Source organism: Parus major, chromosome 3, assembly GCF_001522545.3.
Source record: "Parus major isolate Abel chromosome 3, Parus_major1.1, whole genome shotgun sequence".
NCBI classification, from domain to species: Eukaryota; Metazoa; Chordata; class Aves; order Passeriformes; family Paridae; genus Parus; species Parus major.
The window spans coordinates 42,097,098-42,167,600 of NC_031770.1; the positions used below are offsets into that span (position 1 = coordinate 42,097,098).

At 44.2% G+C, this 70,503-nt stretch overlaps 3 protein-coding genes and 1 long non-coding RNA gene across 6 annotated transcripts in view; 3 read left to right on the forward strand and 1 right to left on the reverse strand.

Moving 5' to 3' along the window:
• The window catches only part of ACTA1 (actin alpha 1, skeletal muscle), a 2,344-nt gene extending 23 nt beyond the window's left edge, over window positions 1–2,321 (forward strand). Inside the window, exons 1-7 of the mRNA XM_015623359.2 lie at window positions 1–60; window positions 141–283; window positions 445–769; window positions 912–1,073; window positions 1,290–1,481; window positions 1,601–1,782; window positions 1,905–2,321. The exon at window positions 1–60 is cut by the window's left edge and continues 23 nt beyond it. Coding sequence (XP_015478845.1) covers window positions 155–283; window positions 445–769; window positions 912–1,073; window positions 1,290–1,481; window positions 1,601–1,782; window positions 1,905–2,048 — 1,134 coding nt within the window. The 5' untranslated portion in view covers window positions 1–60; window positions 141–154 and the 3' untranslated portion in view covers window positions 2,049–2,321. The remainder of the gene's footprint in view (window positions 61–140; window positions 284–444; window positions 770–911; window positions 1,074–1,289; window positions 1,482–1,600; window positions 1,783–1,904) is intronic.
• A 21,130-nt stretch (window positions 2,322–23,451) lies between these two features.
• On the forward strand, window positions 23,452–35,965 carry CCSAP (centriole, cilia and spindle associated protein). The gene is made up of 3 exons (XM_015622582.2): window positions 23,452–23,826; window positions 32,050–32,333; window positions 34,176–35,965. Exons 1-3 carry the CDS (start codon window positions 23,523–23,525, stop codon window positions 34,347–34,349), a joined length of 762 nt encoding a protein of 253 aa, XP_015478068.1. The 5' UTR covers window positions 23,452–23,522; the 3' UTR covers window positions 34,350–35,965.
• A 2,919-nt stretch (window positions 35,966–38,884) lies between these two features.
• On the reverse strand, window positions 38,885–57,073 carry RAB4A (RAB4A, member RAS oncogene family). Of its 3 annotated transcripts, none has more exons than XM_015622583.2 (8): window positions 56,928–57,073; window positions 48,963–49,043; window positions 47,680–47,794; window positions 46,462–46,524; window positions 45,179–45,333; window positions 44,201–44,296; window positions 42,470–42,630; window positions 38,885–41,140 (listed from the first exon to the last, which is right to left on the reverse strand). In XM_015622583.2, the coding sequence occupies exons 1-7, from the start codon at window positions 56,956–56,958 to the stop codon at window positions 42,515–42,517; spliced, it is 657 nt and encodes a 218-aa protein (XP_015478069.1). In that variant the 5' UTR covers window positions 56,959–57,073; the 3' UTR covers window positions 38,885–41,140; window positions 42,470–42,514. The 3 variants fall into 3 exon arrangements, with proteins under 3 accessions (XP_015478069.1, XP_033368550.1, XP_033368551.1); XM_033512659.1 differs by lacking the exon at window positions 56,928–57,073 and adding an exon at window positions 56,502–56,556; XM_033512660.1 differs by lacking the exons at window positions 44,201–44,296; window positions 56,928–57,073 and adding an exon at window positions 56,502–56,581.
• Window positions 57,074–57,170: 97 nt separating this feature from the next.
• Window positions 57,171–58,827, forward strand: LOC117244109. Its single transcript, XR_004496570.1, has 2 exons — window positions 57,171–57,487; window positions 57,620–58,827. It is a non-coding gene; the product is annotated as an uncharacterized LOC117244109 (long non-coding RNA).
• The last annotated feature ends 11,676 nt before the right edge of the window (window positions 58,828–70,503 follow it).

Below are 70,503 nucleotides of genomic sequence, written 5' to 3' on the forward strand. Positions count from 1 at the left end.
CCCGGCGAGGAGCGGGAGCCTCTCTCTCTGCCCGACGCGCGGAGCCCGCAGCCAGCCCAGGTAAGCCCCGGCCCCGCCGCCAGCACCCGCGGCTGCCGGCCGGCCGTGAGGCTCAGCCCCGGCGCCCTGTGTCCCCGCAGACACAGCCGAGACCATGTGTGACGAGGACGAGACCACCGCGCTCGTGTGCGACAACGGCTCCGGCCTGGTGAAGGCTGGCTTCGCCGGCGACGATGCCCCCAGGGCCGTGTTCCCCTCCATCGTTGGCCGCCCCCGCCATCAGGTACGGCGCGCTCCCCCTCCGAGCCTCCCCGCACGCCCTGCCGCAGCCGTGGCTGCGGATCCCTGCTGCCTTCCAGCCCGCCGCATCCTCCCGTCCTGCTGGGGAGCCCCGTGGTGCTGCCCGTGGAGAGGTTGCTGAGCCCCCGCTCTCCCCCCCTGCAGGGCGTCATGGTGGGTATGGGTCAGAAGGACTCCTACGTAGGGGATGAAGCCCAGAGCAAGAGAGGTATCCTGACCCTGAAGTACCCCATTGAACATGGCATCATCACAAACTGGGACGACATGGAAAAGATCTGGCACCACACCTTCTACAACGAGCTGCGCGTCGCCCCAGAGGAGCACCCCACTCTGCTCACTGAGGCCCCCCTTAACCCCAAAGCCAACCGTGAAAAGATGACCCAAATCATGTTTGAGACCTTCAACGTCCCTGCCATGTACGTGGCCATCCAGGCTGTGCTGTCCCTGTATGCCTCTGGCCGTACCACTGGTGAGTGCTAACTACTGCTGGCCCCTCTTCCCCAAGCAAGGACGCCCAGGACTGGTCCCCCACATCTGACGAGCGCTCTGCCCCCCAGGGCAGGACCCTCTGTGGGCCACATCTCTCAGATGGCTGCTTCTTGTCTCCCCAGGTATCGTGCTGGACTCTGGTGACGGTGTGACACACAACGTCCCCATCTATGAAGGGTATGCCCTGCCCCATGCCATCATGCGCTTGGATCTGGCCGGCCGGGACCTCACGGACTACCTGATGAAGATCCTGACTGAGCGTGGCTATTCCTTCGTCACCACAGGTAAGCACCATTCCCTCCTCCAAAAAGTTCCCTCTCGCTTCCATCCCTTACGCTCCTAGAGATGCTCTTACCCCGCTGCAAGTCCCAGAAATGGTCTCTGGTGGGAGCTGATGTGTGGCTGGTGGTCTGGAGTCCCAGCAGACCTATGGAGGCAGTGCAAGTGCTCCCTGCTCCTCCTCCTCTGCAAACACTGACGCCTTTGCTTCCCCCTGACAGCTGAACGTGAGATTGTCCGTGACATCAAGGAGAAGCTGTGCTATGTGGCGCTGGACTTTGAGAACGAGATGGCCACCGCTGCCTCTTCCTCCTCCCTTGAAAAGAGCTATGAGCTGCCTGATGGGCAGGTCATCACCATCGGCAATGAGCGTTTCCGCTGCCCAGAAACCCTCTTCCAGCCTTCCTTCATTGGTGCGTGACCCCCTCCCTCTCCCTTCCCTCGGCGGCTCTCCCCTCTCCCCAGAGTCACCACGTGGAGCTCTCGCTTTGCCCTTAACTTGTGCCTGCCTGTTTCCCCCTGCTGCCCCCAGGTATGGAATCCGCAGGTATCCATGAGACCACCTACAACAGCATCATGAAGTGCGACATTGACATCAGGAAGGACCTGTACGCCAACAACGTCATGTCCGGGGGTACCACCATGTACCCAGGTATTGCTGACCGCATGCAAAAGGAGATCACAGCCCTGGCCCCCAGCACGATGAAGATCAAGGTAAGGCTGGAGCACGAAGGTGCTGGGAGCAGCCTTCTCCTGCCGCCCTTCCTGCGGCTGTGCCGGGGCTGCCGCCCGCAGCAGTCGTGTTTGCTCACTTCAGCTCTCTTGGTGTTTTCCAGATCATTGCCCCACCTGAGCGTAAGTACTCCGTCTGGATCGGCGGCTCCATCCTGGCCTCCCTGTCCACCTTCCAGCAGATGTGGATCACAAAGCAGGAATACGATGAAGCTGGCCCATCCATTGTCCACCGTAAATGCTTCTAAACATGTTTACATGATCACTTTGCCAACCACGCTCAGGATGACAACCTTGAAGGTTGCAGGCGGCCGAGGGCCTGCAACAGCCATGTAACTTTCTATTTTGTAAGGATTTCTGGTTACTGTTGCTGCAAAGCTCCACGTGACACAGTGTATGTAAAGTGTACATAAATTAATTTATTTTATCTCGTTTTGTTTGTTTTTAAAACCAATGCCCTGTGGAAGGAAACAAAAAACTTCAAGAAGCATTAAATCATCAGTCATTCTGTCACTCCCTGATGCCGTTGTCTGTCGTCATTTGCTCGGGCTCTTCCGTCGCTTGTGGACGCAGCGTGAGGGTGGTGGGCGGTGGGGCTGGGCTCCCCAGACAGGAGCAGGACTGGGAGGGGACAGGACCCCAGCCAGCTCTGTGACCCCCTCGGGGTGCAGGCTGCTGGGTGGCACTGAGGGCAGTGCGGGGTGGCTGCATCAAGCTGCTGCAAGGGGGGTGCCCTGACACTCTGCAGAGTGCCAGTTCCGGCCGGGAAAGGGTTACCTGGAGCCTTTGCTTGCAAAATAATTCTTTTGGCTCAGCCTGCCAAAAAAGTAGCCCTGGCATGCTCCCGAGGAAGGCAAGGCTGGGGCTGAGGGCAGGTGGCGGGTGCAGGTTAAATAAAGAGCTTTCCACTCCACTTATGGGTAACCCACCTGCCATCGTGCTGTCCCTGGGGGCCTGAGGGCAGCCAGGGCCACTTCCTCACCCTGCCTGACACGCTTGCCCTTGCCAGTGGTCACGCACGAGGAGCTGCTTGAGAAGGGACCCCCCCCTCCTCGGCCCCTTGAACCAGCCCTTCCCGGGATCACATCCCGTACTCAGGAACTCCCTAGGAGCAAAGGAAAATCCCAGGGGCTTCCCCTTGCTGAGAGTGTTTGCTCACCCTGGCTGCCAATGAGGAGGCAGAGCAGAACGGGAGGAGGGAAAGATGCTCCTGGCCTGTCTCATTTCTCTCTTACTGGGGTGAGGGGGATCCAGGACCCCCCTCTATTTCCAGCATTCATAGACACACACACACTCTCCAGGTGTTCTCTCTGGGAGCTTCACTCCCTCTGGGAGCCATCCTAAAGCCCCACCAGGCTTGGCACATCTTCCAGGCTCAGGGCATATGTGCAAGAGCCACCAGCCTTTGAAGGAGGAGGACTTCTGGAGCACAGGACCCTGCAGGAATTTTTATTTGCTCACAATTGTGATTTTCCGGGAAGAGATTGGATGGCTAAATTGGGAATGTAAATTAATATTGCAAAAGGTGATACAAAGGCAAGTTCTGTTGTACCTTTGTATCAAATGTCTGGCAAGGCCTATGCTAAAGTGAACCCAGAAGTGTGGGCAGCCCCAGGGAAATAGGGAAAATTAGATATGGAGCCTCTCCAAATTACCCTGAAGCAACCAGGACAAGACGTGTCTAAAAGCAATACCCTGTTCCAAGAGAGGGAAGGAAAGGCTTACAGCCTGTTAGTGAGTCCTGCTAAAGGCAGGGCTTTTGGAGCCAGGGATGTCTCCCTATAATGCTCCTATCCTGCCAAACAAGAAATCAGATGGAATCCATAAAATGCTGCAGGACCTACGAATAATAAATGAGATGATTATAATGTGCCACTCCACTCAGTGCCTGAGTTTTGGGGTGTTCTTTTGCTGCAGGAGACAGCAGTACCAGGGGGAAAAAAGATGATTTACAGATAAACTTCTAGCCCAGGAAGGTTTTTTGCTCTGCTGTGACTATGCTAAGGGTGCATTTGTTTTGCATTTTGGCTGGTTTTATTTGCATCAAAGTGAGAGCCACACACGAGTTCACTTTCTTGTTTAGCACCATCCCAAAGCAAAAGCCTGTGGGAGGAGCTGCCCTGGTCCTTCCCTGGTATCTGAGGACAGAGAGGGCCACGGGGCAGCCCTAAGGGCTCTCAGGGACTGGGGATGGACTGGAAGCCAGTTGTTTCCCAAAAAACAGCTGCTTCTCAAAAAGCAAACACAAACTTTCATTGCCATTTGTGTAGTGGCACGTACTCTACCAGTCAACTCCCTGTTGGGATTTTGGGAGGTGCCTAACATTAAGTCCTCAGTACTTGACCCCTGATCTCAGGCTCAGCTGTGGCTTGGGTGGTGCTATGAAATAGATTTTAAGACCTGCTTCTGTTATTTAATTAAAAGACTGTTTTAGAGACACAGATAAAAGTTAGCTTAGAATAGTAGCCTCATGAGTTAGACAGCATTCACAGACTCCACTTTTTCACCTATAATTTTAATTTATGGCCCTAAACCCACAGTGGAATAGGCTGATTTTTGAAAGGGGGAGTGATGCTGAGCCAGCCACTCATCTCTAGCCTGATAAAAATCAAAGGGATCAGGAGATGCTTACTCCTTCTGAATAAAGACCTATATTTTGCAGTGCCAAACTTGGGTTTAGGACCCCTGATGAACACAGCTGTGGGCAGAGGTGAGTCCTTCAGCAGTCAGGGTGTGACACAGGCACTACCTTGCACCGAGAGGCTGATGCTGCCACTGTCACATCATTGTCTGCTGCCTCTAACAGCAGCATTTGTTCTCACTCTCACCCCCAGCATCAGGTATTCCCAGCAGCCCCAGTGCCAATTTCATCCAGTTGAAGCTAAGTCCCCTAAAGTACATTCTTACAAATGACTAGTTTGTTGTTTTTGTTGCTTAATCAGTGAGCAGGGATGTCATGAGTCTTAAGCCTATGAAACCACCCTGTTCAGGTTTTAATTTCAAACTTAGACACTCTCTTTTATTCTGAAACCAGCCTTTTATTTGGGCTTGGGGTTTTCCTTAATATTTGTAGCAATTGAAGACATGATTATTTGGAAACAGGTGAGTTGGACTTTCATATGGCTCACAAGCCCCATTATTGGGAAGGTGTTTTGGAAAATTTTGCTTGTGCACAGTGGTCTGGGTTGTTGCGCAGTTCTCAATAATTTCATTACCCTCCCTGCACCTCTAACAGTGCTGTTGGCAGCAGGCAAAGGATCCCCAGGACCCAAAAGATCCCCAAGACCATCATCCTCTGTTTTGAGAAAGGTAAAGGGACAAATGGGACATCAGAGGAGTAAAAGGGGAGAGAAGGAAGGATGCAGGACACTCAGGTACTGTGGGAGGGAGGCTTATGAAGGGGATTGGCTTTTGCCTGCACCAAAATCATCATCTGGGGCTGCAGCTCACTACAGACATATGGACCAGGGCTGGACAACCCTCCATAACTTAAGTCTAAATCCAGCAGGCAACCCAAGAAGCTGCCCTTGGTCCAAATATCACCAAGGGATGGAAAATCTCGAGAGAGGAGGAGTCCTTGTAAGGACAAAAATTATGTGGGGCTGTTTAGACCAGCTTGGGAGGAACAGTCATGACTGGGTTTTGGTGTAAGCTTCCCCCAGATCTGCAGATGCCTGGGCCATTACCTCAGTTATATAAGGAGCTAAGGGAAAACCTGGGCTCTGAGGGAAAGTCTTGAGGGAACGTGGGAATGAAAGAGAAAATGAAATCCTGGAGAAGATGAGCACACTGGATTTTTATTCCTAATTTTATTTTGGTACAGATTTTGCTGAAGTGGAAACCTGCATTTGCACAGAGACCAGAATGGGGTACCCTCCCACAAAGGTGATGGCTTTGTGCAAAGGGAACTGGCACCCCAGCATGCTTCTCCCCTTGGGTTCCAAAACTGCAGAAACAAAAAGCGCTTTGACCCACAGTACTTACTGGGCTTGGATTTGCTGAGGGAATCAGACCTGACATCAGTGCAGCCCCACTGTTCACTCCTTTGACTGTGTGTCTCCCATGTAATATTTATTTAATGAGTTTTACTAAAGGGACAAAATAAAGGCCACCTGAAAATTATCACCACTTCTCACAGGGAATTCCTAAGCAAAAAATTCTGTTGCAATCCTTATTTCTGAAATGGAGGCATTAAAATGAAGGTCTTCAAAGAGTCAGATGATTTTATTTTCTAGGAGAATTTTGTGATTTTTCTATTTTGTTAATCCACAGGGAAAAATAATTGAACAGAATATTTCTTGTTAGGGTTTATTTGCTTATTTATTTATTTTTGAATCAAACAGGCATTTTTCTTAAAAAAAAATAATCGAAGAGCTATACAATTGCATAGATTTTCATGGCTCATTTCCTGGGGCTGGAAAGTGGAGTACACAAGGGTGACTGTAACCTATTGATCAGCCAGTGGGTAACTGCAGGCAGTGCTGGTGTGCAGGGCAGATGCCAGTCAACATGGGCTGCTTTAGCAACAGGACCATTCCAAATGTCCCCCAGCCTTGCACACTTCCCTGGGAACTGCTGGCAACTTTGGGGATCCTCTTCAGACCCTCATGGCCAGAACATATTTTGGAGGGACCAACAGGTTCTGGCTGCAGGCTTTAGGAAGTAGTTGTATTTGCAGCTTGCAGACACTCTGTTTTTCATTTGTCCAGGTTCTGAAAAATAAAGCAGCTGCTGATTGCAGTGCAGCAGGGAAAGCCAAAGCATTGCTGGCTCCCACTAGGGCTGTGTGCTGTGTGTGTTGGGAATGAGCAGATGTTGGAGAAATTCTTAATTTCCCCACTTGTCTCCTTCTTCCCCCACTCCAGGGCACCCTGTCAGCCTTGAAACTCCCCTGCCTGTGGTGACTGGGCAGCTCAGTCTCTGTGCCTGCAGGGACCACAGCCAAACCCCGTCTTGTCTCGGCTGCTCAAGGCCACGCTCTGAAAATAAAGCTGCAGCTTGGAGGCAGTTCTGGCTGTTGATGTTCAGGGAGTGCCACAGGCAGCTCGGGAATGAGCCTCTATGTAACCCCACCTCAGGGAGCTGCATATATATAGCTCCCTGGAAGCAGTTTTCTTCCTTGGCACATCACTCCCACCCATAACTCACTCCAAACAAACACTCCCTGCTCCCCTGTGCCCTCACTGCTTGGCTTCCAGCAGCTTCTCTCTCTTCCAGGGTAAACAAGGCTTTAAAGTTGAGAAATCTGCTGCTGGAGGGAGGAGGGAAAAGGGGGAAGATCGCCTTGAAAGAAGACTCTCACACATGCTCAGCGATGAGCAGCCCAAAGTCAGCATCAGCAGGCATCACCCTTGAGCCTGGCTCACAAAGGCAGGAGAACCGGGGATGCATTTGCAGTGGAGGTCACACCTTGTCACACTTCTGCTGGGCTGTCCTCTGTCCAAAGCAGAAGTGCTGTAAGGCCTCAGGTACAGGTGTGTGAGGAGATCCCTGCACGGACGTAACTCTGCTCTTTTCCCCAGGGAAGAGCTGTCCTGGTGCCTGCAGGCAGGGACAAGGGTGCTCCCACGGGCAGACTGATCACGGTGGTGTCACCGCTCATCCCACACCACTGCTTCCTCAAACCCCCTGGACACAGACACCAGCTCATCGATTCGAGTGCAAAATAAAGAGAGCTGACACTGCCAGTTGTGGTGTCTGAGCTGCTGGTGCTGCCTTGGGTAGGTCAGAGCTGGGAAGGGGACAGCCAGAGAGCAGGGAAAGCGCCGGAGGCTGGAGCAGTGCAAGAACCACAGCACTGCCAGCCGTGCTGGGGGAGCAGACAGCGACAGAACAGCCCTGCCCTTCCCAAACCTCCCTGTGGCTGCCTGCAGAGGGAAGGACGGGACCACACAACTGGGAGGAGATCTGTGGCAGATCAACACAAAAGAAGGCCACAAGGTTTCGAAGGGCAACTGTATCTGATCTGTAAGGCTTTTAAATTCCCTCCAGCAACAATAACCATGAGAATTAGTTACGATAACAGCGGCATAAGAGTCTAAACCAGATCCGGGTTGCTAGCACTGAGCAATGCTGTCACTGGGCTACCTGCAGAACACAACCAAAGGGCACTGTGGGGAGCTCAGCCTGTCCTGCACTACATTCCATTCAGAAAATTAGGAGGTTCAGGTGCTAAAGCTGCCCATTTTCTTGCCACAAGTTTTTCAGAGTGTTATGGGGAGCCCGAAGTACTTTTCCAAAGGCTGAGTATTTTTTCTATAAGAGTTTCTTGTCCTGGAACCCCTTATTCTCAACACTAGGAAAAAAAAAATCAACTAAGAGCTACCAGAAATTCCTTATCGAAATCATTTGGAAGTAGTGATGGTGTTAATCCTACTTGATCCCAGCAGCACTGCAGAAGGTGACAGTCCCTGTTTCTGTGGCTGCAGGAACCAAGCAGTTCAGTATGGAAAGCTGGTTTTCTTCCTCCTTTCTCTTTTCCCATACCAAGCCTCCATCACAGTTTTCCTCTGTGACCATGAGCAAGTCAACAGTCATAGCTCTGTTTGTTCCCAGCAAAGTGGCTTTTCTATTTTCCATCTCCAAGGAAGATAATGAGGAATAGCAAATGCTCATGAAGGGTTTTGAGATGTTGTCATAGAAGGTGTTTGGGGAATGTGAAATACTTGTGATCCTAAATTTAGCTCTGAAAGTCATGCAGCCCTGTTTCCTGGCACAAATACCAGAGAAAGTCTTGAAATCTGAGCATTTTCCAATTGCAGCCACAAGCTGGAGGCTGCAGTAGCCACAGGTGGTTCTGGGAATCTCTGGCTGTGCCCCCCTGCAAGTCCTTTGTCTTGCTGAGAGCCCAGACCTGCCACTTCCTCCCAAGCTGTTCCCACCAGCAACCCAAAACACCAGCAGTTTCTGTCCTTGTTCTGGGTGTGACTCCTTGATATTGAGCCTCCAAGAGCCCTTTGTGATAAGATTATTCTTCAAACCTAATAGAGGTGGCAAACTGAGGAGGATTACAGAGTTCAAACCAGTACACTCAGTGAGAATATGCAAAATCTTTCTTGGAATAAATTTTTTAGGAGAAACGTGGTGAATAATTTAGACCCTTCTACTCTGAGATTTATTCTCTCTTTCTTTAATTTTTGTTAGACCACTGAAGACAGCCCATCCTGGCCAAGACTGCGTGGTCAAGGTGTTATGATTCCTCTATTCACATTAGATGGTTTAAATGCCAGACAGGTTAATAAAGAAGATTGGTTCTGCTTAGACAGCAAAATACGGTATTAAGTGGAACTCAGAGCTAAATCCCAAAGTCAGCTTAAAAAGGGTGTAATTCAATCCCTGAGGTACTTAGCTTCTGCTGACACCTTGCTTTATTTTCTTTTAGTGCCTGCTGCACAAGTTCCAGAGTGGAGAAGCAATTGTTCAACAGAAAGTTGATGTAACTCCTGTCAAAAAATCTTGATCAGAATCCAGAAACCAGGTGTAGCTCTGCCCAAACTGGAGGTGCTTGGTTTCCTCCCCAGTTGCATCTTCCCGTGGCAAAGGCTGGGGCAGGACTGCGGGCAGCCCAGGGAGTGCACCTGCTGAATGTGCATCACCGTTTAAAAATAAAAAGGGGAGAGAAAAGAACAGCACGGAAAATATTGCAAGGTCAGCAGATGGCAGGGGGGGTTTGGGCAAGGACAGGACAAACACTGGGATGGAGGCATAGCCACGGAAAGAGGAGGAGTCTGGGATGTTCAACAACACAGAAGTAATGGAGAAGGCTCTGGGGTGCTGTAGTGACATCACACTCAGTATTCATTTCTACTCTTTGTGCATGTTGGATTTGCTCTAGTTCAGCATTGCAGCAAAGTTCCAGCCCATGTACCCAGTCTCAGATCCCCTCTGCTGCCATGCGAGAATGCTGGAGTTGATTCAGCCCCACTGAAGCTGTGTGGGGACTATCAGATTTGGTTAATTTTTAAGTTCTTGGTTGATCAGGTCTCAGATTAAGTAAAAAAGCCATAGCAATAAAAGCAATCACAAGAGGAAGCAGAAAGGAGAAAGAGTGAATAGTTACTTCTGATGCTGTGGGTCCAGAACCTGGCACAGCTTGAGGCCACGGAATGTATAGGATGCATGTATAGGATTGTTCTGTAGAGATTTTTTTTCTCATTTAATAATTCACATCTGTTTTTTCTCCATTTCCTGTGGAAGAATCTGTCTGAATTAAGTATCAGTTGAGAAAATGAGGGTATAGAAGAAAACTGAAGAGCAGTAAGACCCAAGTCTGGGCCACAGGTGTTCTGTAGGAGTTGTAGTTTTGATGAATAACATACATGGGTGGAAAAAAACCAAAACAAACCATTAAAAGAGAAAATGTTTTATGGCATAATCGTTATGCCATTGACTTTGTGTTGGGAAAGATTGCTGAGTTGCAGTGCTGGAAACAATGGCAGGCTCAAGCTCCAAGGAGGTATTTTCCTTTCTGACTCTGGCTTATCTCTGACCAGCACAAGGGTAAGTGGCTTTGGAATAGCTTTGGAGAAAGTAACATAAATACACTGGCTGCATATGGGAAGGGTGTTTTTATATGGGAGGTGTAACTGTAAGGAGGGTTTGGTACTGCTAAATGAATATTTAAAGCAAATGTCTGATAAGTTCTTCGCTGGCAGTTTCACTTGTGAGTCATGTTGCACAGTCCCCAACCATGCCCCTCTCTATTTATAAAGTCATGCCTTGCTAAATCTGACTCGCTAAACAAGCCCTCCAAGATGTGGAGAGGATTCTAGGGGCATGGTGTGGGAACAAGGGAATAATTTGGAGGAGTGAGGGAACTTGGAAAGGACACAACAAACCACTGCATGCTGACTGCCCTCTGAAGAGCAGACCAAATGTGCTGCTAGGCTTTTTCCCCATGAACTAGCCCAGGAGGCAGAGGTGGATGGCTGCAGTCTGCTGGGCACAAGGTGGAGAAAGAAGAGTGGAGTGAAGATTTGTCTGAGCCAAGCCCCTGCAGGTGTCCCAGGATGTGAGGAGGAGCAGGGGGAGGTTACTCTAGGGAAGCATGCCAGCAAACCCAGCAGCCAGTGGTTTTCTCCCTGTGCCCAATGCCTGGAGGGAGGCTGGGGAGCTGGAGCTGCTCCCTGCCACAGCTATGGAGTGGAAAGGAGACTCAGTGGGGGTCCCTGCCGGCATCTGCCCTGGTCCCTGCCACACACGGGAGCCCTTTCCGGGTCACTGCTCCCCGGCTGGCTGCAGCTGTGGGGTGCCTCAGTGCTGACAGGGCTTGGATGTGCAGGTCAGCAGGGACACATCTCCAGAGCTGCATCCTCCTCCCTGGGGTTCTGGCTGGAGCTGCAATAAAACGCGTTTCCAAATGCTGATAACATAGTGGTTATCAAGTAGGTCCAGCACGAGAGAGATGAGGCAAAAGGATGTGAGGAATGCTGTGGAAATTGTACTGGGAAGCACAGCAGGGTGCCACTAAGGGCAGAAGGAAGAGTACTGACCTGTTTTGTCCATATCCTCTTCACAGACAACAGGCAAGGAGGGACAAACACATGCAAATTGCTTTTAAAGAGTGGTTTGGATGAATGCATGATCTTATTCTTTCCCTGTCAGTCATTTTTCCATGGTGGTCATCTGCAAATGACTGGGAAAATGAGAGATGAGGGCTGAATGTGGGACACACGTACATCCTGAGTCTGCCTTTGCAGAAGCAGGGCCCCATCACACGTAATGGTTACCTGGAGAGACAAATGCCATCATCCCAAATGTCCTTCCTCCTTCTTCCTCCTACTTTATATACTGACATGTTATGATGTGGTCTGGACCATCCCTTTGCTCAGTTTGTCTGTCCTGGCTGAGTCTGCTCAGATTCCCATTCTCCCCCACCTCCTCTCCAGTGTGGCAGAACCAAAAGCAAAAAAGGCCTTGGCTCTGTGTAAGCCCTGCTCAGCAATAACAAAAGCATCTTAATATTATCAATACTGTGCCCAGCACAAATCCAAAACACAGCCCCATAGCAGCCACTGTGAAGAAAATTAACTCTACCTCAGCCAAAACCAGCACCTTGGAAAGCAGGTCAGTGGGGTTACAGCATCCCCTGGTTCTGAGACTTCAGTGACTGAAGGAATTGGTTTTATTTCTGCTCACCTCCTTCTGTGTGCAGGAGACAGCTGCTTTCTGCTGGACATTCAGTTTGGCTCTGAAGGACTTCACAGAAAGACAGTTTCTTTCATGTCCAGCTCAGCAAGGCAGTGCTGCCACAGTGTTCATTCACCTATCCTGAGTGCCTTCCTCCAAAGGGGCTTTGGAGCAGACAATGGGTCTCAGCACCACGGGGACAGCATTTGGAAGCAGTCACATAGGGCTGTACAACTACCAATGAATGAATGTTTCATTAGTTTGACCCAGAGGAATATGTTTCTCTGGTCTTGCAGGGCATGGGGAGCAGGACTGTGGGGTTGACAAGGATGCCCCCAAAGCTGTGGGAGTGCCAGGAGCACAGGCCAGAGTCCCAAACTCCCAATCTCCTCTCTCAGGAATAAAGCCAGCCACCTTATCAGCCACTGCTAGCAAAATGCCCTGCTCAGTAAGCTTCTCCTGGAAGCTTGGCTCAGCAAAGTTTTTTATTTCTGTATCCCCCCAGTTTCCTCACAGTGCCCATCATCTCTGACCCACGGCAAGTGGGGCAGCAGGTGAGTGTCAGTGCTGGGGCAAGATCTGACAAGCTCCACAACCAGCTCCTTTTCTGCTCCAGAAACAGCTCCCTGCACCACCCTTGGCCCTCTTCAGTGGCAAAATCAGCACATAATTTTCCAGAAGCAGCCTGGATGATGTGGTGTTCTGGACACGGATGGCCACTTTGTGTGGGGTGGCAGGGACAAAGGGGTCAGGGCACCATGGTGGATTTTTGCAGGGAGAAGTCTGGTTCATAGGAGGCTCAGCAGGCTGGGGAGAAAGTCAGCCTAACACCACTCTCCAGAGCCAACGGGTTCCCCGTGCTGAGTGGATAATTCATTATAAACCATATATGCAGATGTCAGCTCTCTGCAGGGGAGCAGCTCGCAAGTGGTGCACAGGTTCTTTTCAAGAGCATCCATTTGTCAAAACCATTCTCAAAACAAATTCTCAAGACAGCATGGGAGGGATGCTGTGTCTCAAGCTGGGGTTTTTCCCACGGAGCACAGGTTTCATTTGCTCCCCATCCTCTCACAACCAAAATCTGGGTGCCAAGCCATGTGAAAGCAGAACTGAAGTACCCTTCTTGCAGGGATGCTGCAGGATCCATAGCTGCTTTTTGGCTGCAGCTGGCCTTTTTGGTGCCTGTCCTTGTGAAGAAGCTGCTTTGCTGGAGTGGGTTAGGATGGAGAGCACTAGAGGGGACAAACAGGTGCCTGGAGACAAATGTATTAAAATTGTAATCTGGAGAGACCTGGAGAAATGGCTGTAGTGTTTGTTCTTCTGTATTTCAAATCAGCACCGGCTTTGCTGAACAGCTGGGTTTCCTGCCAGAAAGTGATGAGGAAACCCTTAAGACACGATGGGCGATATTACAAAATGCAGTGTATATTTTGTAATACACACTGAAGGGCCGCAGACACATACCCTGCTCCCTGCCGAGGTCGGCTGCTGCTTTAACTACACAGCTGGAGGAGGCTTGGGCTGGCGGCTGCGTGTCGCCTGCTGGCCATGAGGCAGGGGCAGGGGGTGCAGGACAATGCCAGACCGCAGGCCAGGGTGGCTGACATGCAGCTCCCATGGCTTCACAGCGGTGCTGACACAAGAGCTGAGCCCCTGCCGCAGGCTGTCCTGCCCCCGGCAGCCACCAGCGGGTCGCCGGCATGCTCCTCGCCCTCCCCCGGGCGGCTCGATTCTTTTCCTTGCCTTGCAGCAGCTTTTCTTCCAGCTGCCTCCCGCAGGCAGAGCCGGGGGGAGGGAAGCCGAGGTTATTTACCCAGACCCAGAAAGTCCTTTTCCAAAAAGAAAACTGCAAAGCTGGCGAGCGGTCGGCAGTGCTTAACACGTATGTGTGTGCCCAGGCTGCCGGCCGGGGCTGCTACCAAGGCAAAGGAAGGGGCACGATAAGACTTTAATCTCCCTCCTCACTGGGGGATAAACGAGCCCTGAGTGCCGTGGCATTTCCCAGCCCGGTAGCCAAAAGGCTGGTCACACGCCTCTCTCTCTCTCTAGCTGCCGAGAGCTGCTTTCAGGGGGTTTGCACATCTGCAGACTCCAAGGGGTTAAAAATAGATCCCACCCCACCGATGGCACATTTTATGTCCATTTAAAGGTGTGCCATGCATTTCCATCCCAACAGTCCTCCGGGAGACCTGAGCAAATGCCTTCGTGGTGCTGACATTTTGTTCAAGGCTCTTTCTCTTCCCTTTCCGGCGGCTGCCCGGGCTGGCTCCCCACTCTGAGCGCTATTTGGGGGGCTGCGTTTGCCCCCCCTGCCCTGTTCCGGACGAGCAACTGCAGCGTGATTGCTGGCATGGCTGTGGTGCTCCCGCCGCAGCCCTGCCCCGACACACAGCCACCAGACAATGCCCTTTGTATTTCTGAGCAAGTCAGGGAGCTGCTCTCTAAACGACTCAAATGCTTTTCATTTTTCTTTTTTTTTGATAAACCAGAGAATTACCTGTTCGAAAAGCTCCATCCTTTCTGCTACGTGTTCGCGTTGGCCCTGAGGGATGGCTGTGCTGCCTTTTGGGCTGGACATGCCAGCAGTGAGCCATCCCTGGCACACACCGTTCTCCAGAAGTCCTCTGCGTGTGCTACGGGAAACATCTGGGGCTGGATCTCTGTGCTCCAGCGGCCCCAGCTCTTGTGAGCCCCAGCCCTGGCCCGGCCCGGCCCCGAGGGCTCGGCTCCCACCTCGGTGGGGCTCTGGCCCCGGCACTGGGCATTGCGGCCCTGCTGCAGGTAGGGTGCAGCCCTGGTCAGCACTGCAGCTCAGGGAATCTCCCACACACGGCTCCTGGGGCCAAGGAGGCTGCCTGGGGTGTGGATGGGGTGATTACAGCACATAAACGGGCACCTGAGCACGTTTGGAAGAGGCAAAAGCAAAGAGGAGCTGCTGCGGGTTCTGCCGTGGGGAAGAGCAGTGAGCAGGGCTGGCGTGGTGGCACTGCTGTGCACCCTTTGGGGCATGGGCTGCTGCTGGCAGGGAGAGGGGGGCAGGGAGCAGGGAGCAAGGCAGGAGCCCATGGCAGGGGGATACCAGCAGGTTTCCTTCCAGAGAGATGCTGGCAGGAGCCGTGTGCTGCTTGGAAAGGGGCTTTCTTTGCTGGCATCCGCCAGGTCACGCACAGACAGACCAGGCCACCACCTCATGCCATATGAAACCCAAGAAAGCTTGGATAATCTCCAGAGGGTGGATGAAATTCCCATATCGAGCAAGGTTCACTGAAGCTCTGCTGAAGCCCAGGGACGTTTGCCTTTGTGGGAGGACCTGGGTACTTTTATAAGGGGCTCCATTCCTCCCCCAGGAGCCCCCAGCCAGTCAGCGAGGCTGAGACCATATTAGGGACGCCTCTCTCTGAGTCTGAGCTGCGTGTTTCCACCAGGTTCCCCATGGGAAGGCTCCCTGCAAGGTTCCCCCCTGCACAGTCTAAAAGAGGCAGCGAAGGCAGCATCTTTGGGGTGGGAGGCAGGGACAATGGGATCTCATTGATCATCCTCTGAGCCAGCACTTATCCCAAATGGGCATAAGTGAGGACAAGCCAAGGTGCCAGCAGGGAGAGAAGGGGGAGCTGCCAGCCTGTGCCCAGCCTACTGCATGTGATTTTCCAGCTCGCCTTTGCCTAATTTACCGCCATTCCCTGTTTTTTCTTCTGCCTCTGTGCAATTTTGAAAGCAGTTTAGAAACTCAGCTCAGCAGCTGAGCCTTACCCCTGCTCAGAGCTGAACTCTTGATGTGACTGGCTTTATTTGGGATGAAATTTTGCAGGCCCCCACCAAGAGGCTGGAGCTCCTGCTCACTTGCAGGGTACTGCTGAGGGCAGGTAAACCCCTCTCAGGAGCTCCCTGCACAGTTTTCCTCTTGTCCCCATTGTGGCATCCTCCTCCACCCTGTGTGCTCATCAGGAGCTGCAGGGTTTTTTGGGACTGCTTCTCAAGGTGGCCGGGGGAAGAACTTCAAAACATTAGATTTCCTGAACTGGTGCTGGAGGTGCTTCAGAAAAAATGGAGATAGCTGTGGCAACCTTCAGTGAACAATCTCAAGGCACATGGTCATGGCACCGGGATCCCTAAAATGAGTTTATGTTCAGAGGAGAGAACATTATTTTGTGTTGAAGACCCACTTGTTTCCTGGGGGAAGAATAATGAGATTGGGTTACAAAGGTTTCACAAACTGACAGTGAAATCAGTCCAGAGTCAGCACTGAGCTGCCAATAATTTCTGATATTTAAAACCAGATTCGGTATTATGAACTTGAGCCAGCCTTGTTCCCAAGCCTTCTCATTGCAAATTCTGTGAAGTTTTTTCAAGCATTAAATTGTTTTCTACAGATCATTTGTTATCACCCATCAATTTGCTGCTGGGGAAAGAGATCCATCACAGTGCAGGCTGCTGTTAGATGCAGGACTGGCACCAGGCACCATATGAGGAATTGTGAGGCATGCAGGTTCCAAGAAACATCCCAAAGCCATAGAAACAGCCTCTGTCCCCATCACCCAGAGGCTGACTCTAGCCCAGCAGTGGTGGTCTGAAGGACTGACCTTTCAGAACTCATCATTTCAGCAGCACTCTTACTGCACAGGTTTTGCCCCCAAAATTTATATTCTCTCAGTGACAGATGTAGCCTTTAAATGGTGGAGATTATGAATCCCTTGCTTGTGTCAAATGCTGTACCAGCCTCTTGGGTGTCATCCAGGGCCAAAAGAAGGAGAGGAAGATGTGCCTGGGATTGAAAAAGGAATATGAGCATAAACAGGAGCAAAAGTAATCCTGACCAGTGGCCAGAAGGCTGCCCCAGAGCTCCAGAGGGAAGGGAGTACGAGCCAAGAGCAGCTTTGGGCAGCCTTATGAGCTTGAGATAAGGCTGAAGGAAAATGTGTGGGCTCAGATACATCTCCATCCCCTATGTCTCCCTGAATGGGTGCACTTGGGCTGCCCTCTGCCTTGACTTGCGGAGGTGGCATCCTGCATGTGTTACTGAGGCCATGAATTCCACAATATCCTGCACATTGCAAGTGACTGTGTTGGACTCTGCCACTTGGAGCATGATGCAGGTTTGCCTTGGTGACTTTTTTTGGGAGCAAGATCCCACCACAGGGTGAACTGCCTCAATCCCTGTTAGTCCTTTCTTTCAGGGGAATTTCATAAATGACACAAGTTATTCCTGACAGACATTCAAAACCCAGGTATTTTCAGACTGGGTTTCTTTGTTTTCAACCACCCCCTTTAAGTATGACGAAGGAGGGGTGGATGCAGATGCCCACAGTGGCCCTAAGCCTTTAGCAGAGGCTTTAGGTTGGAGGGAATGCATGTGGAGTTTTAGAGAGCAGCCAGCTCTGGACTTACTCCCTGTTCACCTATCCTCTTGGGAAAAAGAGATGTGGTGAGCAGTCACCCCCACATGCCCACACCCCACTTCTTGCAAGGAGCTGTGGGAAACCCACATCCATCATAAGAAACACTCAGGCTGCAGCTGGGAGTGTCCTGCACTGCCCGTGGAGCTGCACATCTGGAAGCCAGCTCCTTGCCTTGGCCATGGGACACACAGAGGTCACCAGTGAGCCTGCCAGTCCCTGGGGCTGCTCAAGCAGGAGACAAAAAGGGACAGGTGGGAAATGTCTCCCAATTCTCCTGCCTCTTACTCAGCTGGCATGTAAACTTGGGTTTTTCTCAGTCTGAGTGGGCAGCCTGCAAATGTGTTGCTGGGGTCAGTGCCTTGACAAGCACCTGGTTACTGCAGGCTCTGAGTTCTGCTCCCTTGCCAGGACCCACTTGATCAGTCAACAGCGGTGGGCAACCTTGCAACCTTAGGGGGCCAGGAAAAAAAAAGGGGGCCAGGAAAAAAAACCAAAAACTGATGCCAGTATGGGCTTTATTCTTTGCCACTGCAACAATTTAAAACTGGGAGCTGAGCTGTGTTCACTCCATGTGGCGTGAACAGCCATCCTCACCAGGTGCCCAGTCCAAGACTCGGGTGTGCAGAAGCCAGAAGACACTCAGGGGTGGGAAATGCCTCTCCCTGCTCCTGGCCACATTCCTAGCACACAATCCAAGGAGCTACATCTCTCTTTTCATCTTTCAGTGAGGTGGATGGAAGGCGTGGACCTTCGACAAGACTCGGAGGAGCTGCTAAGGTTGCAGGGAATTCTGCTGCTGTGTGTGCTTGGAGGCACAGCCACTCAGGAGTAACAGCAAAAAGCTTCAAGCTGCTCCAAGAAAAATGTGAGATTTGCACAAATAATGGGATTTGTGATCAGAGCTGCCAGAGAGGGGTTGCAGAGCTTCCCCAGCAGGTTGCAACTCACAGCAGCTGTGGCCAAATTTCCCAGAATGCTGGATACCAGGATCAGGCAGTTCTGGGAGACTTCTGCAGCCATGTGCACTTCTGCTGACTAACCTGCCCATAGGAGCATTTGAACCAGTGCTACTGACTCTTCTCCCATGACAGCATTACCCTGTGGGCAGCTGGTGTAGACCTAAAAAGGATAATATCCCATGAAACCAATTCTGCATCTGCAGAATTAACCAGGCTGCTATTAACAGCGTGATGGCTTTTTTTGTGAAGTGACTGGGACAACTACTCCCAGTATTTGGCAAAGATTCACTGATCTAGGTGAAAGCAGAGTTTACAGCTCTAGAAAAATTGTGTTTTTCCCTATCTGTAAAAATTTTCTTGCTGATTTGGGGTTTATGCTGTTAAATACTTTAAAAATTCATTTCTCTTTAAGAAGAAATTAATTTCTCTTATTTCCTTTCCCTGGTTTCCTTCTACTCCAGACTTTACCCAAGCAAACTCTGCAGCCCAGTTTCAGACTCTGACAGCTCCTGATCTGGCTGGAAGCCAGTCTGTGGATCTGAAAGATGTGTTGACATGTAATTTTTCCATTCCTATTGCATATAAACTGTCCATTATTCCCCTTATTGCCCGGAGCTAGGGAGAGATGCAGCAGCAGAAGACTGCAAGTCAAAACCAAACTACCCATGTGATTCCCAGTGTTTTTCTGGACCATACTCTGCAAAATAACACTCATGCTTGTTTTTCATTACCTGCTACTTTTTGCATAAAACTCAGGCTATCTCTCTGCTCTTGACTTTGCTGTGGTTATTTCAGACAGAAATAAGGCTGATTCCAGCCCAGGCTGCTGTCCTCCCTGGTGGGAATGGTGCTCACATTCAAATGGGGGTAGTGGAAGAAACTGGCTGGGGTTTGGCATCAATCCCTCATCCGTCATGGATCTGGTCAGAAACTCTTGACCTACCTGGCCACCTGTTTTGCTACGTGTAGAAGAGCAATAATAGGGATTAAGAGGTATAAATAAGATCCTCAGGGGGAAAGTGCTTAGAATGTCAGTGTTATGATTCAAATGGTGTCTTTATTTCATTTTTTAATGAAGGCAAAAATGTAGCAAAGTATGCAAGGGAGGAAATTCTAATGTTAGTATCAGCCTCATAAATGTTGTACTTCCTCCTTTAGGAATCATTTAATAACTGGCTATTCTCAGTACATGGAAGTCTCTGCCATGAGGCATTGAAGCCAAAACTCATTAGGATTAAATTAATAATAATGTTTATACAGCTACACTGAGGCTATCCAGAGCTGCTGTGTCGAGGACAGGGAATGATTCTCATCTGGCACATACAGAGCTGCTTGGCTGTAGCTGGAGGGGTGAGGGAGGAGTTGCTCTTCACCCTGACAGTCTCAGCATCCTGCCCTGGAGCTGCCTATGGTCTCTGGAGCTGGTTTGGGATGCTGGGCCCCATTGCCTGGTGACTGCTGCACTGTTTGTGTCCAGATTAGATTGTGGAGGGGCATGGGGGGAGGTGCCTGGCAGCCACATCCAGACTTTTGCTTGCATCAGCCTCAGGTAACGTGTGAAGTGCAGTATCAGCTCTGCTGGGTGTCTCTGCACACTTCTGTCACAAGTCTTTTCACACAAGTCGGTTTCCAAGCCTTGCAGCTGCCCCTTCCCCAGGCACTGGGGCATGTACCTCCAAACTGTTGGATTGGGAGGGTTGCACTGTGAAGAAGAAACTCGAGCAGGAGTGTGAAGGTGCAGTTTACTGCACACCACTCGGGCAGCTGGGTCCTCACTGTCGTGTCAGCAAGAGCCTGTGCGGCACAGTGGAGAGGATGGGTGCAGGCAGCTGCTAACAACACTCTGCTCATCGTGAAACCCTGACACCCTGCAGGCTGCTGTGAAGATTAGGTGCCTCCTCTGAAGAGTGCAGGGTTCAGGGAAAAAAAATTGCAGAAAATGGGAACGTCACAGACTGCGTGCCAGGATCTGGAGCCTGCCATAGTGGCATTTCCTGTCTGATGGATGGAGCATGGATTAATGACTGAGCAGTAGATTTATGAGCACCCCAGGAGAAGTTTGGTTCTGATATCAGAATCCCTTCCTGATAGAGAGGCCATCAGAGAGCATCCAGCTGTGTCTTTTTAAACTGGTGTCATGGCTCAACCCCAGCTGGCAACTCAGTACCGTGCAGTCTTTACTCAATCCTCTCACTCCTTGGTAGGATGAGGAAGAGATACAGGAGAAAAGAATCGGTAAAACTTGCGAGTTGCGATAGGAACAGCTCTATAATTGAAATGAAGTAAAATATAGTAATATTAATTAGAATAATAACAGTAATAACATATAATGATAGCAAAAAAATGAGAGGAAGAGAGAGCTAAAACCCAAGAGAAAGCAGTGCTGCACAGTACAATTGCTCACCATCCACTGACTGATGCTCAGCCTACCTGTGAGCAGTGATCAGTGCTCCTGGGAAGCTCCCCCCAGTTTATTTACTGGGCATGATGTTCTGTGGTGTGGAATATCCCTTTGGCCAGTTTGGGTCAGCTGTCCTGGCCGTGCTGCCTCCCTCTGGTGCACCTGTTCCCTAGCAGAGCATGGGAAACCGGAAAGTCCTTGATTTAGAGTAATTAGTCTAATTAGTGTATTACCAACATTACTGTCATACTGGATCCAACACACAGCACACAGTTACTAAGAAGAAAGTTACCTCAGCTGAAGCCAGGACAGCAGGGAACAGAAGTCCTTTGGGAAAGGAAAGATTGATACTATAAATTATGTGGAAAGAGCAGCAGCATTTTCATAACCACTAAAACTGTGCAGGTCGGTTCAGAATAACATTTTGTACAAAATAACATTTTATAAAAGGAAAGGAAATTCTGCAACTCCCAGACCTTGCCTGTTTATGTGAAATCCACTTACATCATCTGCTCGTGTAGATTGAGCACAGTATCAGAGTAAGAAACCAGAGTCCAGGTTAATTGGGGAGCAAGCTGCTCCCCTCTTGAGACAGCACTTCTACAGCTGCTTTATTTAGTGCAGTCTTCAGTTACAGGTGTTTTTAAACCTATTGTTCCCTGTTATTTTCCAAAGCCTACCCTCTGTTACAGCAGGTGTTGCTGAGAACATGGCTGGACCCCAGTGGGACCACTAAAGGCAAAAGGAGAAGGTGACAGGGACAACCCATACGCCACTGGAGCCCTCAGTGGGGAAAATAAATGAGCGAGGCAGCTCCCAAATATAATCCTCAGGACAGCACTGGGTGGGGGGAGAAAACTGCTTCATCTGACTGGTTTTATTCCAGTGAATAATGCAGGCAAGGCTACTGCATATCAGCTTCGGGCAGGGCGCCGTGAGTGTCACGGCATGGAGAGAAGGAGCTCTCATAAGGAGCTCCTCTGTCGTTTTTGAGGCTGTTGAGTGGGGGTAGGTGTCCTGCTATTTCTATGCCTCTCTTCCCAGTAAATACACTGCCCACAGTCTGCTCCCTCGTCACCACCCACCCCTGAGAGCAGCAGGCAGAGGTGGAGGGAGCTGGGGAAGTTAGGACGGGTTTTAAAATGGAACTTAAGAGGTTTGCGGATGCAGATCTGCAGGCTGCGCCTGCCTGCAGCCCCAGGCACTGGGTGTCACTGCAATTGACCTCTCCTGACTGCATCTTCCTGAATCGCTGAGGGACACACTGGATTTCTTCAATATCCTGCTGTCACGGGACTGGTGACATAACTGCAAGGGCTGGGGGGGCTGTGCGGGCTGGAGGGAGATATCCAGGTGCTTCTGCAAAGGTCAGGCAACTTTTCTGTCCCCCTCACTCATGCCTGGGCACCGCAGGGTTGGAAAGCCTGAGCCAGCACACGCAAACCAGGGCTAAATACTGCTCGATCGGAGCATCGATTAAACGAAGTCGATTTGCTTATGTTAGCTGTATCGAGGATTGCATCACTGAGCGCAGGCAGAGGTGCTGTGTGTAACACCCGCCCCCTCACCTTAAAGCCACCAGCACTCTTGTTTCACTGGAAGAACCTGGGCCAGCGTTCATCATCCCGGGAATCCTCGCCAGCTTATGGGTTTTTTTCATTTGTGTCAGTCAGGGGACGCACAGGGCAAGGAAAAAAGGCTGTTTCCTTCCTTATTAGTTTAAAAATTAAAAAAAAAAAAAAAATTAAAAAAAAAGGAAGCGTTTCCTAGAACTGTTTCTGAAAATCCGTCAGTGCCCCCGTGTGTCGGAGCAGGGGCTGGCGGGGCGGCCGCAGAGCCTCTGGGCAGAGCCTGAGCATGGCAAGGGCAGGCGGGTTTGCAGGTGTCCAAAGGCGGGCACCCGTGGGGCAGCGGTGGGGGCTGCGCGGGGGGATCACGCTGTCCCCTCCAGACGGGGGGGCTGTGAAGTGACAGCGACGCTGTGAAGTGGCAAAGGCTCTGCAGCAAACCATTTTCAAGGGCAATCGTGTCCCAAAGGGGCACGATTCTCCGCAATGCCCTAAATACGGTGTGTGCGAGAAGGAAATATCCAGAAATCGCTGAAGAGCCGAGAGTGCGTGTCCGTGTGCGGGCAGGCAGGAGGGCGGAGGGCGGCTGCAGAGACCGCCCCGGTTCCTGCCTTCGTCTCTAAAGTGTTTCGTATCCCCAGAGACGGCGGCCGCCCAGCGCAGTGCTGGATTAGGCGAATCCTGTTCTGGCGACGGGTTTTTAAAGCAGATTAGTGCAAGATGGAGAGAGAGCTCCCTGTTTTTGCGGAGGCGCTCGCCTCCCTCCGGCCGTGCCCGGCTGCTGCCCATCCTTTGCTGTCGCAGGAGCAGATCGGGAGGCAGCAGCTCCCGGCGGCTGCCGCACACAGAAGGCGCTGCTGCTGCTGCTGCTGCTGCATCAATCCTGACGCACCGCACGGGCTCGCTGCGTTTCATTGCGCCCCGACAGGCGCGGAGCAGCGCTAGGCTGCCCCCAGCCGGGCAGGAGGAGGCTTTCCCGGAGCCCCACTTGGTGCAGGGATCACCCGGGCCCCAGCACCCCTACTGCTGGGCCCAGAGCTGCGGTGCCTTGGTGTATTTATGATTTATTTAATGGTTGGTTTAATTTTCATTCTATCTCGTCCCGTTCGCTGTGCCTCACGCTCCCGTCTCCCCCCCCGGCATCCCGCCCCCCTCGGGGCGGGGCCGGACGCCGCTGTTTGGATTTAAACGTAGCAGCGGGAGGGGGCGGGCTCGGCCGGCGGATCCCGGCTCCCGGCTGCGGCTCCCGGCTGCGGCTCCCGGCTCCGCCATGGTGGTGCCGGCGCGGCGAGTGAAGACGGAGTACATGAAGCGCTTCAAGGAGCCCAAGTGGGAGTCGTGCGGCGCCTGCTACCTGGAGCTGCTGCACTACCGCCTCAGCCGCCGGCTGCTGGAGCAGGCACACCGGCCCTGGCTCTGGGACGGCTGGGAGCAGGACAGCGGCAGCGGCGGCGGCAGCACCGCCGGCTCCCCCTCGCCGCCGGGCGCCGGCAGCCCCGCGGCCCCGCGGGAGGAAGAGGAGGCGGCGGCGGCGGGAGCGGCAGTACCGAGCGAGGCGGGACGGGCGAGCCCCGGTAAGGAGCTCGGGGGGGACACGAGTGCCCGGTGGGGCCCGGGGCCCCTCCCCGCTGCGGGGCCGTGCTGCCCTGCCCTTCCCCGCCGGGCTCGGCACAGATGGCTCTGCCCGGGCCGCCCCGCCGCGGTTTGGGGGCCGATCCCCGATCCCGGGGATGACCGTGCGGGGGCAGCTGGCCGCCGCCTGGCCCGTCCTGCCATCCCCCAGGACACGGCCCGGGGCTGGAAGGGCCCATCAGCCGGGCCCGCTGCCTCCAGCCGGATGGATCCTGGCTAGGCCTGCGGAGAAGCCATGGCTGCGGCATCGGAGGTGTCTCTGTAAAGAGCCAAGTGCTGGTAACTCTCATCCTGAGTCACAGCCACTTATGTAAACTGTTGCCATGGGAGCCGAGCATCTCTGCAATTATATAAGCAGGTTCTCCGGCAAAAGCAGCGGCAAGTTGGACCGTATGCCAGTGGCTGGCTCTTAACGCAATTGCTTTCCTGGATGTGCGCGTGTGATCTGTCTCGGCTGAGCACTTGGTTCTTCACAAAACCACCTGAGGTTTGATCTTGGGTGCGCAGCTGAGTGCGTCCAACTTCATAGTCTGAGCAGGTGCTAAGCTGGTAACATTTTGTTCTCTTCCAGCACGGAGAATTCTCTTTTGATGTTTCACGATCTGAGAGAACGGTTAGGCAGATTAAAAACATGGCCAAGCTTCCCAAAATTTTCTTTTTTTATCCCATAAGATTTATTTTCTTACCTGTAGTGGAAGAATACTGTATCTGGCAGCCATCAATTAGTGTTTTGAAATGCCTTTTGAATCAGCTGTGTCTCTGTTGTACAGTAGCAGGGAAAATCCTTGAGAACTGTTCAGTCAAGCCTCATGCTGCCTGGTTTTGGTTGTTTTTTTTTGGGGGGGGGAGCTGGTTGGTTTGTTTGGGATCTTTTTTTGTTGTATTTTTTGTTGTTGTTGTTTTTGGTTTTTTCGTATCCCCTCCCCAGTGTTAGATGTGCTTCTTTGGAGTGGGGAAACTAATCTGATCCAATGTCCTTTGGGGCCTAAGTTTTCCAGAATGATCTGTATTCTGATATTCAAGACTAAATTGCATTTGTTGACCTTAAGAATACCACATTACACAAAATCTTTAGCTGTGCTGTCATCTGTTTCAGAGCACATTAGTGATGATGTGGGGTTCTGCAGTCAGCTGGGTGGGCCTGTGGTACCCGGGTCTCACATGGGGTGCACATAGCTGCTGTGGTAATACACCCCGCCTCCCCTAAGCTGTTCTGATTTCAGCTGGGATAATTTTATGCCTGGTAGCTGGTACAGTGCTATATGTTGGATTCAGTATGAGAATAATGTTAATAACACACTCATGTTTTCAGTAGTTGCTCAGCAGTACTTAGCCTAAATCAAGGAGTTTTCAGTTTCCCGTGCTCTGCCAGCCAGCAGGTGCACCATAAGCTGTGAGGAAGCACAGCCAGGACAGCTGACCCAAACTGGCCAAAGGGATATCCCATAGCCAGAAGGTCATCCCAGTCACCCAGAGTATAAACTGGGTAGAGTTGCCCAGGAGCCACCAACTATGCATCACTATTTTTTTCTTGGGTTTTAGTCTTCTGTTTTCATTCCTACTATTATGTTTTACCTAATTTCAATTACTGAGCTGTTCTTATCTTAACCCATGAGTTTTTCTATTTGTGGTTCCCATCCCACCACAGAGGGGAGGGAGGGTGTTCCTCTGTGATACTTCGTTGCTGGCTGAGATTAAACCACAACAGCTGTGCAGTGATGGAAGCAACATCACCAGTGTGTAACAGAGTATTAGTGGGCCTAGCTTTTGCTTTCCTCAGTCAGGTCTTGAGGAAGTTAGACTGGGAACATGTATGGAAGAACTACATAGTATCTTAGTGAGAAGAGCCAAGGAACTGCAAAAGATCCAAAGGAGTGGTTGTATGGGAAAAAGTGATGTTCTCTAAAGGTTTGGTTTTTAGTGAGAGGAGGTTGAAGCTGCTCTCAGAACCTGGCATTCCCAACTTTTCTAATGCACTTTGAATATGTACAAGCCTGGGGCAGTTAAGGTAGGGACCTGAATTTCTTTTCATGCTTCTTATTGAGCCTGAGGATAGAGCATGCAAACCTGCTACAATCCAATGACACTGGCAGCTGCCAAGGTTGGAGACTGCTGGCCAGGCTGCTCTGCTCTCTGATTCCTCCCCTGACTCCTCTCTAGGGAAAGATCCAGCTGGAGTCACTTGGTAGTCTGATTCTGGTTGGGATTTGGCAGGGAATAACAGCTTGCTAGCTGTGCAGGCACTGTCTGCAGTCAGTGATGGTGTGTGTGACTATCCAGTGCATCCAGCTGTGTCCTCAGTCCTGCAGCAGTGGCAAAGGGCCTGTGGAGCACCAGTGGCCTGCCACGCTGCAGGGTTTGGGGCAACTGTGCTTCTGCAACTGATACACCTTTGCCATGGATGCTGTAAGAGGAGATTGCCTGAAGTTCTGCTAGGTCCTTTCTTTTTTATGCTTAGGGTGGGAGACAACTTCACGTTCACATCTTTGCCAAATGGCATAGGATAAACACTTTTAACTTCTGCAAGTATTTAAGAGCTTTACCTTTAGCAAAAGGACTGAAAACAACTCTGCTTAGGCAGCTGGATTTAGTGGATATTTATTGTATCTTAGTGCACATATAATACATAAGGAGGTGACTCATTTAGTATTGGACAATCATAAGGATGCATTTTTCTTCGCTTGGTGGCTGGCTAATTAAGGCATGTGCATGTGGAGGAGATAACACAGAAACTACCACTCTGAAGCTTCTACTATTAAACTGCCTTTTTTTTTTTTTTTTCTTTACTCTGAAAGAACTTAATTATGCTGAAGTGCTGTGGGGGTAGCTGAGTGTGCTCATGTTGATGACATCTTTTGTCTTCTGAATTTGACATCCACCCACATGCTGGAACATCCTAGCTGTTACCTGGCTACTGCTGCTTCCTGCTGTTTTGAGTGGAGTCTGTTTTCTGCCTGAGTGGTATTGGCAGTGCTGGCTGGTCAGCACTAATGTTGTTTAATATCTGAGGTAAACACAATTCATAATGGCATGTGGGCATGTGCTGCCCTGGTTTCCTCTTTCTCTCGCTGAAATGAGCCCATGTGTGTTTGTAACTGCTGTGAGTGTTTCTGGTGTGTGAAGAGAAAGTGGATGTAGGCAGCTTGGCTTTAGTGTTCAGTGGTGTTGGTCTGGAGCACTACCAGTGTGAACCCCTTGGGCAGCAGGTGGGACAAGGTGCTTTGTCACTGTGTCTTGCACTGAAGCCATGGCTGAGCGATACCAAGGTGTGCTTGGAGGCACCTTTGGGTTAATTCCTTCTGACCCTCCACTTGTGGCAGCTGTTTGTGGGATTGTTCTGTGGAACATGCCCGGGCACAGATGTGCTTTAAACATAATCCCACAATATCTTGACCTAAATCAGCTGGTGTAGCTGTGGTGTAGACACATCCTCAAAGCTGTCAACAGAACCCAGTGGGCTGGTAAGAGGAAGACAAGCTCTTGGCAGCAGTGCTGCTGTCAGACTTGTTGCTTGTGAAATGACGCTGCTGCACACACATGCAGGATGAAGCATTTTTCAATCCTTATTGCCGTTTTGTCTCCTGCATTTTTGTGCAGGGCTCTTAAGTGACAGCAATGATGAGCTGTCATCAAAGCAGTTGCCTCAACAGTATTTGGAAAGTGACTGATCTGGATTAGAGGAACTAAATAGAAGATCCAATTTCAAACTTGTTCCCCGATCTTGTCTGTCATCGTGTTGCAGGTGCATTTGCTGGCCCATGTATGTGGGAAGGAGCAGCTTGTGGTGGGGGAAGAAGGCAAGGGTGTCAAATTCAGGGGTTTATAGTACTGTTATTTCAAGTTGTTCCCATTTTTATTTGTTTTTCCCTTTTGGAAACAAGCTTTGCTATCAAGCCAATCCAGTAATTACTTTCCAAACTCTGCTGCAGATGAAGATTGTGTGAATCTAATCAGCTCTGAGTTGCTGTGTGGCTGCTAGCTCCAGTGTTGCCTCACGCAAGATTTGTCTTGAAGAAATGATGTTGCAATGTGTTTCATCTGTGGTAACTAACTTTCTACCCAGCTGTAGTTTCCTGATACCCGCAACTGGTTGTGGCCCCTTCAGGAGGTGTAGGAGACCTGCCTCATTTGGGCAGGCATCGGTGCAAATTGCAGTTCTGCCTGCAGCAATGCAAGAACGAAGCGCTTCTCCTGATGCCGAGGAAGTGCTGTAAGGAGCCAGCATCTCTATAAAGAGATAATACAGCTGAGCCTGTGACCTGGACCGCGGCTCTGATCAGAAGGCTGTTGATATCTGTAGCAAGTCAGCAGGGCCTTTGAAATGGGGGTCCTGTCTGCCCCCAGGTGCAGTGTTGTGGGAGAGAGCAGCTCCCCCGGAGCCCTTCCCAGCCGAGCCAGGAGCGGAGCTGTTATGCAAGCGGGGCCGTGCAGCAGGGTTTAAGTGACCTCTTCTGGGCAGGAGCTTTCAGCAGCCCTGTTGGGTGGGCCTGACGGACTCGTTCTGCCTGTTAAGCACTTAATCCCCTCCTGTCCATCCAGTGTGCTCTGCTTAGCATCCGTGATGCAGTTTTAAATGTTTCTAGCTTTTCCCTTCTCCTGTCTAATCCCTGTAATGCTGCAAGCCGGTCAGTCCCGAGTTTCCTGTGCCTGCTGGAGCTGGTGCTCTGCAGGGGAAGGAGAAGATGGGTGGGAGTTGCTGGTGCCTGGACTTCCCCCAGAGCAGCTGGGTCTAAGTCCTGCTGTCACCTGCTGCTCTTCTGACTTCGTGTGAAAAACGTTGCCTAAGAAAAAACGGCTTGGATATAAATTGTAGTTTTAAATAAAATGCTTAAATAACTGTTAGCGGTCTTGTGCCTTCACCAGCTGAGTTCTGTGTAAATGCACTGTAGCAGTGGGTTCATGGAAATACCTGCTCTAATAGCAGGTGCTCTGGGTGCTACAGCACACTGGCATACAGAATTTACTGTAAGGCTGTGCACAGGACTCTGTGTGCCATTTACCCATATGCTTTTATTGCTATTTTGGGACAAGCTGGCTCAATCATTTCTGGACCAGCTGGAGCTATATCCTGGTGAGCAGCATAGCCAGGCATGGCTGCTGACTTGTTTTTTAAAGCTGAACTATCCATGTAATTGCAGAGCCCCCACTTTCCTGTATTTTTAAGTTTCTAAATGCCACTTCTGCTGTTTATGAAGTCAGTGTTGCTCCATCCCCCTTTGCAGAGAAGGAAGATGCCATTTTCCTTTGAATGGAGGATGGAACAGCTTTTCAAAATGAAAGCACTCTTGCTGCAGAATTGACAGCAATATGTTCCCTTTCAGAGTTTAATTTTCCCAAAACAGTGCTTCCTTCTGTTAATGGACCTAGGCAGTCCCTCCTGTGGAGTGGCTGAGTAGGGAGATGCTCAGATAATATTTTGTAGGGGGATAATTCTGTGCTGCCTGTTTGCAGCCGTAATGAATGAGCTTCCTTGTTTCAGAGGTGAAGCTGTGTGTCCCAGAGCCCAGGGAAAACAAGTCTAATGCCACACTGAGCTCAGTGCTGTCTTTTACCTCCCTTGTCTATAATAACTGAAACTGCATCCAGCCAATATTTAGGTATCTAAAATTCATCTATCCATTTTTACTTTCAAAATGCCACTACTTTGGCTTTGACAATTTTTCTTTTGTTATTTTGTGGTGTCATTCAACTGAATTCTTAACAAATATGGCTCTAAATATTTTAACATAGCTGGCCACTCTTTACCAAATACTCAGCTGTACTGCAGCATCCCTGTAGATGAATGCTACACCTGCACATTTTGGAAGATGAGTATAGGCAAGCCTGCACAGGGCCCAGCACCATAGCTTCTGTGCTGGTTGGCAGCACCTAGAAACCGTGCTGGCCAGGCTAACAGCTAGCAAGAGAGCATAAGGCTTGCCTTAGGGGATTTCTGGGGCATGGAACAAGCCTTGATATCTTTACCCTGCAAACATGGAGTGAGTGCTAGAGTAAATGGATGCTTAAGCAGTATGCCAGCCAGGTAACTTCTATTTCATCAGAACTGGATGGATGCAGAATTGAGATTAAAGCAGTGTCAGATTGGGCATGTACATGCTTGAAATCACAGCAATTAGCAGGAATGGTTGCTATCTTGTCACAGAACTGGCAAGCCCTTCTGCTTTTAATGATGAAGACACCTGGTTAAAAACTGCACTACTTGTCCATGGTCAACCTGTCAACATGTAAGCAAGCCCTAAACCAGAAGACCTCCCTATGACAGAAGGAATTCTTCCTGTGCCTACCAGTGTACACTGGTAGTGGCTGAATGTGCTGAGACTTAGAACAGAGGTGGCTTTGAGCTGGTCCCCACCAGAAGCAGAAAGAGATGGTGTGGTAGGCTTGCAAGTTTGCTGTGTTTATGTCAGCAGAGTTTGAGTGATCACTGTGTGTGTGAGTAAAGCAGAAGACAGCATCTAATGATCAGACTTGAAAGGAATTGGTTACTATTGGACTCCTATGCTCTTAGGTGAATAAAAGGCTTTAGTTGCCTGATGCATAAAAAGCATGGTTGGCCTAGAAGTCACAGAGATGTCAGATCACAGTGCCTGCCCACGATGTTTAGGGATCATGTTCAAAGTCTAGAATACACTTCCAGCTTGTCCATGCTATTGCTGAAGATTTACTGGATGGAGAACAAAACCAGAGTTCTTTGTATGTACTTTTTTCCACAGTCATATTTCACTTATGTACTGTAAGGGATATATTTGATTAACTTGTTCATTATAGAGTAATGGAATTGTTTTGGTTGGAAAAGACCTTTAAAATTGAATCCACCATTAACATAGCACTGCCAAATCTACCACTAAGCCATGTCTCAAAGTGACTCATCTACATGTCTTTAAATGTCTTCATGCATGGGGACTCACCCACTTCTCTGGGCAGCCTGTTCCAGTGCCTGACAATACTTTTAGTAAAGACATTTTTCCTCAGTTCTATTGTTAACTTCCCCTGATGCAACTTGAAGCCATTTCCTCTTGTCTTGTCACTTCTTACCTGAAGGAAGAGACCGACTCCCACCTACAACCTCCTTTCAGGCAGTTGTAGAACTGAAGAACAAGAAGGCAGGTAGTTCAAGGTCTCCCCTGAGCCTCCTTTTCTCCAGACTGAACAATCTCAGCTACTCCTCACAGGACTTGTGCTCCAGACCCCTCCCTAGTTCTGTTGCCCTTCTCTGGACATGCTTCAGCAAAGACATCAACATTTCTCTTGTAGTGAAAGGCCCAGAACTGAACACAGGATTTGAGGTGTGGCATCACTGGTGCCACAAACAAAGGAAGACCAGTTTCTCCCTTGCGCTATAGGGCAAGAAGATTGGCTTTCATGGAACATTTGTTTCTAAAAAAAAAGAAAAAAATGGTTTTATTCATTTTTTATAGAGTACTGATTCAGCCTTCAGTGATGATCTAAAACTGCAGTGATTCAGCCTTTAAATTCTCTCTCACAAACCCTATTCTCCATACCCAGTGCCTGGAGGGCTACTGCTGGCCCCTTGCCATGGAATGTGTGGTGATAAATGAGCCTTGGAGAGTAAAGCCTGCAGAGTGTGGTACTTTAAACATACAACACAATTCACCAATCAGGCAGCAAAGGTGATGTCTACCGCTTTTTGGGTTTTTGCTTCACACTCTCCTTTATAAGCAGAAAACCATAATAGAGCTGTATGTATAAACAGGGAGCTTGAAAATGAATCACCTTTTTCAGAGGAAGATGATAATATGAGTGATTTAATATTGCACATTCTCTTATCAGACTTCATTTCTGACTGGCTAGCAGCATCTGTGTGGCATTCAGCGCTCCACATGCTTGCTGTCTGAGAGATGAGAGGATGAAATAGTAAAGACAGAAGATCACTGGAAACAGTCTTTAATTTCTTCTGCCTGGGGCTGTTGGTTATCTGTAACCTCACCAGTGAAAGGCATTTTTAAGTATGTGAAAGTTGTATTGTAGTCGCTGCAGAAAGAATGAAGACATTTAAGCAAGGTGTATGTCTGTTGCTAAGGAAGCAATAACTTCTTGAATTTCTAAAAAAAGCACAACTTCAGTGATGTATTGAGAGGCTGTGCAAATCAGACATTAATATGTTGTCACTGGGAGCTTAAAGTATAACTTTTCTTTTTCCTTAGAGAAAGAAAAAGAAGACCAAGAAAAGCAGGAGAAGGAAGAGCAAGAGAAAGCTGTAGAACATGCTCCTGTAAAGGAAGCAGACAAAACCAACCGTACAGGACGACGTCCAAGTCGAAGTGCCTTGTCCAGTCGTAATGATCGAAAATCAGCCAAAAGTCCCCAAAGGACAGATGCACCAAAGGAGAATAAACATCCATTTGCTCTGTATGGGTGGGGAGAAAGACAGATGGATACTGGGAGCCAGAAAACTCACAATGTCTGTGCTTCTGCTTCAGTGAATGAGGTAAGTAAGAGCTTATGTTTCATTAAAAGGCAATGACTACTTAGTGCCTACAGATATCTTAATATCCAGGTAAAACTTCCTAGGGGTCCCTTTATTTGAATGCATGGCGATTCCAATAGCAGATTCTAGCAATAAACCTGAAGAGTCTTGAGATGTCCAAATAAGAGCTCTTTACTGTTGGTTTGGAAACTTCCCAGGTTTGATGATTACTTGGAAGGTCTAATTAAAACCTGGCTGTAGTTTTTTTTTCTGGTTGTCACAGTGTTACCAGGAAAACTGGCTGTTATAGAAGTATTTCTGCATTTTGAACTTTCTGAGAACAAGAGAAGAGCAGACAGTACCAGGCACCCCACAGCAGGCAGGTGTATAAACACTGGGGAAGTGCTTGTGCAGTGAAAGAGTGAATTTTGCTGGGGCACTTCTCTGAGATGGTACAAGTGCTTTTCTGCTAAGATGTCTTGTCTAGCAGCCTGTTTTGGTGGTGTGCCAGTAGGAAATGTTGCTCGCAGCAGCATGGTCTATCATATGGCTGATGGATTACAGGGCTGGTGTAAATATTACCAGAATAGCACCAATTTAGTTCATGTGGTCATGGACAGCACCAGGATTCTGCTGTACTGAGGCTCTGTTTCTCTAGCTTAGAAACAGCAGGGGAGTGTTATAACAAATCCATTTCTTCCTCCTCTATAATTCTTCTAGGCTGGTAAAACATAATCCTTAATGATTCCCTGCCAGTGTTTTGTCCTTATCTTACTGCTAATGTAGAGTCTGAATTTGTGACACAAGATACCTGAGGATTGAGGTGGGGGGGTGGTCGGGATGTGCAAGATGAAGCTGGCCTTTGATGGGCTGCTTTGGAAGAGGTTTTAAGCCCAGGCATTTCCTCTCTGGACAGCTCAAATATTTGAGCAAAAGGAGGAACTAGGGCATTACACCTCTAGAAAGAAGCTGCCTTTCCTGATAATGGACACTAATGCTGAATTGATAAACTTTGGTCAGTGCTCAAAATAGTTGATTGATGCTTTATGTTGAAGCCTAGAATAGGCTGAAGCCTGACTTGAGCAGATATATTTATACTTCATCTTAGACTTTTAACATTTCTTTATGCTAAAACAGTAATGGAGCACCTCAGCTTGGGTCTTGGGTTTGGACTGAACAAGCAGAACATTTCTAAAGTGCTCCCAATTTCGTAGTGTTTTGTCACTGAGGATGTTTCTTTATGTAGGAACTGACTAGTGCCTGCTGAGGTTACTTTTTCTTGCATGTTTGAAAGGTGTTACTTTCCCCTAATTGAGATGGGAGAGAGAGTTTTCAATCTGGACACAGAAGCAAGCAAACACAGAAACTGTCTCTTCATATTCAATTTTTGGGGAAATCTGATAATTTATTAATATAAAAATGTATGTAATGGTGTGTTCAGCACATGGTTTAAAATTAATATCTTTAGTCTCTAAGGAATCTCTTGGGTTTGGTCTTAGTAATATGGCTTAGGTTTTAAGGGATGCTTGGGCATATTGAGGGCTGGCAAAGATTTTAAATTATAGAAATAGAGAAGTTTTTAGAATATGTCTGCGTAAGACTATGAAATGTTCCAGATTTTTCCAATCATTTAATAGTTGCAAGTGTGAAAGATAATGCAGAAGAGAACTGGAAGCACTTTTCACGAAAAGAAAAAAAATATCTGTGTTCAGTTAGTGGTACAAATTAGAGAAGAAAATCTAACCTCGCTCGCAATCCCTGTTCCTTCAGGATGGGGACTGGGACAAATGAAAAGCGATCCTCATCATTCCTGAAGGGTTCCTAGGCTGTTCTCCTTCCATAATACTAACTCTGGTCTTTTAGATTCACGAATCTGCTCTACGAGCAAAGAACAGGAGACAAGTGGAGAAAAGGAAGCTTTCTCAGAGGCGGGTGCGGTCGGCAGAGGCAGAAAACACTTGGCGAACAAAGCCCTCCCCAGCAGACAACCCCTGGATGACAGAGTACATGAGATGCTACTCAGCAAGAGCTCTCTGAACCTGGATTCCCTTAGGCATCCTCAGAAGAAGTTACGCATATCAGGACACTGGTGCAAGGAACCAAACCACTTATGCAAGGTTTTTATAGGGAGTTTCCAGCTGTTAAAATATTTGTTACAATGTTTTTATCTTGGCTACCTACCTCACAGTGGGGTGTATTCTTGGAGCCATAACATTTGAAGAGGCTTTTAGATATAACTACCCAAACTTTTAAACAATTCCCCTTTTGGGAATTTTTCTAATGCTTCAGTTAGTTTGTTTTGAGGGTGGGAGGGGGAACCTTAGCATAAAGGGAGTCAGAACAAACACTTTTTTGATCATGGTTTCAAATAATCTGTAATTCCCTTATTTAAAGTATAAGTCATGGGGAGATGGTATTGGGGAAAGACTTTAAAGGAGTGATGGAGGTGCCTTTGTATTTATAAAACTATATAACACTTTTATGAAAATAAGCATATGAAGACAGGTGACAGGAAGCCAATGTTTCTGGTAATTAACACTAATAAGTGTAGATGCTTTAGGCGGGCAAATACCAAGTATTGTCTATACACAGAAACTTTAAAAACAACAAAAAAACCCAAACAAAACCAACCTTATTTGATTAGTAAATCTGCTGATGCTGACTTTTATCACTGTTTCTAAGATCATTAGAATAAACCACTCATTTTCAGGGCAAGAAACAGTTACAGGATCATTTTGCTGTAGCTGTTCCTGTTGTACCAAATAACTAATGTAGACAATCATACAAACAGTTATTTGTTCACAAATATAGAGTTGTACCACTGTACTAACCTTGTGGTCACACTTAGTTTGTACTTAATCATGTAAATGCATTTATTGAAGGAGAGGGCTGGCTCCTTTCTGGTGAGGTCTATTTTTAACACTTCAGAGAATCTATTATGCTCAGTGGGGGTCAGAGTGCAATATGCATTCCCCTTGGAGGTATTGTACAAGTATACAGTTAAAGGGTTTAAACTTGAAAATTATGTTGATAAAACTTGTAGATGATGTCCTGAGAAACTTGCTGCCTCTTGAAATTGGTGCAGAACCCCTCACTTACGGGGGGAATGGGGAAGGGGGTAAGGGCTAGGGAAAGGAGGGGTGTAACCTTTAGTAAACAAGAACATATAATGAAGTTTGAACATTTTTGTTTCGTAGGTCCTACTTCTACACAGTAAGACAGTCATTGTGATATCCTTGGTGGTTTTGTTTCGCTCAGGTGGCTGTAAATTATCTTTTTTTCAGTTTGCTAATTATGCTTTAGGCAGATGATTGCTGTAGTTGTGAGCTTCAAAGTTTTGTTCAAATCTGTTGTGTGTTAGTTACGTGTGTTGGTTATCTCGGTTTAATTGTTTTGAAGCTTGTGTTTTACAGGCTGGACACGTTCCCACAGGATGCATACTTGCACTTCTGCAGCAGAAACCTGCACTAGTTTTAGCTTCATTCCACAATCTCAGTAAGGAGGACTCTAGAATTACTATTGCAACAGAGTACACACACGTAGTGAAAAGTCTGATTGTGTTCTTGAAGAAAGTAATTGTGTGAAGGGTCCAAGCACTGCTGCCTCCTAGTGTCTATTACATCACTATAGATTTTATTACTCACAATTTTGATTTTGTTAAAATGTCCTTTTTTTTTTTTTTTAACCTGCCTTTTAAGCATAAAGCTATAAAAATACAGATGACTCTTGCTGAAGGCTACCTATTGAAGATCTTACAGCTTTTAAGTCTGGGAAAACACAGCATGATTAAGAATGTTTTATATGCAGCAAAATCCCTGTATTTCAACTGTTAAGTAAACCACAGGCTAGAACTTTCTGAAACTTTAGAACAGTGCCCAAAACTGGGGAAGACTACTCCAGAGAATGCCTTTACTCCATATGAGATTCTTTTGATTTCCTTTTATGCTGTGTTTTCCTCTTTAAATAACTGCTGTGAATATGCTTAGCTTGCTTCTGATGCTGTTGCAATTCCAGAAGCCACCCAAGCTTTGCACAACAGTGTCAAAGCACCAACTCAGTAGTGTTTAACAGCCTTATTCAATAAAAACTTGCCTGTTCCTGTTGCCCATAGGCTTTGTAGGCTTTATGTAACCACAGCAGATGGATTGTGCCCTCAGTGCATTTTGTCACATTCAACAGTTTCCTTGACTGTGTGGGGCAGGACTTGTCTTGCCACGCTTTTGAAGGTAGCTTCTACAGTTCTCTCTTCCCACAGGGGATGGAGGAGCCAGGATGACTATGCTGCCTGCCTTAAGTACCCGTGTTTGGATAAGATGTATCTCCCATTAGGTCTTGGTGTTTTCAATAATTATTGGGAGCTTAAGTGTCTTTTGCCTTGGATCCTGGGAACCAAACTTAAAACTTGTCTCCAACAGGCCTGTTCAGGTGTTCAAATGAGAATTTTCAGGAGCATTAAGGCTGCTGTATACTGAGGAAATTGTCCAGTCCTAATCCTTGTCTGATCAAGAGCTGTTCCCCACTTACTAGAAGACAGCAGAGACACTAATAAGATTGCGTGAGTTGTTGTACCTTTTCAAATGGTCTGTAGCCAAAACAATCCTGGGTGCTATGTTGGTACTATCTGGGTTTAAGTAATACAATGCCTGAAGTAAGGGGTAAATTATTCTGCAAATCAGGTAGCCTTCCTGCATTTGGGCATTACTTGACTAAAAAAACTACTATTTTGCTTAGACTATATGAAATAGTGTAGTTCTGATCACTGCAAGCTCTATGTGCAAAGTATTTGGTCTGGAAAACTGCTGGTGTTTTGAAGTTAACAAATGAAAAGCCAACTGAATTGTAAAGCAGAACTTTCCAGATGTAAAAGCTTTAAGTGTATTCCATAGATTCCTACAGGAGGTGGTCATTTGCTTCAAACTGGACTCTTTGAGATGTAGAAAACCTAGTGAATGTCTCCCTATCAATTAAGGAATTTCTGAAATTTGTCTTGCATGGACTCTTGAATTTAGCCAAGTGGTGAACACTTCTCACTTCTTTTAGAAGTAAAACTTTTTGGTAAGAACACAGTAAATACTCAATTGTCCAAAGTCTTCATTAAATTGACTGTTTATTCCTTTGTTTCTGAGAGTATTTAGCTAAGTGAAGCAAGAGTTTTATAATGTGTAATGCTGCAGTTTAACTATAGTGTTGTGAAGACTAGTGTTTACAGTGTAAAATGTTACCATGAAAACTGCATAAGAATGTCCTGTAAAATACAGTAGCATGCCTGTTCAGTCACTGCTGTCACATCTTTGCAACTATGAGATACAGATGTTTTCACAGGAAGCTGAGATAGTAGTCAAGGTGATAGCTAAACTTAGAGCCAACCTAAAAACAAGCCTAACAAAACCAAGGGACAGTTTCTGGTAAGAATCTTATCCAGGTAGCACATGTAAATTTAAATTGAATTTTTAACACATAGGGGAGTGTATCTGTTCTCATTTTTTATGGTATAATGTAGTGCCACTGAACTATAAAGGCCTCTCTGACATTTTTGATTTTTTACTGTGATAGGGACCAAATGCTAGCAATCTGAGGGCCTAATGTATGGTAACCTGGATGTTCCAGTCTCTTTTCCAGCTCAGTTACTGCACTCAGCAGCAAAGCCATAAATGGAGCCTGACTCACCACCTTGACAAGTAGCCCCATGAAGTAAGGGGTACAAGCGAATGGGAAGCTGCCTCAGCTATTGTTAGCACTGAATTCACTTTAAAAACAATAGGGAAATACCATCTAAGCTTGAAGCAATATGTGTTTTTTAAAGTTTTTAAACAGTATTTGTTTTTAATGCTTCTGTATTGTCTATTATTAATAGTGTAGTGTCAACTTGTACATGTGAATAAAATGAGTGACACAAAGTGCCTGGACTGCTTGTACTGTGCTTTTTGGGATCTTAGATTTTTTTTTTTCCCCCTGACAGGGTACTTTAGTCCCTGCATGCAAACTGTGGCTTCTGCTTGTCCCAGATAGTCTCTCCTGGAACGTAAGTGGCAGGCTTCTGTAATGACTAAGGGTGGGTATGAAGGTAGATTACAGTTACCATTCCAGCCTCTTGTGTTCCTCCTGTAACTCTCCCAGAGATTCTTAACATCCTTGCCCAATCTGAATCACTTTTTTCCCCCTAGTATGATATACTAGCTATCTGAAATGCTATGCATTTGAGAATATAAATGTAAAGCTTTGGAGGAAAAAGGATAACAAACAGGGAAGCTGTATCATTAAGAACAGGTATACTCATGCAAACGGGAAAAAATTAAGCTTTTAAAAGCTGGCTACCCTGAAGTTCTCTACGCTATGGGTTCTTCAGTAAATGAATGAGACTATTTTTACTCTGTGGATTTACAATGTATTTCTTGAGATTTTTATAGTGTTAATTCTTCCAGCATATAAAATGTAATGGAAATGAAGTGCACAGAATAATCAGGTTTCTCTATGGCATTCACTTTTTATAGGTCTTAAGGGAACTCTTGAGCCATTCTGCATACTATTTGAACACAAAGGATGGCTAAGATGAGGCAACTGTGAATTCTATGTGAGTTGCCGAATAGTCATTTTATTGACTTCACTTAACAAACAAAGCTTGTACAAGTAAACAGGACTTGCTGGAAGAAAAATCAAGGAAGATTCTTTATTTGGTGCTAGATACAAGCATTAAATGAAATAGTGTAGGCCAACAGACTCATTTAAAAGGCAAGACACAGGCTTTAATAAGACATTTAAATGGGCTGAACACCTAAAGCTCCACATCCAATGAAACCTCAGATATAGGTACCTGGTGGTATTTCACGTAAAACTCCCATCCATCTTGCTTTGGTAAAGTAAGAATTTTACCCTAAAAACATACATAGCCTATTTATGACTTACTGTTCAGGTGAGCTAGGTTTGGTTTGCTGTGCCAACTATAATGCTTGAAATCTACTCCAGGGCTGATATTGGCATGATGTTTATTTTTAGAAATAAAAGACCCTCAGAGGAGCAATGGTAAACAATAGAGTTTGCACTGCTGAGAGCTATTGCTTCCAACAGTATTTCTCTAAGAACTGCAGATTTAGAAAATTTCTTTATAGAATGTCAGCAAGATATGCAGCATAAAAGGCTGAGATACTACAAAACATGCACATTAACCAGGTTAATGTGTATACAGTGAGAGTATACATTTAAAAATGGTAAAAACATGTCCCAGCTCATTATAATGACACTATTCTTTCCTTCCAGGGAAGAAGGGGACAGCTTTAAGACAATTACTGAAAGAAAAAAAACTGCTTACTGCTTTTTAAACTGGAGACACTTGACCAAAATGATCATAAGAACCAAGTATAAAAGAGGCCTTGTATGTAAAAGGGACAGAAAGAAGTAGAAGAAAATCCTTGTGAAACCCCTGAAATTTCTATTTATAAGCAACAGTCCTCTGCTCCTTTCAACTGCTACTGTAATAAGGGAAAGAGGTTTTGATCAATAGCCAACACCCCTTCCACCGCCCTAACAGTGACAGGAGAGCAATCTTTAGCTCTGCTTGTGCTGTGTCAGTGCTCAGCTTTTGTCAGTGTGCCAAGAAACCTGACTGGGTTGTGGAATGGTGTGTGGTGGAACAGACTACCCAGTACCTCATCTTTTCCCAGCATTCCAGAACTGGTTTGGAGTTTTGGAACTACCACCCTCCTCAGCTCTGGCAGGCAACACATCCCAGTTAATAACTGGCTATTTGGATTGGTGGAGGAGATGGCTCCATCCGACTTCCTACTCCAGAGGACTTGCTTTTGGTAAGTATTTGCATTTCTGGAAGCCAAAGTGAACTGAGCGAGGATTAAGACAGGTAAGTTTCTTTGGAGTTCTCTGATGTTCTTGAAAATACAGTTATGCCACTTCAAAAAATGCTTCACGCTCTTACCAGGAAGAGAAAACCATTGGGAATAATTGTTACCAGTTCTGTAACAAATCCAATCCTACAACAGTCAGAGGAGTGATACAACATGAAAGTTTTTGGACCCAACAGCCTTTTAAACCTAAACCCAGGCTTTTCAAGTACAAAGCATGCTTAATTCCATTTAATTCAGAGACAACCTAAGGTGCATACTTTTCAGATAAGCATCCATTTGAACCACGAAAATGTCAGGAGAAAGGGAATAAACAGAACTCAAATTTCATGAGAGGTGGTATAGCTCAGTGTAGCATTCTTGCTCTGGTCTTGTGCTTTAACTTGCCTTTTCCAACTTGACATATCAGGATACAGAAGTATGGGTCATAACCACACGTTAAGAATTGATCCTGTCAACAGCTTGTTAGAATGTGGCAAACTGAGTAGGAAAAAATAAACCAACAACCTTGCACTGACAGTTGCCAGTGGTTTTATAATTCAGGTTGTAAATACAAACTATTGTGCAACAAACAAACGTGACAAAGCCTACCTCAGTTAAATTTGTTTATATGATAAAAAAATAAAATATTAAACTGCTTATAGTGCAACATTCTAATAGCATACATAAGTATACCATGCTTTGTAAATTTACTGTTACATTATTTACAGTACATTGCAATGCTTTAAACTAGAGGTGAAAGAACAAAAACAGGTAATGGAAAACATTTACATACAGGTATGAGCTTTAATATTGTCCACCAAACTATCCAGTTCACTTTGCAGACTTGTGTGTTGTGCACATTCCTGCCCCCTACCACAGGACACCTTTCAGTCAGCAGTGGTCTGCTCTGTTTGTAGATAGTGGAAAGATGTTTTTAAAAACTGCATAGCCTTCAAGCTTTTCTGTTTCTTCAAACACCATTTGCAAGGACAGCTGTAAAATACAAAATAACTTCATTAATTACCCATATCTGATCAATCTGAAAACTGAGCTCTTGAAATAAGATCAATAAGTATTCATTTCTGTAGAGACATACCAAAGCTGAACTAAATTAAAGCCCTTTTCTAGCAGTCTCTTAGTTGAAGAATGGCATTTCATAGGAGGAAAGCAGTTAAAGGATTCCTATCCATTATTTAAAATTCTGAGTTTTAATTGGGAGCTAAGCTCCCAGAACACAGGAAAAAAAATGAGAATGTAGAATTATGTGCTGCCTTTTTTAATGTTCCATAAAGCTTCTGCTGTGTGCACTGCTCAAGCTGATGAATGAATATACAAAAATTATGCAATAGCTATGCCTGCAGCACCTATTTGATATCACTGTCCCTGTATTAGTGAAATAATGATTAATTATAGCAGAATAATTAACTACACTGGGAGAAAAGACTGTCCTAAGAGCCACTGCATGCTGCAAAGAGTTATGTAAAATCCAGTGACTACTGAGAAGTGTCTTAAAGACAACTGTTTATAAGAAAGAGTAATCATAGAACTGTTCTTAGTAGTTCATGTGACTTTTCTTTCTCTTTCCCTGCAACTGTTAAAGGGAAAAATGCTTTCCTCACTTTCTCTGTAGAACATATTTGGAAGAGTTTCAGAACACTGCACACCTCTTTCCTAGGCTGCGACAGCCTCAGAAGAGCTGCTTTAGTTGATAACACCGCTTAAGCAGCAAACACTAATATTCTCTTGTTTACATTTCTGCTAATAGCAGACAGGAATCAGAATAACTTCAGGCTGCTTTTAGGTGGGGACAAAAATGTCACTGGCAGTTTGAAATTTAGTGTTATCTTGAATTTTTGAGTCTCAGTGTTTAAGCATCATTTTTCTGAAAAGACTTTATAATAGCTTAGTACAAGATACTATACAATATATTATATATATATACAGTATATATATGCTTACTTCTACAAATATTTCTTCCCAGTGCAACAGAACTGGTTTCTCTGCAGTGCATTAGGTAGTTATTAGGCCTATAATTCTCTATTCCTGCATTTCAGGAATAGAGAATTTTAAAATGTTTTCAGAGTAAGCTAACATTTAGAAATACTTCAGTAAGAGCACTAGTCTTCCCAGCAGATGAGAGAAAAAAAGCTGAAGTATAAAAACTCCAATCCATTCCACTGTGCATTATTTCAATAAATTATAATTATTTCAATAGATTCTCTGTAACTTTACAGGCTAACTGTGAAAAAGCCAAGCACCCAATACAGCACATTTATGAAATATGCTAATTTTCCCACCGCCCCAGGATTTCTGTAGCCTTACCTCCTGTATCTAAAGAATGTATTTGGGATTTTGTGTTTTGTTTCTCTAACACCCACACTCTTGAGCACTTTGTGCTTGTGCTCTCCGTGGTGATCTCAGCTGTCTCAAGGCAGCATCTCCATACTGAATACCTGAGCCCATTCTTTCTGGATCCAATTCTCCTGATGAGAAAAAAAATGGTCACAAGAACATAGATCATGTGCAAATAATATACTCCAAATTAACTGTTAACATTAGATTAAAAGAAATGTATAATTATAGTCCGATCTATTTATGGAGAGATTATCTCAATTCTGTCCAGTTTTAGGCAATTTCAAACCTGAATCATTTTCTCCTCTAATTTAACCATATGCCCTTGACCATGATGACAAAGCAATCTGTCCCACAGTTAGGCTGCAAACAAGAAATGCATTTGCTCTGCTTTGAACAAAAGATAGGTCTAAAATGTTTTCTGTGAATACAGTTAAAAACTTCCTGCTTTCAGTCTCATAAGCAAAGAAAATAGTACTGTAGATACCAAGCCAAACAAAAATGGATCAATCTGATAGAAGGATTCCAAAAATAACTGCCCCCCAGGGAAAATGATCAACCTCTCCAACTTCTGGTATCCATTTCTGCCTACTTCACACGCTGTGCCTTCAGAACTGTTCTTATGGCTGTATGGTGGTCTGGCTAAGAGAGACCTCCTTACAGTTCCTTATAGTCTCCATTTTTGCATGATTCAGTGGATGTGTGATGGCACAAAAAAAGCCAGGAGTAGTTCTCAGAAAATAAAACTTAATTCTGTGGTGGCAGTGCCTCTTACAAGCAGTCATCAAACTACAGTATAGTGAGAAACTAGCTACATACTGTTTTTTCATATGGGTTTTAGGTTTGATTGGTTTAGATTCAATTTGTTTGTTTGTTTAAAAACAACTGCTGCTGTTTGGCATTGATTTAATGCAGTAAGCAGAAAATTCTTATGAAAATATCATATTATTTTAATCTAAAAGTTTGTGTTTGGCATTAGAAACATGTAATTAGAATCCGAGACAGACTTTTCAGTATGGCCAGTACTTAAAACTTTGAAGATATCAAGCAGCTAGAGGAGAGAAAAATTGGAATGCAAATTAGCTGTAATGACATCTAACACATAGGAGTCCGTCTCCAGCAGAAACCTGCCCACTTGTGTTGAGAAGCTTCTGTTATATTTCTAGATCTGCAAAAGTAAAAATGATTTCAACTGAGAGGCAGGAAGGTCACTTCAGAGAAACAGTTGCTAGGAAACATCCCTGAAATTTTTAGTGTTACTGTTCATACTTCTTGACTGTATTTCCTGTTACATATCAGAAGCAGAATTTAAAGCTATGACTGCCCTGATATTAGGTTTTTACTCTGGACTACAAAAACTGCCTAATGTCAGGCTTGGTATTTGTAGGGATGCAGCAACCCACAGAAAACAGAACCTACACTCAGACCTGACTGTTAAGGTAAACATCACCCACAGTTCACACCACCACCCCTTTTTGGATATACAGATCTCACTTAGATATCCATTACTATTAAAGCATAAGAAAAGCAGCTATAAAGCAAATAGGTTATTTCAAACAAATGGGTTATTTCACCAAAATGAAATTTTGGGGGTTTTTTGTTTAATTCTATTAAAGGACTTTGAATGGTGATATTTCCATATGCACTTTTATTAGTTTTCAGTTAAAATAAAAGATTTTATAAATATAAAGCTTAATTTACCTGATTCAATTTTATTGAGTATTTTCCTTGCACACTGTACAAAAGCCTCTTCAACATTCTCCCCCGTTAGAGCACTTGTTTCCAAGAACATCAGCTCTGCATTTGACACCAAAAAAAATCATCCTCAAAACAAGTCTGAAATACCAGGTATAGTAATTCAAAGCATGAAAGCCAGAAGCAATAAAAATATTTTTACAGAGATCTACTGTCAAAAAGCATGGTCCAGAATAACTTTTGATGGCAAAACCACAAAAAACATCCTCTAAAATTTACTCGGGGACCCTAGAAAGCTGGAATCCAAAGATAACCTGGGCTGTGCATGCAAAACTGCACTTGAAACCAAACTTCATGTAGGTTCCCATTAATAGAGGTCATATGCCAAAGCAAAGTCAGTAACCAGAGTTAGTAGAAAAGACTTTAATTTATTTATAAAAGCAAAACCAGATTCTGCTGATGGCAGGACTGCAGCACAGAAGCTCAGACCAAGACTGGCTTTAGCTGACTCAGAATGATGTCCTCAGACTGGAAATTCTGAATACCAGAGACTAGGTTAACAGTTCTCTGGATCCATGCCCTGCACTGAACTCAGTTTTCAGTGAGTAAAACTCATTGCTTCAAACTGCAGCACACCCCATACAACTTTGTCTATTATCTACAGAGTCTTTAAGATGCTGAAAAATGGGAATTCACGTCCTTAATTTTCTCCTCAGCTGTTTGGAGGCAAGGCAATACCAGAAGTTGTATTACATTTCCTACAGAATACATCTCCACATAGAGGGTATTCTTAAAGGAGCAGCTGTGAGTGGAAGAGCCACTGGTAATGAGACTTAAGTAGTACATGTAATTTTCATGCACTGCCTCTCTTGGCCTCAGGTACTGACAGAACTCTTTTCTGTAGACAGGGTACAAAGTACAGCCTAACTGCACAAAAATGTAAATGATTTGAAGTATTACACATCTTTGAATGTTATGACTTACCATTTTCCTGTGCAAACCGGGATGCTTCTAAAAAAGTGACTTCACGATCTGCATCAAGATCCTTTTTGTTTCCACACAGTATTATCACAATATTTTGACTTGCTAACATTCTTGCATCTGTCAACCAATTAGTAAGTGCATTGTAGGTTTCCCGGCTGTACAGGAAAGGAAATCCTTTATTAGGCCACACTCATTTATCATGAACAAACAAATCACTGAACCAAAACTCAGACAGCAAATCAGTTTGTGGCAAACAAACTGCTGGTAGTCAGGCAAGGCACCTACACATCTCAGTGTACCAGTGATGAACAGGGAAGAGTATCAAATTCCTTCATGAAACTATTTAAAAGCTTGAGTTTTTAAAAATCGAAATGAAATTAATCACAACATATAAACACACAATTATAAAATACTGTGTTAATATGAAAAGCTTATATGTTAAGCTCTTATCTAGTTTCAACCTTTTATGCATGACATTTTGGCCTAACAGAATGAGGTATTGTTCCACTTGGAATTCAACTGATACTTGAATTACCAGTGGGATTGTAAGAATTTACGAGGCTTGTGTAGATGTGCATGCCTGAACTTTCACATCAGTGTGTCAGGACCTACACTGCAGGCAGTCACACTTGCCATTGTAGCAGTGGTCAGGGAGAAAGCTTTCAAGCAGTGAACTGACAGATGACTCCAGCTGACCTTAAGCACAGAACACAGATTTCAGAGCCTGCTGAGAGAACTCTTCACTCACAGAACAACAAGCAACAACCATGTGATCCACCATTAACCACGCCAAAACTCCTCTCACAATTAGCAGTTAATGGTAACACATATAATGGTAAGGTGTTTTGCTGGCTGCCTATAATATTAAAACTTCGAAAGATGCAGAGATGAACAGAATTATGGCCCACAGTTAAAGAATGTGTAGGCAGAGCTAGATTCTCCAGAGGATGACTTGCTATCCCAGCACATGGCTGAAGTCCACTTTTGTTTCTGTGGCAAAGCTTGCTGAGCCAGTGGCTGCACATAGTCCACCGTTATTAGATCAGCTGGGAGGCCAATCCCCACAAATCTGTGTAAGCCTTTAGGATCATTCACATTTGACATTCACAATATCTCATGTAAGTAAATTCCAAAGCTTAAATATGCACTGAAACAGAAGTACTTCTTATACTTTCTCTTCTTCCTGCCCAATCTTCATTATAGCATTAGGTACTTGGGGAAGAATTATTGTGCATTAATTGAATCTGGAGGTCTATGAACAAAAGAGCTGCTGGCTTTCTTACCTGGTTATATCATAGACAAGCAAAGCACCTGCAGCCCCTCTGTAGTAACTCCTTGTTACAGACCTGAAATACAAATACACATTTCTGTGGTGCCTTTGCTGTTTAAAAATCTGGGTTAATATAACACAATCTGTATTATGGAATAGAATTCTTATTTACATATTTAAAACTAAACATGTTTTTTTAGACAATGTTATCAGCTGTGCAGCAGCAGACTAATTACAACCAGGATTTTGATGAAGCACTTTCATTAAATATAGCTGTACAAGGATTCTCAAAGTCCATTATGACCCACGTGGTGCTGAAGGTATACAAATCATCATAATACATGACCAGATAGAGAACTGGAGGCTGATATCTGGCCAACACACTGCAGAGACCTCGTTAATGAAGACTACATATCACAGCCCAGCTTTATTTAGTCAGAAGTATATCCAAAGGACTTGTCTGATAGAAGACATTTACCTGGATTGCTGTCCATTACTCAGACTTCTACCATCATACCTTTGTTAACCAACCCCTCTCCCAAAACAAAGTGACCTCAGACACATCTGAGCTCACACCTCAGCTCTATCCCCCTCAAAATATATATAAAAAAAGGATGTCCTATTTGATGATGAATGTACCCAGGAATCCATTCGATTTTTACTAAGTTTGATCTATGCCTCAGATGTAGAACACTTAAACTACAGCATTAAAAGCACACTGATTGTTATAAACTGACAAATTGATTGTTTTTTCTCTAAGAAACTTAAGGTATCTCAGTCTTTCTAGAACTGTATTTACCCCGATTTTTTTCTTCTCTAATAAAACTGTATATAATTATACTGTGAATCATTTTCATGCAGATTTTAAGCAGCTTACAGCTTCCTGACATTTATTTATTCCAATCAACAGAAGGTCTTCAAAACATAGAGTTAAGTGCATACTCTTAGTTAAAAAAAAATTAGGAATTTGGCTGGTGAGCAAGATTTTAGCCACCTATTCCACTCATATACCTAGCAGAAAATACCCAAAGAAACTCAGGTCCTGCAAGGCAGCATTGCTCTACGGGAATCAATGGATCTGTGTTGCTGTGTCCAGGATGGAAGGTTAATATGAAAGCAGACAAACAATTTCACTGACCAAAAAGCTTTGTCTACTTGCAAGCAGAGATAAATAATACCCACCACTCACAGCAGCAATTATAATACTTAATAAAATGGCTGAAGAACGTACCTGAACCGTTCTTGTCCTGCTGTATCCCATATCTGCAATTTTACATATTTACCACCCACATTTATGATCTTTGAACCGAATTCCACTCCTATAGTATGATTTGAGTCATCTTTGACTACAAAAAAAGAAAGAAAAGAAAACAAAAAAGATATTTGAAGAATATTTTGAGTGAATAGATTTTACATAAAACAATTTAGGTATTATCAAAACTCAGTGTTCGAATTACAAACTTCCTGAACCATCAAATTCAGTGCTGCTCATAAGCTCACTGCCACCACACAGAAATGAATGTTCTTACAGTTTTTGACAGTTTAGTCAATTCAAACTTACTACTAGAAAGCCTACTATGAGTAATTTCCTGTTCTCTTTCGTAAGTAGCAGGATACTTTTTGTACACTTTTTTCCAACTGTGTTTCCTAATACTTTGATGCCATTTAAAATCAAAATTAATGGGAATACACACAGTCTTGACCATGAATATGCAAGAGCCAATTCTTTTTTAATGCACAAAGTTAAGATACTTGCTCTATGCATGCCTGTTGATATCACAGAATCTCAGCAATTTACAGCTGCCCTTACTAGAAGATCTTGTTTCAAGTTTACTCAGAATCAAGCCATGTTCCTTAGCGCTTACACATCATTATCCTTAAGTATTCCTCAAGAGATAAGATGAATTACTGTTTGGTTGAGAAAGAAACAGTCACCTTAGATTTACAAAGGTTTCTAAATGCATATTATTTTTGTTTAATCTTGATGTCAAATGCACAATCCAACAGAAATTTTTCTGTTATCTGCTCATCTCTGAATAACATTCAAAACTGAATATCAGTATTTATCACAGACCACAGTCCTTAACAAAGAAAACAGAGTTACTATTTATTTTGAAAGATGCTACAGGATTTCTAAATCTACTGAAGCAATTCAACTTTTCTTTCATCATTTTTTCTAAAAGATCCAAGTTTCTACTATGTATCTAAGGAATCTTGTAGCTTCAAATTATACCTCTCACAGAAAGTAAGTCTGCATTTTCACCAACATCTTGTTATATTTATTTGAGAGGAACAGAAAATAATGCTCTATATTAGGTTTTAGATTAAAGACAAACAGTGAGCAATAAGAATTTACAGCACAGTTCTGAACATAATTCTTTACTAAAACCCTCACCCACACAAATAAGAGAATTAGGGGAGCTTCCATAGCAATAATAGGTACTCAGGTAGGCAGAGCCTTTAGCTGCGGTATGAAGCAGTGGAGAGCTTTCACTGTCCTTCACATGTACTTACATTTCTTTTCAATAAATTGGTGTAGCAAACAGGATTTTCCAGTTCCAGCATTTCCTATGACCAAGAACTTAAACAGGAAATCTGAAGATTGAAAGAAAAAAAAAAATTGTTAAATATTAGTATGGACTCACATTTTTGTTACAAGACCAAGCTGACCAGCCAACTATTCTCTTGTAGCTGTCATTTCAAAGAGAAGGGAATAGATGACAAAACTGGCAAATAGCAATAAATCTGAAAAATTATCCAGTGTCTACAGTAGTGATATTACACATCAACAACTAAGAATTCTTCTTTATGGAGAGGCAAGAAAGACAAAAGAAAGCAGAAACAGCTGCATCTGAGTTCAGTTAAAATAAGCTGAATAACAGGTAAGTGGTTGGCTTGTATTCCAGTAATGTGTTTTAAGAGTGTGTCAGCTATTAACTATAGTCAACACAAATATATAACGATAACATTTTTCAAAATCTGCAATTCCAGAGAGAGGTGGTTGTTTGTGATGCTTTTGAGTTCTTTTCCCCTGGTTTAAAATTTACATTAATTTGAACTTCTCTATTAACAGTTTAATACTCATACTTTGTTTTTAATCCTTGTACAGCTGGGACAACTGCAGTATTTCACTGCAAAATTTGGAGGGGAGAAATAATTTTAATTCTGGGATGCCTGGTTTGACATTTCCTCCACATGTTAAATTAATATACATGTATTTCTGTTACCTATTTATGAGCCATTTATATCAATGTTCATTGGTAATACACATTTTCAAGATTTATGGTCCATTTCTATTGTTTTAACAGTTACATAAAAGGCTTTAATGTTACCACCACAAATCTGCTTTCAGTTTTGCTAAAGACTGAAGAAAGCTTCCCTGTCTTACTGCTCTCAAAAATTATAAACTGATTAGAAAGCTTACAACTGCTTCCCCTAATATGCTGCCACCTCTATAAGGGAACCTCTATAGCTCATGCAAGATTCCCTATTTATTATTCTACCAGCAGCAGATTTTTTTACTCTTTATTGCACCATTTCTCTAAGAAACAGAGCAGGTCTCCAGAAGCCATCTGGTAAGCATGCAAGGAAAATTATTAAGTTTGAAACATCAATAAAAATAAAAACATTAATTTTCTTAAGTGTTCAAAGCTGTCAAGTGGGCTACACGGGTATTGGCCTAGGGAATGGCAGAATAAAAACAAAAATAAATGATGCAAAGTAAGTCAAAGAACTAATAAAATCCTCTACCAGGACCTCATTTGAGTACTTAGTTTCAAAAATCAAATTTAAGATGCACATAAATCTACGTGCTCATTCCATTTCATGAAGGAGTTGCTTGTTATGGTACATCATAAACACTCCCTAGCAATGGCAAAAGGAACAAGCAAGTTTCTCAAATGTTAAGAAGACTCCCACTGTTAAAAAGACAGGGCTCTGAGTCCTGGAAATGTCTACTGCTCTTTGTCTTCACCTGTCTTCTGTATTTTATTCATATTTAAAATGAGGTAATGTTTTACTAATGATTTTTACTTTTTTTACATTTTGCCCTTCTTGTTTCAAATGCTACAACAAGCTCAGAATGGATTCTGAATTCTACACTTCTCAGAAGACGGCTGTTTCTTGCTCACAAATATGACCATTTACATGCTCAAAACTTTCTGTTCCAAAATCCTCTCATTTGTCACGCCCCCACCCAGCTGCTCATGCTTTCTGGATTTAAAATAAAAAAAAGTTACAAAAAGGATTTTCCTTCAGGTTGTGAAAATTTTGTGTTAACTCCTCTAAAGAAGGGCCCCTCATATCTCAACTGCAAAACACACTGAAGCTGAGAACACTCTATCAAGTCTTCACTGTTATGGAATGTAGATATCATAAATAGCCTAAAGTGTTAGGTTAAGAAAAAATTCATCTCAAAGAAAGCCAAGCTTCAATTCTTCTGGATCAAATATCACTGTTTAGATGCCTTTTACACCATTTTGTATACCTAAATGACTGTGTGTGTGTGTCTATAATCTTACTGGTTTTATCACTTTCAGAGTACCTCAAAATGCATGATATTTTGAGACACAGACACAAAATAATCTGTTTCTGATTCTATCATTTTTCCAAACATAAATCTGAAATCCAATTAAAACTGGTTCTACTTTGTATGTGGTGAATGCCATTTGTCAGATTTTCTCATTTAGAACAATTATAAAATTCAAGTTTGCCTTCCTTTTTTTTTTTTTTCCCACGGAAAACTCATGTTATTGACAGTAGTACAACAGCTACTGCAAACCTAAACCAGGGAAAGACTAAAACCAAAACTCTATTCCCCCACTGATGTGCAGTGCAACTGCAAGCACCGATTGTTAAATGCGGCATTTGTGCCACCCATAAACCCACAGTGAGCAGCAAACTTAACACCCTGCTCCCTTCTGCACAGACAGGCTGCAGGCCAGTCAGGCCTTGGGACAACCATGTCACTGCCAGGGACTGATCTGGAAGAGCACCTTTTCCCTGAGGTGTTTTAAGTTGAGGTGCTTTATATTTGCTCTGAAAGCAACAGTGCTATATGGGGATCGTATATTCATGTCTTTAAATTGATAATATATTCTAGCAGCGCTTCATAATAGACTCCTAATTCCTGTTGAGATTCTATTGTGCCAGACAAATTTAAAAGGGAATCTCTCCTACAAATAAATCACAAAAATGCCAGTTCAATGCCTGCTTACTTAGGAGATAAAAAACAAATTTTCATCTGACAAAATAGCAAACACGCTTTTTAAGATTAGACTTGAAACTAGCTACAATTCACTTTTTCCACAGTGTGAAAGTAAGAGAAATGTGTTTTATTCCACCAAACTAAGAGAAATGTTGTAGTCCACTTCATAAAATGAAAATGTCAGTCTTCTAACAAAAAAATTAAAACCTTTCTGCACCAAAGGTAGCAATGTTTCCAAACGCATGCAGACTCAAAGACACTGTTACATTCATTAATATAACCATGCTTCTATGATTTAAAACTCCAATTTTATGTCAATTATTTGAACTACCAAAAAGTTCTTAGACTTATGTTATCAGTTTATTTATGAGCACTGGATAACATGGTTTAGGAATATATAGAATACTACGCACATTTAATCAACTGCAAGGAAGGATAAGAAAAAGGCTTTGCCAATACTAAACATTAAAAATACCAAGATTTAACAAACTATTAAGTTCACAGCCTAGCACATTAACAAATAAGGTAATACCAGGTAAGAACAGGGAGCACATTTTTCATCTTGTTATTCTGCAACTTCTTTCTTATAACATCATTCTGTATGACAACTGGTACCACATCAGCTACATTTTTATTACTTATTTTAGCACATGGTTTAGGACATTAAATGTTTTCTCTTTAAGCCGTACAGATGTGTGTAAAATTTAGCACAGTTTGGAAGCACAGAAATCAAATGAGATTGGGCAGTCAGCTTCTTTTAGACCATCACTGTGGACTCAAGCTTTGTACATTCATCTTTTGCAACTACAGCAAATGCAACTCACATTCTAGTGTTTGCACTACTGCTTAATGGCTCTAGTTTTTATTTTTGGTGTCCCGTTCCCAGAGGAGTTAGTTCACTTCATTTCATAGCTTTTTTTAAATCTCCTTTTTTTTTTTCCCTCGATTGACAAAGCAGCTCAGAGCTCCAGCATTCCATTCAGCTGCCAACGCTGTCACCCTAGAGAAACTTTTATTTTGAATTCTGTTGTTCCTCCTCCATAGAAAAGCTGAAAAGCAACATCATTCAGATGTTACAAATGCTTGCTGCCATGCTGGCTACTGAAAAGGTCTAGAAAAGGTAAAGCACTTTGCCTTTAAATAAGATCATCTTTATACAGAAGGGATTTAGGATCAAGACTGAACTCTGTGCTAAAGGGAAAAAAGGTTACAAAATAAGCACTACAGAAATCATAAGGAGATGAAACACAGCACAGCATGGCTGTTAAAGGAAATAAGGCATTATAAAAAATCAGCATACTCCCCTCTGAGAGCTACATGCATCACCTGATCCCAAATTGGGCAGGGGGTAGAGGAAATAAAACTTACTTTCTAGCACAGGAGAAAAGGAATAAAATTGTGGCTTTGCCCTAAAAATGCACCAACAGCACAAGCTGTTAAACTATATAAATTACATAATGTCTTTTGTGTTTGTTTTTTTCCTTTTGGGGGTGGTGGTGCAGTGTGAGCTGAGGGGAAAGGAGAAGAGAGACAATTGTGGGCTTTGACTCAAGCACCAGCAAAAACAGATGGTTGATGTGGCAACCACCCCCAGACATCCAACCTCCTCCTTTGACTGAAGTCTGCTCCAGCAAAAGAAATAGTCAAACAGCTTCTGAGATGCTGTAGCTTAGTCTTTAAAATGTAATGAGAACTAAATGGTTTTCTTTACAATGCTAATACAGTAGGGTAGGGGGGAGACCAAATTATATCCCCAATCTCAGTTTGAAATCCTCCCAACTCCTTGCTAGAGAGCAGCATCTGACCCTTTGGAAACTCCCTCATTCATGGCATAGGGCAGGAGGAAAGAGTGCTCTGAAGCATTCCTACTGGCACATGCTGCCTCTAAATGAAAGGAGGAGCTATTCCCACTGTTCACCCCTTTCTTTAGCAGAAAGTTAACAAGATAAACAGGTAGAACAGATCAACCTGGCTCTATTCCAAACTCCAAAAAGAGTGCTTCAAAGAGAGAGGGAAATTCTGCTTCCTTACAAGCAAAAGACCTATGCTCTCTAAGGAATAAAATCAGATTTGAAACAAACTGAAGATCAGGGTGATAAATGCAAATACCATCAGGTAAATGGCAGGGGATGGGATGGTGAGAAAAGGACCAATCAAATTGTCCAGACAAAAAAAAAAATAATTTTCAAATGGATGGAAAGACTGTCATTCCCATTTCTGTCATTGGCATTCTCCGCCAATGACAGAAATTGGTAAATTTATGTGAGCAGACTGGGATTTGTAGATGCTGGTGGAAAAACACAAGGAACTAAGGAGTGAAGAGATTTGACCTGAATCTTACACATTGCATTTATTCAACACTCATACAACTTCCATGCTTCTGCCATTTAAAATCCAAAGGTTGCTTTGCTTTTATTTATTAAGTATAAGCAACTTTCTGCCAGGCTGTATTTACCACAAAAACATGTATATTTTGCACTGGGAAGCAAGCTAAAACATGCATGTAATGTGGCAATTATCTACAGAAAGGCCATTACATCTCAGAAAACTTTGAGTTAAAAGAGTTTTCCTACGAGTAACAGATCTGTTTCCAGTATTAAATGTCAAACTTCTAAAAGAATGACCCTTTTTTCCCCAAAAGCAGCAGGAAAATGTCCTTTCTAAACCCAGTCTCAAAATTCATGGAGTTACCTTGTACTCATGTTTGGTTTGGTTTTGGCACTTGGTACGGGAAATAAATTGAACACATAAGAATTGAATAGATATTGAATTGAACACATAAATAATTGAACAGATAAGAAAGCTAAGAACAAAAGATACACAACTGATGTAATTTCATTGCAGGAGTGAAAATATGAATTGTAAGCAAAATTTAATGTGAAGACTGAGAAGCTGCAGAACTTTGTTTGAAAAGAGGGAAGAGACAAGAATCTCAATAATGGACAGAACAAGTTGTGAAAAGTGAGTGACCAGAAAACCTTCAAAGAAAACAGATTTGACATGGAGAAAGATACTAAGGGAAGAAAAAAAAACAAACCCAGAAGGCATGAAATTAACAGTGGTGGCCAGAGGAAAGGCTCTTTATTCCCTATGGATTGAGAAAAAAAAAGAAAAAAAAGAACCCCCCTTTCAACAGAAAGAGAAATTGAAACCTCACAGCAAAATTAAAGCCATATCAAAATCAGACAGCAAAATGACATTGGGAAGAAAAGCACCAACCCAAGCACTAACCAGTTTCCTGAGCATAACTATATGGGATAAAAAGCTTGAGGTTACACAATTACAATGGGTCATAATTCAAGTGACAAGAAAAATCTAATTCATGACTAAGCATTTACAAGCTATAGGGATTCCAGGAGGGGGATACAGTAACCCCTAGTCTCAGTCACCCAGGGAAAAACTGACCTAATACTTCTCCCATCCTCCACGGTCATTGTAACAGCTGGTCAGCAACAAACCACTCTTTGTTAGGACAGTGAGCACATTAAATCCAGAAAGTTCATCAAGCACAGAAGATCCATAATTTAATCACATGGTAGTGTTAACTTTGATCTGTCAATGGTGCTGCTACATATGTGGACAGGACACTGCAAAATTAGTTACTGACTACAATTATGGTCAGAGATTGTAGAGCCATTAGTTAAATTTTATGGTATAACTTAGCTTTTATTCTTCTGTGTTCTCCAGAACTTGACACACTCAAGTGTTCTAGCTCTGAGTTTTTTGTAGCCTGTGTGTACATAGGACAAACATGGAAATTCCAAAAAGTAATATATCATGCATGAATTAAACAAATAGCAGGAACAACCCACAACTACAAAGGTTCCATTCCAAGGGCTTGTTTTCTAGGATACCAAAATAATCAGAAGGTATCAAGAGCTCCATTGGGCTTACTATCCCTATTCTGCATTACTGGAACAATGCAAAAAATTGGTTTAAGATACTAATAATGTATTTGGCTTACCTAGTATTACAGCTTCAAAGGAGAGCTCCACTGAAATGCTGTCATCTCTGGTTTTCTACCAACTCTTTTGCACAGAGACCACCATAAGTATAGCCAAAGTAATCCCAGTTCAAGATCACAGGGGTACAGAGCATAAAGAACTTGTTTAAACTCAAATCTAGATGGACAAAGCACACCTCCCTGGTTTATGCATGTAAGTTTTACATGCTTCTAGAACAGATGGTCAAAAGAAGTAGGGTTAGAGTATCCTAATGATAGTGTTTCAAGGGCTGCCCCACACTCTTGCCTTGTTTTGCCCCTCAGTTCTGTGCATTTACTGTACATGGAAGCACTGACCAGCAGGACAGAATATCAAGCAGTGATGACTACAGTATTGAAAATGACTTACACAGTAGAAACAATCAGGTCATTTGGCCTGCTCCTGATGGACATCCCAGCCTCCAAACAGTTTCCAGAGTTGTTGTGTCCAATTTTTCTTTCATTTTTCAATTATTCCATATTCAATTCTGATCCTACTCTCATGGACTATGAATATGAACCCATTACACGGCTTTAGAATATGTTTATATGTACAACAGTATCTTTATACTGGAAAATACTACAGAACTGTACGGTATGGAAAGGGTAAAAGTCTATTCAAAGCAGAGTTTCAAATAAAATTATAAAGAAAAGAAGTTAATGTTATTCAGTTGCTTCTCATCACCTCCACCTAGCCAGCAATACCAGCTCTGCTTGCCTCTTTGACTCCTCACATCTCCTTGATGCTTCCCAGCGACGCACTGGACACACCCTGTCAGTGCCTGCACTCCGACTTACTCCATCGGATGTTTTCCTACCAGCAATAATCACACACCCAGGCCACCACAGGGACATACGAACATACCCACTGATCTATTTCCCCACAACGCAGTCAACTCTGACATCTGCACGTCTAAGACACCAGGACCGAAACCTCAACTTGCCTCGCAGAAGCACCCGCCATCTCCAAGTGAGGGAAGGGGCAGCTTCTCCCAGCGGACATGCACTGCAAGTTTCCTTCTGGACTCCCCGGACCACAACAAGCAGCGCCCAAGCCGGTCCCTGCTCACCCTGAAGGATAACTCGGAGCGCTCCTGCCGGGCCGGCCGGGCAGCCACGGGCGGGGCAGGCGCTGGGGGCTCCGGGCGGAGGGACCCGCCCGAGCCCGGAGAGCCCTCACGTCACACCGGCTCCTTCCCCGCTCCTCAGGGGGCACTGCCCGGCCGCGGGCCCGCTCCCCCGGAGGGGAGGAGGGAGAGGGAGATCCCCTCACCCCGCCCTCGGATCCTACCGTAGGTCTCGGACATGGCACTCTGCGACATCCCGGGTGGGATGACCCCCGCCGCCGCTGCTCGCTGCCTGCCCCGCCCAGGGTCGGCGCCGACAGCGGAGGGAACCGAACAGGCCCCGCCGCCCGGGCCCGGCTCAGCCCCGCCCCGTCCCGCCCCGCCGCCGCGCAGGCGCGCCCCGCCTCCCCGCGCAGGCGCGGCGGCTCGCGGCCGGGGCCCCGCCCCCAAAACAAGGCGCACGTGCCCGGGAGGCTCCCGCCCCGCTTCCCTCCCGGGGAAGGCAGCGTCGGCAATCCGGCTGGAATCCGGCTGGAATACGTGTGTAGTCCGGCTGGACTCCGGCTAGAATACGTGTGCAATCCGGCTGGAATACGTGTGCAATCCGGCTGGAATCCGGCTGCAATACGCTCCCCGAGCACGGCCCCAGCGCGGGCTCGTTACCCGTGCGCACGCCAGTTCACACAGCCAAGCGCTATTCCCGCGGCTCTCCGCGTTTTATTCCGGGTCGCGGCAAGCAGGGAGCCGGGCGGTGGCCACGGAAGGCTCCCCGGTCACCAGAACGGTACGCTGTTTATACATTTTAACAAACAAAGGCGCCAGCGTTCCTTGGTTACAAATTACATAACTTTCAGTTTGTACTCAAACCCCTGTTTTCTCGTCGTTCCTCTCCTTTCTCATGGCAATTATTCCGCAGGCTCAGTTCTGCTCTCCTTCCGAGGCTGGGTTCCGTTTTGAGTAGGCGGTCAATGAGTCGGTGGTCGCGATCTCCCACTGCCGGAATGACCTTTCCCCCAGGTACTCCTGACTTCACTCCTGGCGTGACTCCTGTCATCTAGACAGCCCATTCATCCTGGGATTGTCTTCCCTTTCCTTGTAACAAAGGATTAGCAGAGCATACAGTGTTCACAGTGCAACTGCTTAATCCTAACTGTGCAGCTATAGCTAGGCTAACCACAAAAAAAAAAAAAGATGCAAAGTTTGGTTCAAGTCTTCATGGGCTCGATAGCAACAGTGCCTGGCCTGTACTATTCTTTACTGGATGTCTTAACTTCCCTGCCAGCCCTGGTTAGTCTGACAGCCAAGGGCACTACAGCTCCCAGCACAACAGCTTTTTCATCTATGCCCTTCCTGTGTGTCCTCCATGTTCTCCTTTCTTCTAATCCTTAAAAAATTTCCTCTTATTTCCTCTTCTGTTATTTCTGTATGTTTTTTTTTTTTTTTTAAGCCTCGTTGCTCACAGTTTCCCATCCTTTCCCCTTCTCCTTCATCTCCCAAGCTGTAGGAAAAACTGTCTCTGCCTGTCCCAGCCACCTCCCTGCCAAGTCCTTAGCTGGTCAGAGGTCAGCTTTGAAGTTCCCATCTCTAATCAGTGCAACAACATGTGCTGAGCCGGCACCAAGAACCCCTCAGAGAATCTGCTGATTATTCTTCTTGTTGTGGGTACATACAGACAAAGAAACTTGCCACAGTTTTCAAAGAACCAACTCCTTAATGAGTTCATACTATTAACAGTAATTGGAGGTTGTATAAACAGGTCCCCAGAGTTAGAACAGCCCTGATGCACAGGGGACACTGAGGCCTGAAATGTCACATGTGAATGTTTCTCTGAGGCATCTGATGTCCAAAATGCTGTGGAAAGCTGAAGAGCCCTCACATGAACTGCAGAGACCAATATGTCAGAGATGTGAGCTTTGTGTCTGAAAGCTGTCCCCCAAAGTGGTGCATTCTGAGGCTCAGTTTGGGCTTTAAACAAGTTTGGTCTAACATCACCAAATACCTGATAGATGTTGGTTATTTTTGCTCAACATCCCCATCCCCAGAAAACAAACCAAATTAATAAAAAAAAACCCCATAAAACTCAAATACCAAACTGAATGTCTTAACAAAAAAAAAAAAAAAAAATCCCCCTAAGATACTGTAGTAAACAGATTTTACTAGATTACTAAAAATATGTTATGTTATATCAAAGTTATATGCAAGAACAAGGAGATTTAGACTGCTTGCACTGTATAAACTTTAGATTAAGGGGTAAATCAGTATTTTTTTTTATTTTTTTATTCTGTGTATCTTACAAGGTGACTTTGTTTTATGGAGTTTATATTTGATAAATGTGTCATGGTGTTAATACCACATTCCTTTGCTTCCAGTCACTCCTGATAAGTTTACATGCACCTACCAATAAAGTACATTAAAACTGTAAAGGTGTCCATAAAAGCTATTAGTTTAACATTGAAGAGGAGGGCAGAGGTTGGAAGAATATTAAAGCAAAGACAGAAGAACATTAGGGATTAATAGTATTTAGTGATTTAGAAATTTTGCCTTGAAGAATAAATTAGAACAAATAGTAAAATTCAGAAATAACAGCGACTGCACTAGACTAGAAAATATATGCTCATACCTCAGTAATTTGAGAATGTCAGGCCTGTATGTTAATAAAATCATTTGAGTAATAAACAATAAGTAGCTAGAATTGGGCTTGTCAGTGTCTATCTTAAATACAAAGATAAAAAAAACCCCTGAAACCTAGTGTTTAATTCACTTGATTTATGATTTCTGTTGATTACATTTGCTAGAAACTTTTTGCATATGTAAAAAGAGATGTATTATGTTAAATTGGATCTGCACATCACGTACTTCCTCAAATTACTTTCACCACAGTTATTGTGCCTCTAAGTGGTTGTGGTTGTAAAATTGGTGCTCAGGAGGGCATGTTAAAGGTTTCTCTAAAAGTGCTAACCTAATTTTTTACTAGTTTTTACTGACTAGTAATAGGAATGGAAGAGGAATCAGACTCAGGGTGGGTTATTCTGTGAAATCTCTGCCGAGATAAAATAACATGACTCAGAACTTTTCAGATTTGGACATGGCCCCTTGCACTGCAAGCCAGATCCTTTTGTTTTCTTTTGCCTTTCCTTTTTATTGTAAAGGGAACAGAGTTTGTAACTGAAGCTTGTTTTTGATTCACCGTCACCGTGGGCTGCTGTCTGGGACTGGAGCACAGCTGCGGGTGGGATGGGGCTTTTCCTGGAGGGAGCGCTAGGGATGCCTCGCTCTGCTCTGAAGGTGGCACTACAAGGCTGTGTGTGTGGAAGGCACTACAGCAGTGGCGCTACTTGTCTCTGTTCCTTGTGGTGGCTGTGTGACATGAGGTCCCACCTGGCATGCTCAGCTAAAATGATGTATTCTGCTGCTCTTCCCCGTTCCTTGTGTGCTGGATATGGAAAGCAGCCCAGTGTATGTGGCAGCCGCTGGCTTCAGCTTGACTGAAGCAGCAATGAATGTGATTCCAGCAACCCAGCTGGAATCTGAAGACAAGTGGTTGATACCCTGAGGAACCTCTGAGATTGCCGCGACCTCCTTATACGCAGACTTCATCTGAAAACAACTGGGATCATCTGATCAGTGCCATCTTCAGCTTCCCCAGGAGCTGCCCTCAATCTGTGAACACGTCTGCCAATGTGAGCACGTGCAGCTCACACCTAAGAACTATTAGTGCTGAAATCAGCATTTGCTTCAAGCATGAAAGTGATATTCATGTATTTTAAATAACAAGAAATGTAGCAGTCTTTCTCGTTAGATTAGGACCTTGCTTTTTAGAAGGGCCTCGACCCACTTTACATAGTGTGCAGGTAGTCTGAATTCCTGATCCTCAGGGATCAAAGGAGAATCTGAGGGTCCTCAATAGACCAAGCACCTGAGAGGTGTAAACTGGTTCAGTCCCACTTGCCACAGCAGTGCTGAGGGGATGAATGTTTATGCTGGCACCTCACCAGGGAGAGGGTTACCTGCCATTGTACCAAGGCTGTCACCTGCTCGTGGCCATCCTGATGCACAGCAAGGGAATGATTAAACCAGTCCAATACCACAGACTCACCCTGCTGGGATTACCAGGGCAGTCTTTAAAGACTTATAACTCCATGTTGCACCACTTGAAATATCACAGCCAGAGAAATACGATATGGAATTGTAGTTACGTACGGAAATTTATCGGTTGGATGCTTCTAAAATCATGGGCTCATCCCTCCACTGCTAGGCCAGAGTGATGAGAGCTGATGAAGGACACTGCAAAGGTACATTGGTGCTGTAATTGAACTTTATCTTGCCCCATGGTGAACTTTTCCAAGAATAAATATGAAGACCACAAGCAATGCTACTGGAAACTGGTGACAGCTATAGAATGCCATGCTGTGTGCTAAACATCTGCTTTATTCTTTCATCATGTTCTCTTCACCAGCAGGTGTAGGTAGTAGGAGCCACACTGTGCAGCCTGATATTGTAAAAAATTACCACAACATGGCATAAGCTCATTTTAGGATAGCTCTATGCTATAGCACAGACAGATACAAATTTGCCTTGATGTTGAAATGAATACTATGTATTTTTCTTTGTGCAGAACCCTGCTCTAGGTGTTGCATGTTTTATGTGGTATGTATGTAGTATGTTTTACTAACATAAAGCTATATAGATATGCTATATTAGGAAAGAAATGCACAGAATAGTAAAAAAGTAAAAGCAAATCAGACTATAGGCCACAGCTTTTAAAACAGTTAGTGATTTAGATTTTCAGGAACCACATAAATAGAGTTAAGGGACCTAAATACTTATTTCAGCATGTCAAGAGATGCACAAGAAAATGAAGACAACAGAAATTTGAGACATGTAATTAGCCTACATAAGTAATTGCCAGCATCTAGAATACAGACAGATTGGTTTGACACCGATGTTTTATGAAGTTAGCCTCATGGTGTCACCAGTTAACTTCTCTATTGGTGAAATGATGATAGTGGGATGCAATTGGCTGCATTATGTTCACTTTTAGCAATAGGAAATGGCTGAGGGTTTTTATATTTTTAGTGCCATACACTTGAACTAGAAGATTTGTTAACTGGTTTCTCAGAGATAAGTGAGGTCATGTTCATGGTCTCCCTTTCACACTCAAATCGGTTCTCCCTGTTCAGAAGAACTCATATATAAGGAAAATGTCTCTCATTTGGGTCCTGTTTCTCAAGTGAACATCCTTGAAGGTGCAATATAGCAGACTGGATTCAATTCTGACTCTGGTTTCATGGGAATGCAGCACCAGGAGGCAGTGAAGGCTTTCTGGGAACTCTCTGTATTAGTGCAGAATGGGAGGCAACTCTGGAGAGGTCTTGAGCCCATGGATCACCACTGTCTGTCTGAGGACAGAGTGGATCATCTTCTCTCCACTGACTCTTTTTTAAGTGAGAGCCCAATGCAAGCTTTGAAAAACTAACACAGCCACCTAAAAGTAGGAACTACCAAACACTACCCCAGGGGGTTTGTTTTCATCTTCCTTTCTCCAGGCCCTGCTTGTGCAAATGGAGAAAGCCCAGTGATGGTGGGGAAAACCCATGGAATTTCCTGAGCCTTTTTCTGTCACCTGTCTTTTTGCCTCCCTAGTGGCCCATTGCTGCTAGCATGCTCTCAGCAGCTTCTGCTTGCACCTGGTTTTGCAAGCAACCAGGAAGGGTGTTCATTCAGCTGATGTTACATTATTTTGCAGCTTTTTGGCTTGATACTGGCAGTTCATAGTTACAATGGAATTAAAGTGGGCAACCTTTTGTTCATGTTTGGTGAGCAAAGCCAAATTTCAATATGCTTATCTTCCTCTCTGAACTCTGTATCATGGAACATTCCATGATACATGCAGCCTGTAGTGGCATCCTTGCCTCTGAAAGCTGTTTTCATTGAACAGTCTAAACAGACTGTGAAACTCTTGGAATACGTTTGTTTTGTTTTGTGAACAAATGTGATTAGAGGGAGACTTGGTGGGACACAGGCTGGCAGTGCTGAGCTGTGGAGAGTGCTAAGTGGAGAGAGCTGTCTGACCAACAAGAGTTTTCTGGTCACAAGTGTCTGCGCTTTTCAGCCTCAGTGTTGTTAAAACAAGTTGCAACTGCATGTAATGCATTCCTGATACTGCTCTCCCTCGTCAAGGTAGTGATATGCAGCCACTAAAGCAGCCATGCATCCTGGGACAGGCCAGCTTCCATGTAGAGAGGCCAAAGAATGTCACACTGCACATCTGTCATGGATGTAAGGAGAACTCAGCAGCTGGAAGAGGGCTGGGAGAAGACAGTTGTGTGAGGGGATGTCCCTACACCTAAAACCATGCTGTGGTTTTTCCTGAGCCTGGAGATGTGATCTGTGCCAAGATGGTTTGAGAAGACTAGTCTGCAGTGCAGTGTTAAAGGTTTCATTGCTAAATATGTGATAAATTTCTCCAAAGCCACAGAATAGTTGTGTTCTAAAAGCTGCAAGATCAGAATTTTCCAGGTTGCTATTATATGCTTATAAAGCATTCCCCAAAAGAAAATCTCTTAGTAACTGATACATTTTATTGGATAGGACTTTGGGTTATTTCTTTTTTAGGTACACATAAAATTCATAATACCTGAGGTCTAAAGTGGATTTTTTGTACACAACGAATTTTGCATAAAATAAATGTATTCACCTTGCATTTGATAGGACAGAGATAATTGAGCTACTCCATGTGCATGAGGTGTGCAAACTCCCTTGTGCTACAAAAAGGACCACCAGACATGTTCATGAGTGTTTCAAGGAAGAATTTGTGCCTAAAAATAATGGTATCTGTGTAGGAAGTGAGTCTCAGTTCCGAAGATGCAATTGTGTCTCCAGTAATTCATGTCATTTTTAATGATGGTGTTTATGCCTGGTTCACTTTCACTTGTAGACAACCTTGTAGTTACTTTTGCCTTGTAGCTATTCTTTCCTATAGTATTTTTTTTTTAATAAACATTTGAGAATACTTGTGGCTTATGAAGAAACTTCCTTGATTTCTTCTTTTTTTGAAAAAGGAATTCTGACATGTTGATTGAAATGAATGGGCATGGATTTTCTCCAGCCTTCAGTGCTAGTAGCTGAATATTGCTATTGATGGATTATATAAAATGTGTTTCATAATCTTATGTAGCTTCCAGGTTGTTGCTGTCACACAAAACCCACACAGATCCATTATCATCAGTTTGAGGAGAGGTTGAAGACAAATGAGACAGATATGTTTTTCAGCAGATGTTACAGAATTTGTATGTCTGTCTTGAGACTTGATCCTCAATGTGTTTCTCTTTCAAAGTCAGCTCCATGTTTTTGTTCCCTGTAGTCTTTCAAGTGCATTTTATCTACAGCAATGCCTACAAATGGGTACATAAGAGGCAGCAGCTCTTCACAAATGACTCTTGCTATTACAACTGTCCCAGAAGGGCTGTACTAGTTTTTGCTAGTAGAGTTCATTTTCTTCACAGTGGCTGGCATGGGGCTGTGTTTTGGATTTGTGCAGAGCACAGGGTTGATAATATCGAGATGTTTTTGTTATTGCTGAGCAGGGCTTGCACAGAGCCAAGTTTTCTACTTTTCCTCCTGCGACTCTGGTGAGGAAGTTGGAGGGGTGCCTGAGAGGCTGGGAGGAGACACATCCAGGGCAAGTGATCTCCAATGACCAAAGGGGTATTCCAGACCATATGACATCCTGCTCAGTATATAAAGTGGGGGGAAGAAGGGGAAGGTGGGGGGATGTTTGGGTTGATGGCATTTGCTTTCCCACATAACCATTATGTGTGATGAGGCCCTGCTCTATTGGAGATGGCTGAACACCTGCCTGCCCATGAGAAGCAGGGAATGAATTCCTTGTTTTGTTTTACTTGTGTGCTTTTGTGCTTTTTGATTTCCCTATTAGTCTTTATCTCAACCCATGAGTTTTCCAGCTTTTAACCTTCCTGTTCTCTCCCAGTCTCACTGTCTGTGGAGCGAGTGAGTGGCTGTGTGGCACTCGGTGGTCAGCTGGGACTAAACCACTCCAAGAGCAAGCACCTTTCTCAGCCATATAGGGCAGGTATATTCTGCAGTCCCTCCTTCTGCTTAAAATCATGTTTTTAAGCCTGATTCTTTTGTATTAAGGTCCCTTTGGATCACACTGGAAAAATAATTATCCTGAAAGCAGGTATAGGTGAAAGACTCAGAGTCCAGAAAGCTTGTAGCTTTTTTTCAGCTGTACACCATGTGGGATCATGGATGGTGCTTTTGTTCAGTCATGGCCAAAGAAATTCAGAGCAGATTCCCGTTAAGGCATCCCAAAACAGATACCTGCCTGCATCTACTTGGATACTTGCACATGTGCCCATCTGTCAGGATGGCAGTGAGCCCAGAATCGTTGGATCCTCTTCCCAGGTGCTGCTGCTGTGCCAGACATGGTGTTTGGTACCTGACCTCTGTAACCAGGCAAGTGACTCCTTAAACAGCTATCCCATACCTATCTGAACAATGTCTTTTCACTATCCCTGACTTCCCCTGCAGTGAGGACTGATGGGCCGTTTGCCAGATACATGGATTGCCTTGCAGTAGGCAACTTGAAAACTCTCACATGCCTTCTCCTTTTAAGGGACAGGTAGCTTTTGCCAGTAAAGGTCTTGGGCCTTTCCAAGGAAGGTCATGCCATTGTCAGTCCATAGCAATAGGAAAACAATGACTTTTAAAAACAAATAGAGAAAATCATGCTGAGTTCGAAGCATAAATGGAACTCTTTGATTGCTGTGTGGATGAATTGTTGCCCGAGAATATAGATATTCTTGTCCGTAAGCAAAACAACAGAAGAGATTTTCTGTGCTGGAAAATGAAGAGAAAAAGACATGGAATGGAAAAAAATTTTAGTCACACCTGAAAATACCAAGCTATAAATTACGTATCTGTCTATTAAGCCATGAAAGCTCTGTGTGTTGATTTCAACAGTGTCTAGATGGAGAGTCAATTAAAACAATCCAGTGTAACAGAAGCAAGGTAGGTCAGCTGCTTCTGGGAGACCAAAGAGGATAATTTTCTTACGTCACTTTACTGATGGGGTGATGCCCATGCTCTACATATCACCGACTTTGCATAATATTTTGGCTCAGGATTAAATTTTACTGCTGCTGAGATTTACAATCCCTCTCTCACTTCCAGAAATCAGATTTAGGTCTGCATAAGGTCCTTAAATATAAAGCTAATGTAAACGGTGTAGGACTTAATGGAAAACCTATAAATGTATAAATCCAGTGGATTTATTTCCTGAAGCAGTAACAAGGGTTAGTTGTGCAAAAGCTACAATTGATCCAGCATACCTGACTATATTTTGTAGTGTGTCTTTTACAGCAGTGTTTAAGCACCTCATACATCAAGGAGATTCACACTGATTAAGACAGAAGACTGATATCAATTCCTCCTTTGGAGACCAATGCAAAGTTGCTTTGGATGATCTCCTAGATGGTTTCTGCTGCATACATGTAAGAAGATAGTCTGCATGATGGGATAAGGGTACATAGTACCAGCCTGCTCTTGTTTCTTATGGGGGAAAACTCCACAGCAGGGATGCTTTATATTGTGTTCTTCATACATCTTGTACATGATTGAGCACCTTTCCTTTGCAGAGAAGGGCTCAGAATATTTTCATTAATAGTAGTTAAAATGTCACTCCATGTGATATTGTAAAAGGAGATTTTGGGAGATTTGCCTATAGCCTGTCAGTGCTAAAATTATATTGAAAGGCTTCTAATACGATTTCACTTCTTAGTCTGGACTTCCAGTTGGGATCTAATAGGATAACTCAAGTGATGCTCATGGTCCATAGTGATAGGAAGAGGTCCTGCATCTGAATAAACAATTTGTAAATACTTTAAAAATTCCAGATCAAGCAGAAGTCCAGAGCCAGGATACTGAAGCTTTCTCTGTTGGAGACCTTAGCAAAAATTGCACTGGATCATAGTCAGATTAAAAATCCAGCCAATTAACACCTTTTACCTTTGCCAGCTTAATTTCTGATTCATCATTGAAAAATTATTAAAGAAACCTCAAGGATTCATTAAAACATAAATAGAGAGTTCTTTATATTCTTTATTGCTATCAACAAAATGGTTGTTTGCCTGGGCTACTCCAACACAGCCAGGCAGTGCTGAGCAGTTCAGAAGTGTCATTGTTAGGAGGGTTTAAAAGACCCCTGCTCCTAAACATGCTGTTTAGGCCCTCTTTCTTGATTTTACATTGTCCCTTTCAAATTAACATCAGTCAAGGTGATATCACATACTGTTGACCGGAACTTTTCTAATTAAATTTTCTTAATATTGGTTTTCTTTTATCTTGCACATTTTGTCTTTTAATTGTGCCTCTAAACCCAGTACATTCATGTAAAATTCAAGCTGGAGAGCAATGCTTGTATGTTCACTTAAAAGAGGCATTTAATTAGTCCTTGGTCTTAAATATGCTGGTTTCAAAATCACCATAAATGAATGATTATGCATGAACAGGCAGAAACTCCAGAATGTCACAGACAGGGTCTTCTTGTCCCAACAGCAATAATCATGTTTGTATAAAGTAAGAAGGGTTGCCAAAATGCAAATAATTCTTAAATTATGAGCTGCAACAACATGGCAGATAATAAAACTGTATGAGTGTAATTATATTTTAAATTATTTAAATAGGTAATAAAATTAGAAAGCGATCTTTTATTCTTGTAAAACTTTAGTATATTATCTTAGCTATTATAAACTAAGTAAATGATTTATTTCCCTGTCCATTTATATTTGGCTAAATAATTATTCTAATCCCCTTTCATTATTCAGATGGTGTATTATAAACAGAATCCATTACAAGTTTGTCTTTTGCAACTGATGTATTTTACACATAAAACTTTGCTGAATGATTTTCAGGAAAGGTTCTTCTTAAACAGAAATGTATACAACAGGTTTTCCTATCTAAAAATCTTTTAAAATAAGCAGATTGTATAACTCAAAACCAATCTAAAATGAGAATTTTATTCAAAGGGCACCTACTGGATGTCTTGGTGGTTTTGCCTCAAACCTTTTGTAGGGTTAAAAGAAAACCTGCCCCTCAGGTTTTCCAATAATGAGCGTCTTTTTCCTGTTTCAGGCTCTTTCAAGTATTTCACAATGTGTAGGCTCTTAATACATGTTCTTTGTATTTGCCAAAATGTAGGAAGCCCCTCCCTTGCCCCAGCTCATGCTGAACATGTACATTCCAAAGTCTGGATTCTTTTTTTTTTTCCCCCATTGGTGACTTTGATCTTAACAGCAACCATTGAACAAGGGAGTTGGGCTAGATGATATTCAAAAGTCCCTCCCAACCCAAGCTATTCTACAAGTCAATGAAATTAAATAAACTTAGGCTACCCACTGATTGCCTCAAATAATCATCACAGAAATCCTTTGGGCTTCAACTTGCAACTCCTTACAACATTCTAAACCAACATCATTATTAAAAGAAAAATATTTCTTTATTTCATTCCTAACAAATTGTATAGAATTATAGTCTAACTTCTCTGCTAAAGAATAAGTTGGCAGCAGTAATTCACTCTTCAAAATTTCCACACCTCCAGGCCAAGTGGCTATAAATCATAGTTCATAGAGGCTGGGCTGGCTGAGGCAGCTTCTGAGAGGGGCATTCTCCATCTGATACTATTTCAATTAATTAACACTGGAAACTGTATCCATAATGCTTGCTTTTAATAGCCCTAATTGGATTCATGTATGTCTCATGTATTAACGACCCAGTGAAATTCGATCATTTGTGGACATTTCATACTTCTAACTACATAAACTGGTAATGTTACACATCCTTAGCTTTCCAAGAATTCTCCCACAAAAATGTGTCAAAATAAATATTGCTTTGGCTTCTTGGGTTTAGCAGGTGTGCTCAAGTCAGATTATAGCAACTTCAATTAATTATCTCACTCTCCCAGGACCAATAAACCTGTGCTTGCAGTCATTGGTTTCCTCACTGTTGTTTGAATAATGTGATTAATTTGATCCATCCTTCCGAAAAATAAGGTTCATAGAAAACAAGTAACTTACACCGGGCTTCCAATAGTTTCAGACATCTGGCCAGTATGGGTGGAATCAGGAACCATTATTGTCACCCCTAAAGAAAAGTTCCTCAAATACCCCTAAAAATGCTCCCAAGCTTTTGTTCCAACAATGCCTCAGCTATGGCCAGGAGCTGTTTTTAAAGGCCAGGCTTGCCTTGTCTGTGTATAAAACATACAGAGCTCCCTGTGTGGATGCATGTAATTATACATCTCTTCTAACAACACTTCATTTTCAAGTAGAAAAATCGTAAGTTTATTATCAACTTAGTAATCCCTCGTTAGCATCCTAATGAACTGAAAAGTGTCTAATGATGTTACATTTATCAAGAACAAAAATGCTGCTACCTCAATCTCTTGTTAAATATAAATGTTTTAAACAGAATGTCCTTCACAAATCCGCTGGGTCTTGCCTCCTGAAAGGTTTATGGAAATTTATGAAATGTAAAGATATTTTTTTGGTTGTACCTAATAAATAACTTCTTCATGTGCAAGTGGAGAAAAGCCTTGAACTACAGTCTACTTCTTCTTTTATGCAATTTTACTAATTAAGAGAAAGTTATGAAATTCCTAGGAGAAAATTTTTCTAGCCTTTGTGAAAGCATATACAGCATATGGATCTGTGAAATCCACAGAGTGTTTGTATTTAGTCAATGTTATTAATTCCTCAGAAGCAAGGCTGTGGGAAAGCATGAGACCTGCTCCTCCAGGGTCTCCTCACTCCTTGGCTGGCCAGCTAATGAATGGTGACCATAAATCAGACAAGGAAAAGGAAAAGGAAAAGGAAAAGGAAAAGGAAAAGTAAAAGTAAAAGTAAAAGTAAAAGTAAAAGTAAAAGGAAAAGGAAAAGGAAAAGGAAAAGGAAAAGGAAAAGGAACAGATGCTACAGTTCAAGAAATAAAAAAAACCACCTTCCACAAATAACTCAGCAATTGTCTTGAATCAGCTATAGTGGGAAGTGTTAATTGGTGAAACAAAAAGCTGTGTTTTTTTAGCAGGTTTTTTTGGACTCTGCTAGATGAGGGATGTGTTCCAGGAGCACAGCCTTCCTCTTTGAGGGCTGAGTGATAACTTGCTCTCAATGAGCCTGCAAGGGGTATTGCAGGGGGACAAGGCCAGCTTTGGGATACTGGGCACTCTTGGATACTGTAAGGATCTGAATAGTCCAAGCAGATGCTTGGGGCAGAGGATGGGTCATTTACAGCAAAGCAGAGGAAGAAGCGCTGTGGCTTTTGACAGATAACTGTTTCCAAGTCTGGATGTGTGTCAGACAGGCAGAAAGGGCAAGCTTCTCACTTGACAAAGTTGTTTTCTGGTGGAAGTCATATTTTCTTGACCACGGCACATGCCGAGCATCCCACCTGCTGGAAGAACACAGCACCTGAGTGCATCCTCCACACTGACATCACCTGACACCTGCAGATCCTGCTGGCTTGAGGCCACCAGCATGCCTCTGAAATGTGGGTTTTTCTGTGGCAGGACCTTTTACCAAAAAAAAGTAGCAAGTGATTTCTCATCTGCTTTCTTAGTGGAGAAGACTGTTAGTTGTTAGAAGGTGTTATTTTAACAGTTCTGGTGTGTCTTGCAGATTTTGGTTCTTAGAACAACTACATCTGTTCAGCTGGCATCGTGTAACTGCTCTATCATTTTTCACCCTAGCTGAAGTTATTGGTCTGTGATAACTTCTTGCTGTT

What these genes read in the sequence shown, in the direction of transcription:
- RAB4A (XM_033512659.1), bottom strand. Translation starts at nt 56,541, where the DNA reads ATGTCAGAGTTGACTGCGTTGTGGGGAAATAGATCAGTGG. An exon ending in GTGGGGAAATAGATCAGTGG is followed by an intron (nt 49,044 to 56,501) that starts GTATGTTCGTAT and finishes TTCAATCTTCAG; the next exon opens with ATTTCCTGTTTAAGTTCTTG. An exon ending in CCGGTTTGCACAGGAAAATG is followed by an intron (nt 44,297 to 45,178) that starts GTAAGTCATAAC and finishes TGTCAAATGCAG; the next exon opens with AGCTGATGTTCTTGGAAACA.
- CCSAP (XM_015622582.2), top strand. Translation starts at nt 23,523, where the DNA reads ATGGTGGTGCCGGCGCGGCGAGTGAAGACGGAGTACATGAAGCGCTTC. An exon ending in GGCGGGACGGGCGAGCCCCG is followed by an intron (nt 23,827 to 32,049) that starts GTAAGGAGCTCG and finishes CTTTTTCCTTAG; the next exon opens with AGAAAGAAAAAGAAGACCAA. An exon ending in CTTCTGCTTCAGTGAATGAG is followed by an intron (nt 32,334 to 34,175) that starts GTAAGTAAGAGC and finishes CTGGTCTTTTAG; the next exon opens with ATTCACGAATCTGCTCTACG.